A 62,926-nucleotide genomic window follows, 5' to 3' on the forward strand; every position below is an offset into this window, starting at 1 on the left:
GCGCTGTTGGGCCCGCTCGAGTCCGCGCTGTTGGGCCCGCTCGAGTCTGCCCTGTTGGGTCCACTCGAGTCCGCCCTGTTGGGCCCACTCGAGTCCGCGCTGCCGGGCCCACGTGAGTCCGCGCTGCCGGGCCCACTCGAGTCTGCTCTGTTGGGCCCACTCGAGTCCGCCCTGTTGGGCCCACTCGAGTCCACGCTGCCGGGCCCACGCGAGTCCACGCTGCCGGGCCCACTCGAGTCCGCGCTGTTGGACCCACTCGAGTCCGCGCTGTCGGGCCCATGCGAGTCCACGCTGCCAGGCCCACTCGAGTCTGCACTGCCGGGCCCACATGAGTCTGCGCTGCCAGGCCCACTCAAGTCCGCGCTGCCGGGCCCACGCGAGTCCGCACTGCCAGGCCCACTCGTCCGAACTCTTCACCAAAAGGGTAAGTAAAATAAAATAAGTGAGTAAAAAAGAGTGAAGAGAGTGAAATAAAGAAAAGAAATGGAAAAAAAGCAGAAGGAGTAGATGGCTCCAGGCTCAAACCCAACTCCACCTCCATCTTACTGTAACAAGACTTTTACATATTTTGTACATGCTTCATGTATTCCCATGAAGTTAGAAGGTTCTAGGGCTGATTTAGTTAAGGTTTTAAAAATCACAAACAATATTTGTTAGAGTAAGTACAAAGAAACTATTTCCTTTACCAAAGGGATTGAGAAAAAGGTAGTACAATTTTGAAAGTGAAATCAGGTTATTTAGAATGAACATCAGAAAGTAGCTTTTCACAGTGAGCAGTAGAATGTTGGAACTCAGAAGGATATCAATGATACAGATAAAAGTACAGAGACTGAAATTGAGGTAGAGGTCAGCTACTGTTGAAGAGGATGGTATCACAGACTTGAAGTTACTTTTGTTCCTTTCTTCTCACCTGTCTGAATGTTGCTGGATATTTTGTAATCAGCTGTTTAAAGATGTTATTGTACACCTCTAGAACAGGTGGGATTTGAACCTAGGCCTCTTGGCTCAGAGTTAAGGATACTACCACTGCACCATAAGGGTCCCTGCCCAAATGGCTTATCATACTGCTTGGTTGATTGGAGTAATTGCGTGGCTGACTGTGTAATATTTTTGTTGCTTATGGCTGAGGTAGAATTATTGGAGTCTGATTTTTAAATAAAGATAAATTTGATTTCAGGTTAAATATTTTGATTTAAAGTGATCAGTGAGCAGTTTTAGTTTCAAAACATTTGCAGGCACCAATGCTTTTCACGTTTGAGGTCTTAAGCTATTATTACGCATCTTTTGCAACCATGCATTTACAGCTCCCACACTCTACTATCTGAACTGACTGGTCATTCTTGTGTACGGGTCTAGAGACTAGCATCTCCTGAATGCAGGGTGCACTGTGTAGGCCCCAGTTTCTTGGGTTAAAGCAACAGTTCAGCATGGAGTAGGGCTATTTACTTTGGGGATCAGATCACAAAATATGGAGCATTCAATATATTTAGCATCATTTTTATTTTCATAGAATCCCTACAGTGTGGAAGCAGACCATTTAGCCCATATGAACCCTCCAAAGCGTATCCCACCCCCCTTACCTTACCCATGTATTTCCCATGGCTAACCCACCTAGCCTGCACACTATGGGCAATTTAGCATGGACAATTCACCCTGACCTGCATAGGTTTGGACTGCAGGACGAAACCAGAGCACCCAGAGAGAACCCCACGGAGACACAGGGAGAATGTACAAACTCCACACATACAATCACTCAAGGGTGGAATCAAACCCAGGTCCTTGGCACTGTGAGGCAGTAGTGCTAACCACTGAGCCACCGTGCTGCCCTAAGCCACTATTGTGCCTATCTAATGCTTTTCTATAGAAATATCTGTTCCAGTACTTTGCAACAAAGTGAAGTGCATATGACAGATTATTATTTGACAATGGCAAGCAATGGGGAGATAATTGAGATTATTGAAATAGCAATAAGATTGCAGGGGGAGGACAGCAATTACCTGAAATTACTGGGATTTCAGTAGACCTTGAAGTAGCTTTCAGGATCAAAACCCCACCATCATTCCCTTTTTAGTTTCAAGAATGAATAGCATCGACACCCTATTGACAATCCTTATTATCTGCTCAGCTTCTCAATAGGATTTCAAGGTTCTATGAGTTAGCCAATTTTATGAAAAATTAAATAACTCCAAACTTCTCAGAATAACTCAAAATTTATACTGATTGTGGTTTTTTGGATCAAAATGGGGGTTGTTAGTATTAGACATTGTGATTTTTCTTTCATTTTGTTAACATCCAGTTTTGTTTCCGAAAATGGATGTGAAACCAGCTGCAGATATATTCCAATTGGTAAGGATTACTCAGTGGTTGAAGGGGATGGAGCAAGAAGGTATGTGTCTCACAACAGCTCAAGCATAACATAGTCAGCTACTTGCTCGTTATGGGGAGCAGTGAACTCAAGGGCTATGTCCGAAATGTGCCACTTGCTTTCAGTGCCCTGGAGGGACAATCTGCTCTTTATAATGTGGTACAGCAATGAGGGTCAACAGTTTCTTGAACTTAGAGTCTCATTCCAGGTACTTACAGGGTGGTTAACCATATAATCCTTTGACTGTGAAAGAATGACAGACTGCAGGCTAAAGATAATGTGAAATCGTTTTATTCTGTTTTGCTCTGAAATTGTTGAACGTGTTTAACATATTTGTGCACACATTTCCCTCTTGCATGGTTTAAAATTTTCTGGTGTTAATTCTAGGTGTGCCATGTACACTAAGAGCTCCGCTGTTTGAAGGGTAGATGGCTCATTATTTGAGCATGTCCAAGTTGTACGTGACTTCATCGTCTTCTCTGGGTTCTTTCATGGCAGCCGGTTGCAGACCAAGATGATTTGCAGAAATTCTGCCACTTAATACATCAGTGCCAGGAGAAGTCTTTGCTGGAACCAGCACAGAAATTGCTGGAGAAACTCAGCAGGTCTGGCAGCATCTGGTGCAAGAAAGCAGAGCTGCTGGAATCACTGTGACCTCGATGTTTTTAAGATGTGGTCCCATCTCTTTTGTCATTTAAGCACAGTCTACACAATGGCACAGACCTCATGTTTAAATTCCCTTGTGACCTCATCCCTTCTTCATCTCTGTAATCTCCTCCAACTCTACTACCTTTCAAGAACTCTTCGATCCTCCAGGTCTGGTTCCCGTGCACCCCTCACTTAATATGTCTCACAAGTGGTGACTAGCTTTCAACTGTCATGGTTTAGTGCTTTACATCTTATTGCCTCTCCACCTCTCTCTCCCTGCTTTATGACTGTCTTAAAAATCATCTCTTTTACCATCCTTTCAGTCACCCTCCTAAAATTTCCTCTTTGGCTTCACATCCATTTTCGTAATTTCCTTGCTAAGAAACTATACATACGTACAAAGTTGTTGTATCTAAACAAAGGTGAAAAGTGAGAAGTAATTAACCAACAAGTCAAACATTATGTGCAGGGACTAGACCTGATGCATAGGATAAAGAAAACTCCACTCAATTCTCTCCATCTGCCTCAGGAACAAGTGCCCCCAGTATGGCAGGATCTTCAATTCAATGGGGCTGTGGAAGTTGCCACATGGCGTTGGGTCCACCAACCACGGGACAAGATAAGAAGTTGCCATGAGATATACCGAGTGCTGAGTTCTTTTGGACACCATCCCTTACAACTCATGCCCCCTCAAGCACCCACCCACACACTCCCCAAGTTAACTTGTGCCCACTTGTTGCAGCCCATACTCCGCACCCTCTCGCTTGACAAGTTATACCTTGTATGCCAACCCACTGCCAAGTCATGCCATCCCAGCCCCTACCATCCTTTGCCATTACACCTTCCATGCTAACTCACTAAGTACCCATCATAGTCAGGCCTCAGGAGTCCTGATGAGGTGAAACAAAATAGTCTTCTAAATATTTATTACAGACTTGATTATACAAAAAAATTATGTTTCCTGAAAAAGGAGACATGCTATTGTAGAGATAGTAAGCTGTTGTAGCTTTTTGATGTTCATTTATCAGGAGCAAATCAGTAAAATTTCAGTTCTGTAAACCCAAGCCACTATATGTTACGTACGCAGAGAACACTCATTCGTGAAATCCCATCGAATACATTTAAAGCTTCTCAAGTATTAATCCCTTATAAAAACAAACATTTGTACTTTTAACCTGAACCAAAGACAGTTAATCCCTGAATAATGTATTTGAGCTATCAACTTACCTGTGATTTTACAATACCCCTTTCCCCCACTTTACAATGGTAGATTGTGAAAAGTGATCAAGCATTAACAATGGTATAATAATTGCATTTAGGGTTATGTTAACAAACAGCTGTTCTTAAGGCCAGCCCAGGTTTTTTTTCACAACTCACAGACACAGCTAAGCTTGTTTTGCAATTTTTAAAGGGCACGTTATTTAAACAACTTGACAACTTGATAGACTTTGTAGACCTTATCTGACTTTTGTAGCTTTTCTGCCAATGTTAAAAACTCATGATTGTCACATTATGTGGTAAAGCCCTTGATCCAGTCAAGAAAGGAGACTATTTAAGACCATAAGACCATAAGACCATAAGACCATAAGACATAGGAACAGAAATTAGGCCATTCGGCCCATCGAGGTTGAACCGCCATTCAATCATGGCTGATAAGTTCCTCAACCCCATTCTCCTGCTTTCTCCCCGTAACCCTTGATCCCCTTGACAATCAAGAACCTATCTATCTCAATCTTAAATGTACTCAATGATCTGGCCTCCACAGCCTTCTGTGGCAGTGAATTCCATAGATTCACCACTCTCTGGATGAAGAAGTTTCTCATTATCTCCGCTCTAAAAGGTCTTCCCTTTCCTCTAAGGCTGTGCTCTTGGGTCTTAGTCTCTCCTACCAAGGGAAGCGTCTTCCCAAAATCCACTCTGTCCAGGCCATTCAGTATTCTGTAAGTTTCAATTAGATCCCACCTCATCCTTCTAAACTCCAATGAGTATAGTCCCAGAGTCCTATTCTCGTGAACCTCCTCTGAACCCGCTCCAGGGCCAGTACATCCTTCCTGAGATATGGGGCCCGAAACTGCACACAATACTCCAAATGCAGCCTGACCAGAGCCTTACAAAGCCTGTAGTACATCCCTGCTTTTATATTCAAGTTCTCTCAAAATAAATGCCAACATTGCATTTGCCTTCCTCGTTACTGACTCAACCTGCAAGTTTACCTTGAGAGAATCCTGGACTAGAACTCCCAAGTCTCTATGCACTTCAGAATTCTGAGTTTTCTCCCCATTTAGAAAATAGTCCATGCTTTTATTCTTCTTACCAAAGTGCATGATCTCACACTTTCCCACGTTGTACTCCATTTAACTAAGCACTGAGTTGAAATGGTCCTGCTCTGTTTGGTTTTCCTACATGTGGGAGTGATGTTCAAACCTCATTCCCACAACTCAATGAAATCTAGGTCTAACTCAGGAAAAGATACATAGTTAACTGGTAAGCAGGGGATTTACTGTACTTAAATTATAGGAAGCTTTAGAATTGTGCTGCATTTTTAATTTACTCTTAACAACATAAGTTTATTTTAATATGCAAAATAAGTTCTTACAGGTTAAATGCTGAGACCACATCATTTTTTAACAATGAGGTCTTTTCAATGTTTGCATTCTTAGAGAGAGATATAAAACTGATGGTGGTTCGACCTGAGGTTCACAATATCCCAAGCAAGGGGAAAGATTGAGAAGGAGGGACCTTTATGGTAACCTCATCTGGTACAGGAATTGAACCCATGCTGTGGGTGTTATTCTGTGTTCTAAACTAGCAGTCTAGCCCCAACTGAGCTAATCAACCCCTGTGTTCTGCTTCAGACAAAATGAGAAATACCTAACAGCAAATACAATTGAACAACAAAGATACTGTTCCAAATCATAAAATACTCATCACCACATTCTCAATGAGAGTTAAGCATCAAACATTGGCCTTACCAGTGATATCCACATGCCATGAAAGAATTAATTTTTGGTATGCTAGGAGTATGCACCATAAGCACAAGGCCTGAGGCTGCCCAACATATCTGCTTATTACCAGCAGACAGCTTTGGGTATGCAGAAGCAGCTTGCAGAATCCACAATTAGCTAGTTTGGGAAAGCCAATCAGCTGGACTATCTTTCCGGAGCTGTTGAGTTGACCCAGGAAAGGGAGGAGTTGGGGGGGATGGGAGAGACATTCCAAGGGGGCAGAGATGATCAGGTGGGGTCCAGAAAAAAGTCCTGGGGACCATCGTGAGACTGCTGGAGGAAGCCTGCTCCTCCTGGCTGCACAGTCGGGTAAACATTTAAACAAAGCTATCCTGTTTAATTGGCAGCCTTGAGCAATCCCTTTAAAGGCTGTTAGTATGGTCACAGTTAGACAGATGGGATAAGTCTGAATGCACAGGCCAAACTTCTGTTATACTAGTGCCTTTACCAATATTAGAGACAGCACACTAGGAAGAGAATGCTGTTAGGGTGGCATGATCCCAATAACATGCCAGCAAATGAGAGAAATATCAACTTGGTCATTTGGTAGATCCCTCGGAATTTCCAGTCAATTAGTTGCTGTCAAGTATCCCATCCCTTTAAAGGACCAGAGCCTGCTTGCAAGATCTGCAAACCAATTGAGGTTTGGCAGCACCTCAGTCTCAACATCTTCACAGTGAGCAGTGGCCACAGCTGGGGCTGCATCCAACCACAAGGGTGCAGTGATGGGTCCTGCAGTAGGAAGACAATGGGCACTCCAACCCTCATCTTCCCTTGGCATTTTACTTGCCAAACCCAGCCACTGCCCAATCTTAGAAGTTTGGTAAAATCTATTCTGTCTGCACAGAACGATCCTCACACCATAACAGACTGTTTAAAGGACTGTGATTAACTCTCTTGCGAAATAGGCCCACAATTAAACAAAAGTCATTTGAGTGAGGACTGGAGGCCGTCGGTTTCTGTGGAATTATATACCAATATGAGTCATTGCCTTCAGAACAATGCAGACAACCTGAGAAAAAAAGATGTGGAATGTTATTAGGAAGATAATTCAATTAGAATAGAATGGTTTTCTGCTCTTATGAAGCAATGTCTTTATGCTATTCCAGTAATCCTGCACTTGAAATGCTTTCTTATTGAAATAACAACTTTGGTCGTTCTTTTTTCAAAAATTTATTTTTGGGATGATGGCATTGCTGGCTGGGCCAGCATTTACTACCTGTAGAGGGGTTAAGAGTCAGCCAAATTGCTGTAGGTCTGGAGTCACATGTAGGTCAGATCAGATAAGGATGGCAGTATTCTCCCTTGAAGGATATTAATGAGGACCACTGGGTTGGCACTCAACAATGGTTTCATGGTTATTATTAGACCCTTAATTCCAGATTCTTTGTTGAATTCAGATTCCACTATCTACCATGTGGGATTTGAACCCAGGTCCCCGGAACATAAGCAGAGTTTCTAGATTAACAGTCTAGCAATAGTACCACTAGGCTATTGCTTCCCTTTTTGATATTATGAGGTCTGTACATAGTAGCAACAAGGTATCTCTGCATGAAATAGGATTGCTGTTAACCACAGGAGGGAGGCATTACTTATCACCAATCTTAGTAGTCAGTCCAGACATTTTTATGAGAAGATTGTTTAGTTGACCGGGGCTTTCTGTAACATTAAGATGATTGAATGACAGGCAATAATTCACATCAACTGTCTTCATGTTCTGTGGTGGCTTTTGCTGACTTTTTGTTAAGAATACACTATTGCTACATTCTGTAACAACAGAGGCCATCATCCTTTGTTGCCTTCATTAATGAAGAACATATTCTTATATTACCTTACCAACAGATAACCAAACTTGATTTAACTGTACCTTTCAACAAATGCAGTTTCTAACAAAACATTTTTGAAAAGTACCATTGCAGTTTTGTTTTAAATCTCCCAGACATTCACCACGCAAGGCTTCATACACCTGAAAATGTAGTAGGGAACTGCTGTAGATGACTAAATTATACAATCTTCAAAACAATATTAGTGGATAAGCACTAATGAATCAGCTCAATACCACAACACAAGAAAATCTCTTTGTTGAAGGAAACTAAGTAGTGTCTAGTTCACCGAAGATCATGAATGAAAGAAATGAGTGCGTGAATTTTCTGCAGTGTGGATGTGACCCATCTGGATTCAGAATTTGATCATAGTCTGTACTGGATTAATTGATTTCAGCCAGAATGCTGGCAATGTCCTCTGTAATTGACTTATTTTCGAATTATTTCCAAATAATATTAGGAAAATTGCACCATAAAATTATGATGAACTGTTTTGCTTGCTTCAACAAAAAGAAAAAGTGTGTGCTGGTACAATTATTGTAAATATTGAAATACTTGCGTCTGGTTTTGTATTTGGAGCAGTAAATTTTGTATCACTGGTGGAGAGCTACCCTTGCAAGAGTGTAGCTGGTCTCTGACTTTTACCTCCTTGGTTATAACTTTCCTATTGACATGCAGCCTTTACTCTTACAAATACCAACTAAGATAGAAATGTAAAATTTAATATATACCATAATTATTAACATATATATTCATTTTTAATTACTTAATGTATACTATTTGTTGCAATTCAATTGCTATTCATCACCTGGTTAATTTGCACTGCTCACAATACGGTACTTAATCTTCACTATAAATATCCTCACTCTTCATAGCACTTACTGTATATTCTAGCCCCAATTAGAAAAGAAAACAGTTAAATTTGATCAGAGATAGTAGGAACTGCAGATGCTGGAGAATCCGAGACAACAAGGTGCAGAGCTTGATGAACACAGCAGGCCAAGCAGCATCATAGGAGCAGAAAGGCTGACGTTTCGGGCCTAGACCCTTGTTGCCTCAGTTAAATTTGATGATGGATGGTCATTGGGATGTAAACTGTGAAACAAACTTGTTCCATTTCTATTCCCCAGAGTCAGCATCAATCCCACTAGGCTAGTTATAGTGTTACCATTTGCACAGAAATGTTGTTGTAACAATTTGCATTGAACCCACACCCAGAAGATTAATTTTAATACATCAGTGCAATTTCTTTATTATTTTCCCACGCAAGGAACTTTTACTAACCTTTTATGAGGGAGATGGAGTATTTAGTGCAAAGTTTTAGATAAGTTTGGATTCTATGTCAACAAACACTAGAAAGCAGACTGAAACGTCCAAGCTCATTTCACATAGAAGCTTTATAGTTATTAAAGTAGTCCCCAAAACACACACCATGCTGGCCTGTCTGTTTGAGCCATTGTGAGGGTTGAACCATTTTTCAGGCTGGCGCTAAGTGGGGAACCTGCTGCATTTCACCTCTCTTGGGTAGGTGGGAAATTGGCCTAACTCCACATGGATCAGGCCAAAAGGTTGACCCTGGTTTGAGGTAGGCCTCAGACTAGGGCTTATGGGTGCATATAGCGGCAGGAGGATCAGGAGTGCCTGGTGAATTGTATTGAGCAAGTGTCAATCTTTTCATAGGAAAAATGCAGATGGAATTAGCAAGAACAAAGTCCAGCTAATATCCATGATATTCATGATAGTCAGTATTTGGAAAACACATTCGCACATGCAACACATGTGGTGCTGTAGTTTGAAAGTGTCAGATATGCAAAGAGCAATAGTAGCTAACAGGAGATACTGATAAAGTTATATGCGCTTTGTTTTGTTCTTCGCTATTTATTCAACCTAGGACTTCTGACAACATCATCAACAATGAGAACTAACGTTAAATAAAAATAGGAAATGCTGGAATTACTCAGCAGTTGGACAACATCTATGGGGAGAGAAACAGAGTCCATGTTTCAGGTCAATGATCTTTCTCCATGTAGTCATCTGTAACATAAACTCTGTTTCTCTCTCTCTCTCCCCAGGCGCTGTTTGACATGTCGGTTCTTTCTAACCTCTTCCCATTTCAGATTTTCAACATTTGCAGTATTTTGCTTTTATAGTAGAGAACAAGCCTTATGTAGGTACTGAAAGTCAGCTCAAACGCGGAGACTTGTTTTCTTAAATGGGAGAAACATCATCAAAAACTGGAAATGCTTGAAATGAAAGGAAGCCCATCAATACTTGAAAGAGAAGAGTTATTTCTGATGAAAGCTTAAGACTTTCAAGATGGCGGTGCCAGCACAGTAAGTTGTGTCTGGGTTTGTCGGAGCCCATCCATTCCAGGCCAGCAGCATCCTTTTCTCTACGCACTTTTCATCTTCTTCTATTTCTGTTTCATTTCTTTCTTCATCTTCGAGGCTGCAGGTTGGGGCGGTGGCTGCAGAATCTGGACTCCTGGCAGCTGTGGCAGTGCCCGGACTTTTGGTGGTGAGTGAGCCTGGAGCAGAGACACATGGCAGCAGTAGGCCTGGAGCCTGGACTCATGGCAGTGTTGGATGGCAGCAAAGCTGGGGTCGCTTGGGGCATTGGAGTTGTCACTACTATTCCTGGTGAGGTGATTCCCTGAGGACCGGAACACCTTGCAGAAGCCCTGGAGCTGTGCTTGACCCCAATTTGAACACAAGATGGGCTCTTATTTAAGTAATTTCCTTTTTGTAGCTCAAAACGGCACCAGATCATAGAGTCCCTCCATTGTGGAAACTGGCCACTCAGCCCAGTAAGCCCACACCAACCCTCCGAAGAGCATCCCAGCCAGAACCATCCCGTTATGCTTTCCCTGTAAACCCTGCATTTCCCCATCACTAACACACCTAAGCTACACATTCCTGAACACTATGGGACAATGTAGCATAGCCAATTCACCTAGCCTGCACATTTTTGGACTCTGGAAGGACACCAGAAATCCACAGACATGTGGAGAACATGCAAACTCCACGCAAACAGTCACCTGGGGCTGGACTCGAACTCGGGTCCCTGGCACTATGAGGCGGCAGTGCTAACCCCTGAGCCACCAGATGTCGAAACAAAACACTTTTCAGTGTATCTTCAAGATACATATAACAACAAAATCATTCATTCATTCATACTTAACGACATATCAAACAATTACTTAAAATCCAAGTAAGACTTGACAAAGTTTTACTTGACATTTTTTTTTTAAATCTGTCCTAATATTTTCTTCTGTGGCTCAAAGCCAAATTATGGTTTAAAACACTCCTGAGAAGCAGCTTTGGAAAATTTGCTATATCAAAGGCACTATATAAATACAAATATTTGTTGAACAATAGAATAGGCTTGAAGGACTATATAGCCTATTTATGATCCTATTTCTTATGGTTATAGTTATAATGTCAGGGTCACTTGTGTAGTTTTGCACTCCACAGCATGGAATGAATGTTTTTTTTTCTTCTTTATTCATTCACAGGATGAGAGCATCACTGGCCAGGCAGCATTTATTGCCCAGAGGGCTGTTAAGAGTCAACCACATTGCTGTAGGTCTGGAGTCACATCTGGACCAGACCAGGTAAGGATGGCAGTTTCCGTCCCTAAAGGACATTAATGAATCAGTGGGGTTTTTCCAACAATTGACAATGGGTTCAAGGTCATTATTAGACTCTTAATTCCAGATATTTATTGAATTCAAATTCCACCATCTGCTGTGGTGGGATTTGAACCCAGGTCCCCAGAATGCAATCAGGGTCCCCAGTTTAACAGTAGAGCAATAATACCACTAGGCTATTGCCTACATTGTTAAAGCCATTGAAAGCATACAGAGTAAATTTACCAGGAATAGGAGCTTGTAGTTTGCAAATGGACACAGACAGGTTGGACAGGATTTGCTCAGCTGGGGCAGGAAACAGAAGTTGGCACAGATTCCAGGTGCTGCAACTGCCACAGAGTAGAAAACAGTCATTCGCCTACAAGTTTCACCAGAGCAGCAAATAGTGGGCACCAGGTTAGGTCCCATTAAGAGTGGCATGCAGAATCTTGAAACTTGGGAGGCAGTCAGAAAACTTTATTCTTGAAAGGATCAGCAAGCTGTCCTTGAGAATAAGTAAGAGGGTACTTGATTATGGAGGGGTCCTTCCTCCAATGTTTTAATATCTGCTTAAAAACATTGATTCAACAGTTAGGTTATTACTCTGTGGTAGGGAATCCTGTACAAAGGCACTCTGCAATTGTTTCTCCACCCATGTTGGCAGGAGCCCTGGGCCTCTGTTTGATGACTGCAAGGTGCCTCTTTTCAGGGGCTTAAACTGGGCCTCTGTAGGAACCTGGAGGCAGTCTGGAAAATTCCAGCTGGCTTCTTTTATTTGCCTTCAATTTGTAAAAAGCTTGATGATCTACCTGGTCTCTGTGGCCAGCATTGCTTGCCTCCAGTTCAGCTTCGTCCAAAATGGTCTGTAAGCAGGATGGAGTTCGGGAACAGGCCCTCTGGTTAGTTTTCAGCCCTGCTCACTGCCCATCCCAGCCCTGGCAGTGGTGAATGGCTCGCCAACTAATACAATGGCAGATTGAGTTCAACATGGAGAAGTGTAAAGTGCCTCATTAAGTGTAAACAAAACACAATTTGTTACACTTTTTTCATGGTGAGAGACTAGAAGCTAAAGGATATATGTCTCCATGTACACAAGCCAAGGATAAAATGGGCATAAAAGGATGGAAGGTTATCCTTCATCACAAGAAGAGAAAGTATTTGTACAGAGACTTAGTCAGACCTCATTCTGGAATAGTGTATCCAGTTTTAAAAACTACATTTCAGGAAGGATATATGAGCCTTTGTTGAGGCCAGTGTGATACCATAACTTTATCTTCATAATCACACAGGTGCTAAACTCAAAGGCAAACCCTGAGTTCAGAATAACATTTGCATATCTCTGTATCCCAAGCCATTCTTTTCATTTGCTAATAATTTACTTCAAGCTTTGGGCCATCCATCATTAATAGTCTCAGCCTTCCTTCTCTTTCTTCGGGTCTTTCTGCCACAACATCTCTTACAAAACCCTTCCTTTTAAAACGTGTTGTAGCCAGACTTAGCTGTTTCCTAATTCTATTCTGTAGAGGTTTGTTCACTCCCCACAGAACTTTATCATTTTTTACATCAAAGCACACTTTTGCACACTTGTCAGGCTGTTAATCAATTGTCTAATCGCTAGTAATAATGCTCTGCTGTAAAGAAAGCAGAATGCTCAGACAGTAGTTCCAATCTCCATTTTTCTGCCAACGACCCTGTTAATAGTCTGCGTGACCTGTTCAGAGTCAGCTATTTCAGGATCAGCAGCCAAATGAAGGCGTTAACCATCTGGTTATGGACAATAAAGCACATTAAAGTTGGTTCGTAAAGGCATGAAGAATGCAAGAATTGAAGGTAGCCACTAATGTAATGCAGGAACCAAACAGGAAACTCTGCAGTATGGATATTATGTACAAATTTCTCAATCCCATTCTTTGGAAGTGTTGAATGTTTTTTCTTATGGGTATTTGCCAAACGTACAATGAGGACAGTGGCAGTTTTCATGTAACATGGCAATGGCAGTGCAGTATACATTGGAAAGACTTGATGACTCCCCAGGGCACAATAGGAGGAGCATTGACGAAAAGCTGGATTTTACTGGGGGCTGGGTAGTGGCATATTGCAGAGTAGGGGGTTATATAGTGGTAAATGTCTTCTGCCCCCAAAAAGAAAAGTCTGTTCCAAATAAGCCGACATTTGAAAAGCATGTACTGCTTTAATAGCAAATTGAGGGCAGTTTGAAAAGGCTGAGTGTCGATCTTCTATCCCTTAGTGGACAACAAGTCACCCTCAAGAGCTGCTGACCTCCAGTAACCCCAGCAATATCACTAACTCAGTAGCAGGAGCTGCCAGGACTGAAAGCATTTCCATGAAGAGGCATGATGGAGTGAGTTCGGCCTTGGATTTTAGGTGGGAGGGGTAGGGAGGTGCAAGGTGAGAAGGTGGTGACGGATTTAAAGACCATTTGGGGAGGAGAGAAAGACAGGGAGTGACATCATGGCACTGCCCCCCGATGTGTACTGGGCAACACCCGATCGATACGCTTCTCATCTTCCTTCTTCTGACCAACTGCAATTTTAATTGCAATGCTGGTGGAGTCAGGATCTTAATTGGGCAGTTAAGTGCCTCAACAGGTCTAAGAATGCAATATCCTGGGGGCCTGGCCAGAGCTGGGTGGGAAGGGGCTGATCTGATCATCTGACATACTTCACATGGACCCCACTAAAGTAATGCCAAATACAAGAACATAAAGTCCAGCCAAAAGAACATATGTCAGGGAGATAGAAACGTGATGTTTATTATTATATTCTACTCTATCACAAATACATAGTTTTCGCGAGTGATTTTAGATCCTGCCTTATTTCTGATGAAAAGTAATTGCTGTCACAACTTGCAAAAAAAATCAACAACAGCTGTGTTTGACACAGAATGCTGGACAAGTCATAGGATCCCTAGATTGTAGAAACAGGCCCAATTAGTCCATACCGACCCTCTGAAGAGCATCCCATCCAGACCCAACCCATCCCTGCATTCCCCATGGCTAACCCACCTAGCCTGCACATCCTGGTCTATGGGCAATTTAGCACGGCCAATCCACCTTCCCCGCACATCTTTGGACTGTAGGAGGAAACCCATGCAGACATGGGAGAATGTGCAAATTCCACACAGCCAATCATCCAAGGCTGGAATCAAACCCAAGTCCTTGGCATTGTGAGGTATCAGTGCTACTGTACCACCCTTCTGTAATTCATGAACCATGGCCAACAAATTAGTTAAGAGACAGGAGGTTTATGCTAAGAGAACAGGTTTACCCAATTATGAAGTATTGGAGTCCACAGACCAGTAGAGTCATCTAATGTGATAAAGACCATAAGACATAGGAGCAGAAATTAGGCCATTCGGCCCATCAAGGCTGCTCCACCATTAAATCATGGCTGATAAGTTCCTCAACCCCATTCTCCTGCTTTCTCCCCGTAACCCTTGATCCCCTTGATAATCAAGAACCTATCTATCTCAGTCTTAAATGTAATCAATTACCTGGCCTCCACAGCCTTCTGTGGCAGCGAATTCCATAGATTCACCACTCTCTGGCTGAAGAAGTTTCTCTTTATCTCTGTTCTAAAAGGTCTTCCCTTTACTCTAAGGCTGTGCCCTCAGTTCCTAGTCTCTCCTACCAATGGAAGCGTCTTCCCAAAATCCACTCTGTCCAGGCCATTCAGTATTCTGTAAGTTTCAATTAGATCCCCCTTCGTTCTTCTAAACTCCAATGAGTATAGTCCCAGAGTCCTCAAACGTTCCTCATATGTTAAGCTTTTCATTCCTGGGACCATTCTTGTGAACCTCCTCTGAACCCGCTCCAGGGCCAGTATATCCTTCCTGAGATATGAGGCCCAAAACTGCACTTAAAAAAGGTTCTCATATAATATAAGAAGCAGTGAAAAACAAGAATATAAAAATGCTTGCAAGAGATTTCACAGCTAACTTCATTTTTTTTGTTAATTGATTTAGAAAAATAGAATGGTAAAAGGGAATGCGGGCCTATTATTGAATGATGCAGGTAAAATGACAATGGAAATAAGGAATTAGAAGACTTGTTACATTAGTAGTTTGTATTTATTTTTACAGTAGGAGAGGTAAGAAATACCAACAGCACAAGATTCTAGAAATAAATAAAGTGCAGGAACTTGGTGGGTTAAATCTAACTTTTAAATAGTCATAAAGAAAATAATGGAACTTAAGATAAACAGATCTCCAGGACCTGATGTGCTTCCTGTTTCCATGGGAAACAAAAATTAACAATTAGTTAAACTAAAACAACACTTGTTACAAACTTTCAAGGCCCTATGAATGGCCAACTTTGGAAACCCAGTGAAATTATTAAGTTTCTTCGGAGTGAGTTATAATCAAATCAATGGGAGGTTTCAAAAAACCAACCTAGTTAGTAATTAATGTCTTAAAATAACCTAAATATATATGTAACACCACTATTTGAATAAACACACAAAAAGAATTAAAAGAAGGGGGAGATTGAATATATTCTATAATTGATATAAAAATACACGACTGCGTGGAAGTAAAAACTTCTTGTATATAAAATAAAACTATTTGACATGCAAAGATATTTTCAACAAATTTCACTTCATTATAATGTAGAATTAGCAGCACTTTTTTAAAGATTCAAGTACGATAATATTAATTCTATTCACTGAGAGTTAACTTTCTACTAGATATATTTGCACTCACAAAACCTCTGGCTCTGCTTTAATTTTGACCAAGACCTGCATGTTGTTCATATTGTTTTACTTTATTTACAAGCTTTGGGGTTGTTTTGAGCTTTGCGTGATAGTGTAAAGTGGATGTTAATGACTCAACATTCATTTTTAAATCTCTTCCAAATTTAATTTTGATTGAACTTAAAGGAATTAGCAACTGGACAGAAATATAAAATGGGTAGTCAAGTTATTACAACTACATTGACTCAGTTGTCCAAAGTCAAAATCAGCCCCTATTTTCTTTTCAGCACAACCAACAAATCAAATGCAGGATACAGTCACCTGGGAAATGTTATTATTGATTGAATGGGAATGGTGTCTGAATGCCTTGGGACCTGTCAAAATTACGGGAATGTGGTTGTTGAGGGTGTGTGGTGTTGATATCATGGCACATATAGACCCAAGAAGCTTTCCTGAGGTGTTTTAAATTACCCCTTGTGTGGTTCATTCTTTCTACATGTTGTTTTTATTCCATTCCTAAGTACCCCCCGACTGAGGTGAGGAAACGATGTGTGGCTTCTGAATCACTAACAAGTTGGCTATGGTTCGGAAGCATCTGAAATCAACACACTGATTTGTGTGCAATGATACCATGTATTTTGTTATCCAGTTGTTGAGGGATTGGGACGTGGGGGGAAGGGTGCCTTTCTTAAACAGTGCCTGTCGTTAATTGCAGAAGACAATGTGTTGGGCCAGAGACATCATTCCTCCCATTAGTTGAATCTTCCTTTGCTTCTCCACACCACTGGAGACCATTTTCTCATGAGACTCAAATCTGACTGATGGTAGAACATGGAATGTCCACAATGTGTTGAAGATTCCTACAATGCCTCATCCTCAATGACATGCAATAGATGCAATGTGTCTGAAGCAAGTGCACCTGATTTTGCTTCATTTCCATTGTAACCTAATGGCCAATATGTTGTCTAAAGAAGACAGTAGATTGGACATTATTAGCATCTAAGCACATTTCTCCATTTAGAAACTGTACTTTCATTGATTGAACTATGAAGTAGCAGGCTGAAATATATAATGAGGATAATACATACCATCCCTCCAAGAGTTCCCATTCCTACAAATTGTGCCACATGCTAATCATGGTTTGATTAAAGTTTCTTCCAGTCAGTCCTGCTTCATACATTGCCCTAGTATTCAGAACAAAGTGGCCTTCAATCATAAGAAGAACATAAATTAACAATTGCAATGCATTCATCATCTTACTGGTGTGAAAATTGCATGCCCTTCACTAAGTTTGATACCAAAATGGGTAACCTTGAACTCCACATTAGTGCTCATGTGGTTTATGGCATTATATTCATCAGATGACTGTCAATATTTATTAAATACCATTTTTAACAAAATACACTGAAGAGGATTCTTAGTGTGTGTCCTATAAAACATATTAAGATATGTTAAAATACATATCATGTCAACCAAACTCTGGTATGTTCTTCAGATCCAGTATAACCTTCTTTTGCCTCTCCCACTGCTGGGCATCTTCAGCCTTAGACTAAAACATTCAGCACTTTATCTTCAGAAAACTATCTATTGGAATCTTGATGTCCAAGTCCAAATTGTCAATTTCTATTTTGTTGGGTTCTGTGCATGTCACAGCTCTATGGATCACATACTCACTGTCTATACAAGGACACTGTCTGTGCCCCTGGTTCAATCTGGTTATGTTGGTCCCTCTTTTGTCACACAGTTGCATTTGGATAAAATGGAAACATTAAGCAAAACCAAAATGGCCAACTGCGTCAAATTCAGCACAAATTGGTGTAAATTGGTGACCTCAGTGTTGGAAGCTGCTGGACAGATGATAAAGATATAATGGGAATACCACTAATGAAGTCAAGGATGAGTCTAAGACATATCGATGGCCAAAGATTTGCTCTGAATCCAAACTTCATGAACACAAGTTGAGAAAACCACATGATGTTCATTTCAGCCTCAGATTTTCTACTCTCCATTTCTAACTGGTTACTTTTTTTTTACCATCTTCTCAACAAATACCATGTTCCATGAACTGACATGGATCATCTTTATGTTCATTTATTTAATTCTTAACTCAGTTCAAACTCTGAAATCTGGCGAGACCTTCTTAATTCCAAAACTGCTGATTCACTTTGGATGTTTCTTCTCAAATGCATTATTGGAAAATTCTTAGGAATTCTGAAAGTGGTTGATTCATGAATAATAATCACTCTTTACATTTAGTGTCTTGTTTGCTCAGTACTGTGGTGTCCCTATTTATCCATTAAACATTCATATGTAATTATACTTAGTCACGATTTGGTGTGAAATGCAGTAAAAGCAAAATACTGCGGATGCTAGAAATCTGAAATAAAAACAGTAAATGTTGGAGAAACTCAGCAGGTCTGGCAGCATCTGCAGAGAGAGAAACAGAGTTAATGTTTCAGTTCTATGACCTTTCATCAGAGCTGATCTGATGAAGGATCGCAGATTTGAAAGGTTAGCTCAGCTTCTCAATGGAAATTATTCTAACCAGGCAGTCAGAATGGATGTGGGGTTGGGGTTAGGTCTGTCAGGAAGAAGAAAAAGTGGCCCACCCTTTCTGTGGAACCAGAATCATTCTACCTGGTGACAAAAAGTGCTTTAAATTCCTCCTAATAGAAATAGGCAGGGTATTCACAGCACGTGCCCTTCTACAGAATTGTGTAGGACCCTAACTTGCAGATTTAAAAATATCTCTTATCCAAAACAAGGGGATATGTACTCACTCATAACAATGGCTGAAAATTGCTTCAAAAAAAGATTTGGGCTTCTAAGAAGGTCTCAGCTTCTTTCCCTCCTGAAATATCTTCATGAGAAATAAATGAGCAGCAGTTCCAAACTGGTGCTTTTGTGTCTACTCCAGCCCTAGGAAGGCTACTGTTCATTTCTCAGGCTCAGTATTGATTTTCCTCTAAACCCCCAGTTGTTGGAAAGAACCACATAAACCAATGGTAAGCAACAGAAAATCAGATGGGAAGAGGAAAGTTCTCTCTAAAAACCGCCCATAATAATCCAGATGTTTCCTCAGAAATGTTTTAAGTGGATGTCCTGTAGACATTATATGGACTGAGAGATAATGGTTCACTCTGGGTATAATGGAAATTTGTTGTATAAAACACTAGGATGCCTTGGAACTCTTTGTTCATTTTCAGAATAAAAATCTGACTGCCCTGACTGTGCTAAAGCTTTTCTTTATTTATTACCTACTTTCACTGGTTTCTGCCAATCTGTTATTCATAATGGCTAAAGCTCCCACTCCACCTGAGAAGCCATTCTGCCTTGTGTTGACACACACTGTCCGAGGATGACCATTGGCAGTTTCTGACAGCTGCTTCTGCAGGATGGCAAGTGACACCTTGTTGGAGGCAGTGAGGTCCCTTATGGAGATCATTTCTCCAGAGAGCCTCCGTCCCTCCCCGTCACTGTCACATGGCCCCTCGCCATCTGCAAAGACCTGGTTCCTACGGATTCGAGATTGTCCCGGGGTGATGGCATTCCGCCGTCCAGTGCGCATCTTTCCTCTCCGACACCTCGGGCAGCATCTACACTCCAGTTTCTTCAGTACCCAGTTGAGGAACTGTTTGATCACAATGGAGATGACATTGAAGAGTGAATAGATGCAACACACCCCCAAGAGTATGAATACAAAATTACCAAATCTGTACAATCCCTGATTTGTATAGGCTGCGTTCTGACTGCTGACCAGATCCCCGAAGCCAATAGTACTGAAGGTGACAAAGCAGAAGTACAAGGAGTCAGCATAATTCCATCCTTCCACTGGTGTGTACATTGCGGATGCACAACAGGAGATTATAATGGCTGCGATGCCAAGGATCAACATAATGTAGTACACAGATGGCTTCCACCCTGTCAAGATAGCCATGTCTGTTACAGCTGATTGCCGGCGAATCATGGGAGGGAGCAGGCCTTTACTCCGTAGCTGCCTCTGGTGGTACGCCTTCATGATGAAAGCCAGCAGGGTAATAGTGCGCTCCAGGAAGAGGTTAAAAAACAAAATGGTTCCTGCACATCCAAGAAGGCCATAAAATATCAGAAACACTTTTCCTGCCATTGTTGCTGGAGTCGTCATGCCAAAGCCTAAAGCAAAACAAAGGAAAAGAACGGGTTTTATGGTTTCGTCAATCACACTTTTTATAATCCTTTAACTGTATAGTGAGGAGCCTTCAATTACCAGATTCCCTATTGCCCAATTATATAAACTGTCTAGAATGTCCCGTATGGCTAATTGATTAATTAATGAACAGCTTCAATGTAGAATTAACATAACTTAAAACAGTTCAACAGGAATAATTAGACTTTCAGTTCTATAAATTATTAATTTATGCAAACACGGCAGTTTCCCAAATGGAGAACAAATTGTATTCCATCAAAAACTTTTTTTCAGCTTTAACTGCCAACAGGTTTACTAAACATGAATGAAGTATATATAAAACCAAATCAACTATATTTTTCACAAAAATAGTTAAACTCATTTGATTTTTCATTGACGAAAATAATTAGCAACTTGTACTTTCTTTGCTAAGCTAAATTTGAATTAAATTTTATCCATTGCTGTTCTCTTTACCTTCTCATGAACAGCAGTTTTGACTAACTAATGGTCATGAAAATGTAGGAGTAAAAGTACGCCATTTGAAAACTCCAGTTTGCTCTGCCACCTGATGAGCTCATGGCTGATCTGATAATCCTCAACTCCACTTTCCTGATTTATACCCATAATACTTTCTGCCCTGAATTATTAGAAATCTTTCTATCTCAGCCTTCATTATACTGAACAACAGAGCCTCAACAGCCCTGAGTGGTAACAAATTCCACAGATCCACCACCGTGTGAGAGAAACAAATTCTTCCTCATATGTTTTAAATTGGTCACCACTTACTCTGAGGTTATGCCATTCAGTCCTAGATTGTCTCACTGGAGGAAACAACCTCTCCATCTAATGATCTTATGTCTAACAAACTCTCCATCCTCGATCCTTGTCAAGTCCCTTAAGAACTTTATACATTTCAGTAAGGTTGCCTCTCATTTTTTTAAAGTTCAAAGAGTACAGGCTCAACCTGCTCAATCTCTCCTCATAAAAGAACACCACCCCCCCCCCCCATACCCAGGATCAACCTCGTGAATCTTCTCTGAGCTGCCTTCAATGCCAGTTTATCTTTCCTTAGATGAGGGCACCAAAACTGACCATTATATTTCAGCTATGGTCCAACTAGTGCCTCATACAGTTTTAGCAAAACCACTCTTATTCTGTATTTCATTCATTTTGAAATAAAGGCCAGTATTCAATTTATCTTCCCTCTTACCTGCTGAACCTAGATGCTAGCATTTTGTAATACATGCACTAGAGACCACAAATGGCAGGATTCTCAGCAGTGTGGAGGAACAGAGGGATCTAAGTGTCCACGTCCATAGATCCCTCAAAGTTGCTACACAAGTTGATAGGGTTGTAAAGAAGGCGTATGGTGTGTTGGTTTTCATTGGCAGGAGAATTGAGTTTAAGAGCCCTGAGGTTATGCTGCAGCTCTATAAAACTCTGGTTAGACCACATTTGGAATATTGTGTTCAGTTCTGGTCACCTCATTATAGGAAAGATGTGGAAACTTTAGAGAGGGTGCAGAGGAGATTTACCAAGTTGCTGCCTGGATTGGAGGGCAGGTCTTATGAGGAAAGGTTGACGGAGCTAGGGCTTTTTTCATTGGAGCGAAGAAGAATGAGAGGTGACTTGATAGAGTTGTACAAGATGATGAGAGGCATAGATAGAATGGATTGTCAGAGACATTTTCCCAGGGTGGAAATGACTATTATGAGGGGGCATAATTTTAAGATGATTGGAGGAAGGTATAGGGGAGATGTCAGAGGTAGGTTCTTCACACAGAGAGTGGTGGACGTGTGGAATGTGCTGCCTGCAGTGGTAGTGGAGTCAGATACTTTAGAGACTTTTAAGTGACTCTTGGATAGGCGCATGGAGGATAGTAAAATGTAGGGTATGCAGGGTAGATTGGTCTTAGTAGGATAATAGGTCGGCACAACATCATGGGCCAAAGGGCCTGTACTATGTTGTACTGTTCTATGTTCTATGTTCAAATCTCTCTGTGATGCAGATTTCTGCAGTCTTTCCCCATTTAAACATAAGTTTATATATTCTTCCTGACAATGTGTATAAATTCAAATCTTCCCACAATATATTCCATGCATCAAGTTTTTGCTCATTCATTTAACTAGTTTGTATCCCTCTGTAGATTCCTTATGCCTCTTCACCACATGCCTTCCCACCTATTTTTGTATCACCTACAAATTTAACAACAATATATTCACTTCCACCACCCAAGTCATTAATATATTGTAAATAATTGTGACCCCAGTACTGAACCCTGTGGCACTCTATTAGTTACAGAGAGTCGTCCTTAATCCTTTATCCCACTCTCTGTCTTCTATTAGTTAGCCAATCCTCTATGCATTCTAAATAATATCTCCAACACCATAGGGTTTTATCAAATTTAGCAGCCTTATGAATGGCACCTTATCCAATGCCGTTTGAAATCTAAATGTATTACATCTACTGATTCTCCTTTATCTACTCTACCTGTTAGCTGTAGAACTGTAATAAATTTGTCAGGCATGATTTCCTCTTCAGAAATCTTTTGAAATTTCTCACAGAATTACTTTGAAGATCAGTGTTAACTTATGGTATATATCCTAGCATACATGACTCTGAACCAGAAGGTAATGCTTTAAAGTCCCACTTTGTGAGTTCAGATCAAAATTCAAGACTGATACCTTAGTGTAGTGATGCACAGTTGGAGGTACCATTTTTCTGATGAAATGTTAAACTGTTGTGCTGTCTCTTCCTTCTCAGATGGACATTTAAAAATCCCTAGGCACAATTTCAAAGGAGAGTAGGAGAGTTTACCTGAAATTCTGTCCAATATTATTCCTCAGTCAATGACACAGAAAAAAACGACCTGGTCTTTATCATGTTGCTATTTGTAGGAGTTAAGTGCACAATTTGTTTGCTATGTTTCCTACACTGTAGGAGTGACTACATTTCAAAAGTATTTCCATGGCTTTTGTTTTATTACAGTTATCCTCTGCCTTTTTGAAAGCCTCTTGGAGACATTAATTAGAAGAAAATCAGACTGATTTATCCCTTTAAAAACAACAGCTAGAGACATATGGAGGCTAAATAGCTATTAATTGAATTCCAAAAAGCTGAAGACCAGACACATATTTGAATAAATGATACTGTGTGATAATATTTGATTTGAATAGCTCACCTCCTCCATAAATCAAACAGCTCATCATAGACTAAATGTCCCAGCCATATGTTGAATGAAACTGGAATATGAGTTCTGTGAGTGGTGGACTTAAATTTATTTTTGTGCTTTGACAGAACAAAGGCCAATATGAATTGAATCTTCGACATAAATGCTTAATTTTTCATAAAGCTTATATTGAAACTAAACCACGTATGATATGAACTAGTCTGTTTTTATTCCACACAAATCCTGTCAACTCTAATTATCTCCCACGCACACACACACCCCCACACTGTCTTACTTTCTAATCCTTTCTCCTTATGTATGCATGCATTCTGATCCCAAAGTTATCAATGCTTTGATTATTCTGTGTTTACACTCCTCTCCATGTAAAAAATCCTCCTAAATTTTGACTTCATTTGTTTACTTTTGACATTTGTTTAATATTAAATTCATATAGTTGATTTTTAAAATTAAATGCTGATATTGCAGAAATATAATGTAACACCATTGTCAAATATCAAAAAGAGTTCCAAAAATCAGGTAAGTTGGCTAATATCTGTCATTGGGAAAATGTTAGTGTCTACTATATGAGTATTTGGAAATGCATAACATAATCAAACAGAGTCAGCTTGGCTTCATGAGGGGGAAATCATACCTGACCAATTTGTTAGAATTCTCTGAAGAAGTACAGGATAGATTTAGATTTCCAAAAGACTTTCCATTAGGTACTGTGCATAAGACTACTTAAATAAATAACAACTCATGGCTTTGGGGACAGTATGGATAGAAGACTGGCTAATTTATAGAAAACAGGAAGTTGGAATAAAGGGCATTTTCAGGATTGTAACCTGCACCTAATGCAGTGATATAGGGATCAGTACTGGGGCCACAATTATTTACAATATATATTAATGATTTGGATGATGGAAGTAAACATACTATCTCCAAATTTGCAGATGACACAAGAATAGGTGGGAAGTTAAATGGAGAGGATGACAAGCATCCGTAGAGGGATAGAAAGGTTAATTGAGGGATTCAAATCTTGGCAGATGGAACATAATGTGGGACAATATGAGATTATGAACTTTGGCTGGAAGAATACAGGAGATGAATATTATTTAAGTCAGGAAAATCTGCAGAAAGCTGCTGCACAGAGGCATCTAGGAACCTCAAGTATAAATCACAAAAAACGCAGCTTTCAAGTTTAGCAGGTGATAGGGAAGGCAAATGGAATATTGGCCTTAATTTAAAAGGGAGTGTAGTATAAAAATAATGAAGTCTTGCTAAAACTACAAAAAGCACTATTTAGACTACACCTACATTACTGAAACAACGTTTGTCCCTTTATCTTAGGAATAAAAGTGTGCTACAAACAATACTCCAACACCAGACATGTCAGAGAATAGAGTACTTATAACTTAGAATTTCACAATTAAGAATTCTTGCTGTTGACCTCAATCTTATTGGAATGGTGGAAGGAGGTAAGCTGATTAAAGTCAAGCAACACATGGTCAGGAACAGCTAATCTTACAATAACAAGTCAAGAAATATTAAATTAAGGAAAAGGCATCATGGAACAACTGCTCAAAGGATAATCAGTAGCAGGTTTCATAGGGTTCACTAGACGAAGGAGCAGCGGTCTGAAAGCTTGTGATTTTATATAACCTGTTGGACTATAACTTGGTGTCGTGTGACTTCTGACTTTGTCCACCCCAGTCCAACACCAGCTTCTCCATATGATAGTAACGAGAGACAGTATATGGTAGATCAGGGTCGGATGGTGATAGACAAATGACATTGACAACACAGGAGAAGGCTATCATAACCAAAGGACAACTGCCTGGCCTGGGTACTCACTGATGTACATACCAGAACAGTGCAGTGAATGGATGATTCACGAGAGCAGAGAAAGTTACTGATATGTTTAATTTTTGGATAAATGTCCAAAATAATGGGCAAGAAGAAAGATCTATGGACTAATATAATACGGTGAAAGAGTGGAAAGCAAGAAACTGTAGTATAAGATCTCATTTTGTATCTAGGAGTGACTCTTGTGCTGGAAATGGATCCCATAGAACTTCTGATCATCGAATGGAAAGATCCTGTAGTCCAGAAAGATATCAGAAGCAAAGTAGAGGCTGCAGCTTGAATAAATTATGTAATACAACAAGGGCTACAGGACAATTTAGAACATGGTCTTTCATCATTTTTCATGGGCGCGTAATTTTTTTCTTGGCAGTGGATCAATTAGTTCAGTAGGCCAACAGCATGGGCTCAATACCCACACTCGCCAATGTCAGGGTCCCAACCCGAAATGTCAGCTTTCCTGCTCCTGTGATGCTGCCTGGCCTGCTGTGTTCCTCCAGCTCCATACTGTGTTATCACCACGATGCTCCCTCCTTCTCAACATTGCCCCTTGCCTGAGATGTGGTCATCCTCAGGATAAGCTCACCATCAGTTAGCTCTCCAATGGTAGAGTGGGGTGATGGTGACTTTAATTTTTCTCTTACTGAGGGTGGGAAAGGGACACTGAACACATTTCAGAAAGAGAAGGTTTTCCACAAATGTAAACATAAATTTCATGGAAAAAATATCTAAAGCAAATTTTCATGATTTAAATGAATAATTTATAAAAATTGTTATTAAAAAATGAGAAGTAACAGAACAAAGGGAAAGTGAATATATTGTCATATTATCATTGGACGTGTAAGCCAGCAAGCTAGGCTAATCCTCTGGGAACGTGAGTTCGAAACCCACCAGAGCAGATGGTGACATTTGAGTTTCGTCGACTTGGAATTTTTAAAATAGTCAGTTTAATGACTAACTAATAAAATCTTTTTGCCTTTTTTGGGTAAGAAGTAAAGAGTTGAAAAGTTTAGGCCCCAAGATCTGATCAAAAGCAAAGTGGCTAGGATCAGGCCATTGCAGAGGATTTGGTTTAGTTAAGCACAATCTTAGTTCATGTCTGGTCAGGCACATTGTGAGCTGACATTGGTGGAAATCACACAAAAGTGAGGTTTGGAAGCAGGTTGCCTTTCAGCCTGCAGGTTCCTCATCTGCCAGTCTGTTTGTGGATAGGCTTTTAAGGAGGGAGAGCAGGAGGAGAAGGCTGTGTGCATGTCTAGCTCAGGCTCACTGACCCACTCAGTCACTCTCTCAGCCAGCCAGCTATTCACTCACTCACTCACTCATTTACTCACACAGCTACTCACCCAATCAGCCACTCATTCATTAACCCAATCACTCACACACTCACTAACCCAGCCACTCATTCATTAACCCAATCACTCACACACTCACTAACCCAGCCACTCATTCGTTAACCCAATCACTCACATGCTCACTATCCCAGCCACTCATTCGTTAACCCAATCACTCACACGCTCACTAACCCAGCCACTCATTCGTTAACCCAATCACTCACACGCTCACTAACCCAGCCACTCATTCGTTAACCCAATCACTCACACGCTCACTAACCCAGCCACTCATTCATTAACCCAATCACTCACACGCTCACTAACCCAGCCACTCATTCCCTCAGCCAGCTGTCCCTGGCTGTGCTGTTGCTAAAATTGCTGATTCTTATGAGTTCCTGCCAGTCATGGCTGGAGATGAGGGTTTACTTTCCCAGCCTGCAGTTCCCTCCTTCCTTGAATAAAAAAAACTTCCTCCCTGTGCTACTCTTGGAAGGCAGCTCAATCCCAGTGGAGGCTTTGATCTGCTGATGACCTGGGAAATTGAACCTTAAAACGAACATTGAATATTTTAATTGACGTTCTGGCAGCAGAAATTATATCCATAGCCAGTCACTGCAGGTAATATTCTCCCATGTGGGCTGGCAAAATGTTCCCTGTCACTCATAGCTGGAAAGATGGATGAACTAATAATGCTGAAGCCTCTGCTAATTGTTTTTCTAAGGCACAAATCTGACTTTCATATCTGCTCCTTACCATAGTAGCCCAAATATCATTCTATCCTCGAGGCAGCCTGATTCTCATCCCACTCTCATTCATCAGCCTGGTGCTCATTATCAAACCCTCTCACCAAATCCCACTAACTGCCTTGGTGGAATTTGAACCACTGTACTCAGTATTTTAGTCTGAGCCTCAGAAATTCTTGCCGAATGACATTACCACTACGCCAGCCTAAAGAGGCAAATATTACAGAAAGGAAGGATTGAGGATACATTGAGGATATATTATTAGCTTCAATCTGTCTTGCAAAATGTAGGATGTAGTCAACTGAAAGCATTTGCAGCAAAGATCTGCTGGTACCATAAAGGAAAAATCTTTATGATGCATGTTAATGGTTTCCTATGAATAGAGTGTAAAGGGGAGTTCTGTGGAAATTGATCAAATTGATATAAATAAGATTAAAGGGGAAATTTAAGTAAAGGTCTGTAATAACCTGAAATTAACAATCTTAGCTGGAAAGATCATATCCCAATCAATCACATTAGCTACTTGCAGAAAGGTGATGTTACATTGAAAAAGAAACAGAGATGTTCAGAAGTTTGATTGGTCATTTGATTGGCTGGACACTTAGACAAAATCAGATGCTGGTTTTAATAAATTGGAATTAACTATTGTGATAAAACAAACCTTAAAATATTCAATATTGAGAAATGTGTACTCAAGTTTCCAGACTTGAAAGGCCCAAAGAACACAAAATGGTCACTTTTACATATGTTACACATGTCTATCTTTTGGATGGGTATTGAAGCACCACTAGTTGTATAATATTCATAGTGAGTGAAAATGGAAAATGTTGTCCTTTGGCCTGGGCAGCTGAGAAAATGAAATGGGTGTTTCAAAGTATGTTAGCTGGAGAAACACCGGCTCATGTATAAGTAGTAGGTATGGGGGTGTTACTTGTCAAATATTTTAGAGGAAATTCTGTACAGGGGAGCAATTTGATTTAGATCATTATTTTTTGAGTGATGATGTATACGTGACAAAAATGTGACTGAGAAAATGTTCAAGAGTGACCTTGCTATCATAAGTGTGATGCTAGAAAGGAAAGTAATCTCTAAATTAATGTTGGTTTATGTCAGTCATTAACTGCCAGATTGCTTTGCAAAAAGGAAAATGAGACTATTAGAAGTCCTAGAAGAGGAATGTCTTGCATTATATTGTGGGATTGAGAATCTGGAAAATCTTTTCTTTGTATCTTTTCTTTGATTTGTTTTGAAGTATTGTTTGGATGTCATAAAGCTTTGAGTTATACAGAGGGGCATCTGTTACAATGTTCCGCTAAGTTACTGTTAAATTTGTTGGAACCAAATTGGTGAAGTAGGAAACCAGACAACAATCTTTGATACTAGATTTATTTATAGAATACAACATTATAAATATCAACCACCTCCCTTGCCAACAGCTGAAAAAGTGGCACGGTCATTGGCTCTACCTTGGTGAAAGCTATGGAAGCTTGGAAGAAGCCTGTGAGCTTTATATCTCAGTGCAAGGAGAAAGAAATGGAGTCAAAAAGCCAAGTCATCTTTGCATCATACTATAAACAAGTCTAAACCTAAGAACACCTGTAGTTTGGTGAAACCAACAGTTGCCAAAGGGTTATGCCAATAAGAAAGTACTGAATGGCAAGATCTCGAGAGAGAGAATTTTAAGGAATATTGGTAAAAGTGAAGGATCATAATTCCTTGAAAAATTTAACGAGATTTGATGAGAGGGTGTAGCTGAGAAATCTGTGGGATCTATCTTCTATTTTCTATTTGACATGCACTGTAGGATATTCAATCACAGTCCATTAGCATATTTACCATGTTAATACTGGGCGTTAGAAGTAAGTTGTACGTGTATTGTAAATGTCATTACTGTTCTAACTTATATAATAAAGCATATTCCAAACTATGGAAACTTGTGGCTTCATTCTCTTTGTAATCGCTGGAATCTTACCTTTGTGTAGTTTGAAAATAAAGGTTATTAGTGCCTAACCAGATCGTAACATCATTTTGTGGGCTCATCCAGGAGATAATAATAAGAAAATGTTAGCAGTCTGGTCTGGGTTCATAACAATTGTTAAATAGAGTTAAACATCAATAACTGTATATAAAATGAGCAACACTTCCTACTCCTCACCTTTGAACTGCTTCAGCAAATGATCTTCTAATGTTTTCTTGCACTGCAGGAGGCTACGGTTTATTTTGCCTCCTATCTCCTGGTTTGCTAATTTATCTTCTCAGTTATTGCTTGTATTGGAGTTATAGAGCCAGGAGTTGGGAATTTGTCTGCCTCTTTGTCTGCCTGGTGTTGCACATTCTCTGCTAACTACCACTGACAAATCAACTCCTCTTCACAGGATTGCAGGCTGCCTTTTATCATAGCAACCACAACGTCTTGTTTCCCACTCTCTCAATCAGTGAGCTACCCACAGAGAGTGTTTTTAGTTCAGGCTCCTCACTGAGATGAGAAAAATGTCTCGGGCCCTCTTCATAAATATACAGGTACATGCTGTACCTCTGGTGTGATTAATGCTGGAACTGAAAGTGTGAATCTAAAGGTGTCAATCCAATTTCAGAGTTAGAAGAAAATGACACTACTTGAATATCACATTTCTTTGATGCGTGTCATTTGAATTCCACAACTGGATTAATGACCTACAATTCACAAAAATGAAACCATCATCCCCTCAGCACTTACATTCGGAATCCGTCCTGTGAACAGCAAAAATCAAAAAGTTATCACAAGTTAAACTGCAATGGTTATAATCATAAATTTTTGGAATATGCCAGAGCAAAACGTTAGAGTCATAGAATCCCTATAGCATGGAAGCAGGCTATTCAGCCCATCGAGACCACACTGACCCTCAGCCGAGGCTGGAATCAAACCGGGTCCTTGCGCTATGAGCTCTGTGCTGGCCCTACTAACTAGTAATTATGTTAGGTCCATACTTTATCTGTTTGGAAGCAAACTGTACAGTGGAAGTTAGGGAAAAGCAGCAGGATGCATTTAAGTTCATCCTAATACTGTAGAGTTCAGAAGAATGAGAGGAGATCTAATTTAGGTATATAAGATGTTAAAGTGGATTAATAAAGTAGACATAGAGTGAATGATTCCTCTTGTGGGGCAATCTAGAATAAGAGGTCATTGTTTTAGACTGGGGATGACAGACTGAAAACAGAGGTAAGGAAGAATTACTTCTCTCAAAGGGTCATGAATCTGTGGAATTCACTACTCCAGAGTGCAGACAGCTCGGACACCGAGTAAATTTGAGGAGGAGACAGATAGATTTTAATTAGTAACACGATGAAGACAGCAGACAGGAAAGTAGAGTTGAAGCCAAGATGAGATTAACCATGATTGTACTGAATGGCAGAGCAAGCTCAAAGGGATGAATCACTACACCTGCTCCTTGTTCTTATGTTTTTATGTTAGGATTGTCTGAAACTGTAAGCTGGAGTCAGAGTTTTGGGTTGATACCTATACAGTGAATGTACTCTTAGCAAAGGGACCTTGGGAACTGCTGGCACAATGATGTGAGCCATTTGATTCTGATGAAAAATCAACACTTCAAAAAAGGTTCAGGTAATTAGTTTGAATTAACATTTATATACGTATATATATATATAGTGTCTTCTCCTTTAGTTTTCACTTATCACATGTTGTGAAATTTTCAATCTCCTGCCAGTCGTACCCCATAGAAATGATAGACACTCACTTACTATCCTATCACTATGATTACTGTCAAAATGGTGATGTTCTAGGACAGGGCAACCCATGAGTCAGGAAGTAGCCCCATTTTCTAGGATCCTATACTTACAGAGAGATCTAGTTACCATGTTTGGCATGAATTGGGTGAAATAAGTCCAGTTTACACGCTAACACCATCTGTGAGTGGACTATTCTATAAGGACCCCTCAGTAAATCTATACATAGAGTATTGTGTACCATTTTGGTCTCCCTACCTAAGATTTAAAGTTGCCATACAGGGAATGAAGTGAATGCTCACTAGACTAGAATGGCAGGACAGTCCTGTGAAGAAAGATTGGTTTGACTGGGCCTGTATTCACTTCAGTTTACGAGAGAGGGTATCTGATTGAAGCATATGAAATTCAAACAGGGCAAGACAGATTAGATCCAGTGTTTTCCCTGTCTGGGGTGTCCAGAACCAGAGGTCACAGTCACATGATACAGGGTAGGCGATTTAGGACTTAAGTAAGGAACCATTTCTTCACTCAGAGAGTGGTCTACCTGTGGAGTTTGTGACCACAGAATGCTACAATGGCCAGGTCTCTGAGTATCTTCAAGAAAGAAATTGATAAATCTTTAAATATCAAACCGGGGTCATATTTTTAAGGTGAAAGGAGAGAGATTTAAAAAAAGACATAAGGGGCAAGTTTTTTATACTGAAGATGGTTCACGCTTGGAATGAATTTCCAGAGGAAGTGGTGGATTTGGGCAAAAAGGCACTTAGGTAAGTATATGCATAGAAAAGGTTTGGACGGATATGGGCCAGGAGCAGGCAGTTGGGACTAGTTTAGTTTGGGATTATGTTTGGCATGGACTGGTTAGACCGAAGTGTCTGTTTCCATGCTGTTTCCATGCTGTGACTCTATAATGTCAAGGGATATGGAGGGAGAATGGGAGTTTGGCATCAAGTTAGAGGATCAGCCATGATCAGATTGAAAGGTTCAAAAGGCCAAATGGCCTACTTCTACTCCTAGTTTCTATGTTAATGTCATAGGGTTGCAAGATAAAGATTGGATCACCTCTGGTTCACCTCTGGAAAACCTCTCCCCTACTTGACCCCACTGCTGGAGACTCGGGCCTATCATCTTACTGTACTTTGATAGCTAGATACCGTTCTGTTTGCTCAGTGTGGCATGGGTTCTGAGTAAGCAGGCAGTCTGAAGTCTCTTGCCTTCATTTATAGCTGATTACAAAGTGTTCCTGCGCATACTTGAGCAAACATGTTATCTGAACCAGCACAGGATGAACAGAAGATTCTGGAAGTGGAATGAGGTGGTGAGGAACCAGCCGAAATGGTCCTCCTCACTGTGAACAGCTGACTGCTCCAATTCTCCTCACCTTTCTTCAGCTATGCAGGGTGCAGCTTGGAATCGCAACTCCCTGGTGCAATGGGCATCTCTGTCCTGATATGGGCATCATACCTTATGACAAATATCAAACAGCCCTGTCCCTATGATTTAGTATTAGGCCATTGACAGGACAAGAGGGTGGGCAGAAATTGGCACTCCCCAGTTCACACGTCTGCCTCCTCAGAAGTGTCTGTGAAATTTCAGCAATTTTATTTGGCTTAAGAATCAGAAAAACTGAAAGGGTTTTGATTCCAACAGCAGGGCAGTTGGTACCGGTGCATCAACTTTCCTGGCAACCTGATAAAATGACCAGATGGTGTACAACCTCATCACTCTGCTCAACCTTCAGCTGTCCTTCCAAGCCCCCTATCTGGTCATCTGCCATTTGTAGATTTGCATCTCTCCATGCCTGCTTCTGATCACCTCCAACCTAAGTTTTATTAGTCCTCTTCTCAATAGTCATCACCTTTGTATCCTTCACAAATTTCACTCAATCCAGAAATCTTTAGGCACATATCAATTCCATTTATCCAACGCACTTGCCGACGCAAAAAATATCTTTGTTTTCTTGTTCACTAGTGAATCAATGTCAGGATCGTAATCCTTATTTTCAAATCTCTCCACATTTTCAGGCTGCTTTATCTGGGTGATCTTCAGATAATGTCTCAGTCTGCACCCCACCTCCACATTGGATTATGACACCCCCATAGTAGAGTTTTTAGCCGCTGCCCTTTGGAAATGTCATCCCTACAAGTATTTTAGTCTTTTCCCCTTCTCCTTACATCTTATCAGAAGCAATATTCTTGTTTACACTTTGAGTTTGCAGTTGCAGATCCCAGCTCGTGCCCTTCTGTTATGTACCCTGAGGTGGTCTTCCACCTTTAGGCAATACCAAACATGTGAATTATAATCCTCAGTCACCATCAGGTGCTGTTTCCTAAGGATAGTCTCCTGCTGCCTTGAACTCCCCATTCCACTTGCTGACCAGACAGTACTTTCTGCCAAGGTTGTTTGGGATTTGGAGCCTGGAAACCAAAAGGAGGTTCAAGAGTTCAAACCTGTCCAGACCATGATGTGTGAATGTTTTGCTCCTCTAAATCCAGGGCATAGCATGATCTCGCCATGCATTCAAATCAGCACTATTGATACTTCAAAGCTTTTTGAAGCAGTTAAGCAGTCACTTTTCTGTTTTGGAAGCTTTAAGATATACACCCAGGACAGTGTTGTCCAAAACGCTTACCCCTCATTAGTCGCTAGAAGCCCCAGGTACCACAGAGTAGTGAATTGGTTTAAAGTTGCAGCAGTGGGTACAAATAAGGGTGTTATTCACTAAATTGCTATTTGTTGTCTGTCTGAACGAGGAAGAATGAACAATGCTTCTGTCAGGCAGGAGGCTACGTTTGGCAGAATGCTGTTCAATTGTCAAATTTCTAGTGACCTGGAAGCTGGGGCGGGGGGCACTTGTTCAATGAAATGAGAAAAATAGTTTGCTGTTTGTTACCTTCTCTGTTTCTTTCTCTCTGGCTGCTTCCAGGCGTCAATGTGTTTATGTCTATGGGATCATTCTCTGGAGCACTGTGAAGGCATGGCCAGCCTCCAGAAGGACAATACCTTGGAAATTTTTACAGGACGTTTAGTGGTCCAGAACTAAGTGATGAACTTGGTTTTGTTTGGGTCCTATTTGGCATTGTTCACAAGGCAGCAAAGGGTTAGGGTCAGGGTTAGGGCCTGCCAACAAAACGCGCGATTAAGTACAGCAGCATCCAAACATGTTCAGGCTTCATAGAAACATAGAATGTTTGAGCCTGCCCTGCCATCCATTACAATGACGGTTGATCATCTGGCTCAATAACCTGTTCTTGATTATTTCCCCATATCCTTTGATTCCTTTAGGCCCAAGAGCTATATCCAACTCTTTCTTGAAATCATGCAATGTTTTGGCCTTGACTGCTTTCTGTGGTAGTGAATTCCACTGGCTCACACTCTGTGGTGAAGAAATCTCACCTCATCTCAGTCCTAAGTGGTTTTCTCCTTATCCTTAGACTATGATCTGTGGTTGTGGACTCCCCTGCCATCTACCATGTTTAGTGCTGTTAGAATGTTATAGGTTTCTATGAGATTCCCCATCATTCTTTTGAACTCCAGCTAATAATAAACGTCACTTCATTGTGATAGCCAGCCCAGGAATCAGTCTGGTAAATCTTTGCTGCACTCCCTCTATCATAAGAACACCCCTCCTCAAATAAGGAGACCAAAACTGCACAAAATACTCCGGGTGCGGTCTCCCCAAGGCCCTGTACAATTGCAGCAAGACATCCTGCTTCTGTATTCAAATTCTCTCGCTAAGAAGGCCAATGTACCATTTGTCTTCTTGACCACCTAATGGACCTGCATGCTCACCAAAAGTGATTGATGCACAAGGATAGCCAGCTCTCAATGCACATTCCTTCGCGCAATTAATTACCATTTAGATAATAATCTGCCGTCCTGTTTTTGCTACCAAAGTGGAAAACTTCACAATTATCTACATTATACTGCATTTGCCATGCCTTTTCCCACTTACTCATGTCCAAATCACTCTGAAACATCTCTGCATCCTGCTCACAGCTCATTCTCCCAACGAACTTTGTATCATCTGCAAATTTGGAGATATTACCTTTAGTTCCCTCATCTAAATCATTAATATATATTATGAATAGCTAGTACTGATCCCTATGATACCTCTCTAGTCATTGCCTCCCGTTCAGAAAAAGACCCGTTTATTCCTACTCTTTGTTTGCTGTCTTCTAACCAGTTTTCTACCTATTTCAATACATCACCTCCAACCCCACACAGTTTCAGTTTAAACACAAATTCCGATGTGGGACTTTATCAAAAGCCTTTTGGAAGTCCAAATAACCACGTCCACTGGCTCCTATTCTACTCTACTCGACTCTAAGAATTACACTTGGACTGAAGAATTCCAATAGATTTGTCAAGCATAATTTCTGTTTCATAAATCCATGCTGACTCTGTCCAATCCTGTCACTGTCCTCCAAGTACTCAACAATTAAATCTTCTATAATGGACTCAAACATTTTCTTTACTATCGATGTCAGGCTGACTGGATTATAATTTCAGGTTTTCTATCTTCCTCCCTTCTTAAATAGAAAGTTTGCTTTAGCTACCCTCCATTCTGTTGGAAATGTTCCAAAATCTATGAAACCTTGGAAGATGACTATCAATGTATCCAGTACTTCTAGGGCGACATCCTTAAGTATTCTGGGGGGATATTGTTACCAGGCCCTTGGGATTTATCAGTCTTCAATCCCATCATTTTCCACAACACCATTTCCGTACAAATACTGATTTCCTTCAGTTCCTCCCTTTCAGTAAACCATATGTTTCCCAAAATTTCTGGCAAGTTATTTGAGTCAACTTTGTGAACACAGAACCAAAGTATGTATTCAGTTGGTCAGCCATTTCTTTATTTCCCATTATATATTCCCCTGTTTCCCTGATAAGTCCTAGTTTGGCCATGTTTCCCATTTTCCTTTTGAGCCAGACAGGAACCAACAACTGTTACAGTTCACCCATGTCCTCTTTGACTGTTTGCCACTGCCGTTCCACTATCATCTCTTTAAGTAATATTTCCCAATCTTAACAGATTTAGTCATAGAGTCATAGAATTGTACAGCATGGAAACAGACCCCTCGGTCCAACTCGTCCGTGCCAACCAGATATCCTAAATTAATCTAGTCCCATTTGCCAGCATTTGGACCATATTCCTCTAAGTCCTTCCTATTCATATACCCATCTAGATGCCTTTTAAATGTTGTAATTGTACCAGCCTCCACCACTTCCTCTGGCAGCTCATTCCATACATGCACCACCCTCTGCGTGAAAAAGTTACCCCTTAGGTCCCTTTTAAATCTTTCCCCACTCACCTTAAACCTATGCCCTCTAGTTTTCGACTCCACTACCCTGGAGAAAAGACCTTGGCTTTTCATCCTATCTATGCCACTCATGATTTTATAAACCTCTATAATGTTAACCCTCAGCCTTTGACGCTCCAGGGAAAATAGCTCCAGGCTATTCAGCCTCTCCCTATAGCTCAAACCCTCCAACCCTGGCAACATCCTTGTAAATCTTTTCTGAGCCCTCTCAAGTTTCACAACATCCTTCCTATAGCAGGGAGACCAGAACTGCACGCAGTATTCCAAAAGCGGCCTAACCAATGTCCTGTGTTGCCGCCACATGACCTCCCAACTCTTTTACTCAATGTGCTGACCACTAAAGGCAAGCATACCAAATGCCTTCTTCACTGTCCTGTCTACTTGTAGCTCTAGTTTCAAGGAACTATGAACCTGCACTCCAAGGTCTCTTTGTTCAGCAACATCCCCAGGACCTTACAATTAAGTGTACAAGTCCTGCCTTTCCTGATTCATCTTTCCAAAATGCAGTATCTCACATTCATCGAAATTAAACTCCACCTGCCACTTCTCTGCCCTCTGGCCCATCTGATCAAGATCTGGTTGTACTCTGAGGTAACCTTCTTGGCTGTCCACTATACTTCCAATTTTGGTGTCATCTGCAAACTTACTAACCACACCTCCCATGTTCACACTCAAATCATTTATATAAATGACAAAAAGCAGTGGGCCCAGCACCGAACCTTGTGGCACACCACTGGTCATAGGCATCCAGTCTGAAAAGCAACCTTCCACCACCACCCTCTATCTCCTACCTTCAAACCAGTTCTGTATCCAAATGGCTAGTTCTTCCTGTATTCCGTGTGATCTAACCTTGCTAACCAGTCTACAATGAGGAACCTTATCAAATGCCTTTCTGAAATCCATATAGATAATGTCCACCTCTCTGCCTTCATCAATCCTCCTCATTATTTCTTCAAAAAACTCAATTAAGTTAGTGAGACATGATTTCCCATGCACAAAGCCATGTTGACTATCCATGTTGCCTTTCCAAATACATGTAAATCCTGTTCCTCAGGATTTCCTCCAATAACTTGCCCATCACTGATGTCAGACTCACCGGTCTATAGTTTCCTGGCTTTTCCTTACCACCTTTCTTATATAGTGGCATCATGTTAGCCAACCTCCAGTCTTCTGGCACCTCACCTATGGTTGTCAATGATACACATATCTCAGCAAGGGGCCCAGCAATATCTTCCCTTGCTTCCCACAGAGTTCTAGGATACACCTGATCAGGTTCCAGGGATTTATCCACCTTTATGCATTTTAAGATGTCCAGCACCATCTCCTCTGTAATATGGGCACTTTCAATACGTCACTATTTACTTTGCCAAGTTCTCCAGCTTCCATATCCTTCTCCACAGTAAACACTGATGCAAAATACTCATTTAGTATCTCCTCCATCTCCTGTGGTTTCACACATAGGCAGCCTTGCTGATCTTTAAGGGGCCGTATTCTCTCCCTAGTTACCCTTTTGTCTTTAATGTATTTGTAGAATCCCTTTGGGTTCTCCTTAACCCTATTTGCCAAAACTATCTTATGTTCCCTTTTTGCCCTCCTGATTTCTCTTGTAAGTATACTTCTACTGCCTTTATACTCTTCTAGGGATTCACTCGATCCGTGCTGTCTACACCTGACATAAGCTTCCTTCTTTATTTATTTATCAATTTATCTGGTCATCCAGCATTCCTACCAGCCTTGCCCTTCACACTAACAGGATCATATTGTCTCTGGACTCTCGTTACCTCAGCTTTGAAAGCTTCCCATTTTCCAGCTGTGCCTTTACCTGTGAATAGCCTCTCTGCCCACCCCCATCAACATTTGAAAGTTCTTGCCTAATACCATCAAAATTTCCTTCCTCCAATTTAGAATTTTAACTTTTAAATCCGGTCTAGCCTTTTCCATCACTATTTTAAAACTAATAGAATTAGTTTCAGTCACCAAGAGCAGGTCAAGTTTTTTTCTCCTTCTTTAGTAGGTACATCCACATACTGAATCAGAAAATTTTCTTATACACATTTAACAAATTCCTCTCCATCCAAGCCCTTAATGCTATGATGGTCCCAGTCTGCGTCTGGAAAGTTAAAATCCCCTACCATTACCACTCTATTATTCTGACAGATAACTGAGATCTTGTTACAATTCGCCTTCCTCCAATTTAGAACTTTAACTTTTAGATAGCTTTTCTCATTTTCCTGATGACTATTGGGGGTGTCTGTAGAACAATCCCAATAAGGTGGTCGTCCTTTTCTTATTTCACAGTTCTTGGTGAATTGGGTGATTGAAAGACATAGGGCGTTATTGGTATAAGAGATTACAAGAAAGTGGATGTGAGTCAAAGGTTAATTAAACGTACACCATGTTCAGAAATAAGAAATGACACAACATAAGTAAGGCAACAGTTAAAGCAAAGAAGCCATTATGTAGAGTTTGCCAATTCTTTTCCATCCCAAGTTTCTAAATAGGATTCTAAATAGGATAAAGGGGATCATGGATTATGGGGAGAAAGCAGGAGAATGGGGTTGAGAAACTTATCAGCCACGATTGAATGGTGGAGCAGACTTGATGAGCTGAATGGTCTAATTTCTGCTCCTATGTCTTATGGTCTTTTAATAATTCTGCCAAAATAGACAGTTTACTCTGGAAGAAATGTGTTTCTGTTAAACAACTGGGGCACACTTTCAAAAATAGAGCATTTCAGCTGACAGATTGTCACCAGTCTTTGAGAGTGCATACACTTGGCTTCCTTTGCAAAACCTTGCATGGGGTGAGGGGATTGAATATCCAGTACCCTACCACCTGTCCTGGCTCGCTCAGCCTTTTAAGGGGCCATTTCTCAGTGAAGGAGACAAAGGGAGTGATTGATTGAGTGATTGAGGTAAAAGTGGGCACAGTTCTCAATGCTGGTGCAGGTGGGGTAAAGGTGGCAAGGTGCCCTGATTACATGAGTAGGCAGGGCAGAGGGCATGCAGGGTTAGTGGTACAGAGGGGGAAAATGTTGGGGTGGATAAGAGCTCACTCACTGAGTCTCACACACCGACAGCTCTGCAAATGGCTGAGGGAGAAAGTGCCCAGGCCACTGGCACTCAGGGACTGACAGAGACCAGGCACTTGCTGACTCCCTAAACCCCCCGCCTGTGGGAGATGACCCTGTGGTCCCGGCCTGAGGGATTTTGTGCAAATGCAAAGGGAGAACCAGAAGCTGGATGATATACTGGAGACTGGGGTAATGGTGCCACTGCATTGAGTCACTGCCCATCATTGCTCAGACTCTGCAGCAATGCAGCCAGTCGATCGATTCCCAGCCCATCATCGCCTAGACTCTGCAGCAGTGCAAACAGTCTTTCAACTATCTGCCTGCCTCCATGGCACATCTGGCCCATCTGGACACAGCATCCCCAGTATCACCTGACCAAAGCTCCCCAAGCCAATTGGCTGCAGTATGGGGCTGGCTCCCTCCAGGCCATCTGTAGAGAGAGGAGGTCAGTGTTGCAGGAGGAGAAAACTCTATCAGCACGAGTGGGTGACAGCTGGCAAACTATGGAAATAGTTTGTGCAGCACACACTGTGATGTTAATAGTTTCTGTTTAGCATTGAATAGGATTTGCATTCCTTTTACAATCAATGCCATGTTCAAAGTTGGTTCTCAAACAATGTTAGTTCAATACTAATAACATCTCATAAACCTTTGCACTTCATTATTCATTCAGTTGTCCCTGTCTCTGTTATGACTGTAGATGCTTCATTCTGCCCTGTGGCATCATTGTCTCTTATTCATCATTGCCTACTGTTTGACTGGCTGTGTGCACAGGGCTGTATATCTCAGGGAGTTTCCCAGCAGTGATGGGAACATGGAGGGGCAAACAAATGGTCAATGCTGCAGGATGGCCAAGGGGTGGGTATCCTATATTCTGTGTGGCCGACATATCATATGGTGGAGGACAATGTTGCTTTGCTGTGAAGGCCCAGTGAACAGTTTACAGATGCTGTCCCTTCCCTTGCCAGTCAGATCACTTATTGTGAGTCCCTCACATTGTGTACTGTCCCTGTTCTTCATGATTGGTACAACAGCAAGTGACCCTCTGTGAGCAGCTTTCAGCCCTAGTGCTAACGTGCTGTTGAAACAGCCAACATCAGGCTCTCCTCTCAAGGTGCTATTCCGTTAACCTCACAGGCTTTGCACATCCCCAAGCCATTATCCAAGCCATGTACTTAAGATCCCAACTGCCTACCTGTGCCCCCACGTCCTCAGCCCCCTTTCCCCCTTACTTCCTGCAAACGGAGATGATGAGATGACTGTGACCCACCACTTCAAGTGAGCTGACTTCCCAGCGCCAGCCCTCACCTGCCCAGACCCCATGACCCCAGCTGGGAAAGTCCTCCCTTTCCCCACCCTCGGACTGGTTCCTATGAAAGCAAAGGACTTACCATGACCCACTCCCTGGAGCATGGAGACATCACCTCCCTGTGTAATGTCACCCCAAATGGACACCTGGCTGCGGTTGAAGCTCGGGACTGGTCTGGGGCTCTGCCCTTGACTAACCGTGTTGGATTTCCCTGAATGACAGGTGCCCCATGGACTTCACTGCAGATAACTTCTTTAAAATGTTCAGATACAGACATGTCTGTGGACTTCTGTACAGAAATAGCCACCTGCCTGGCTACGTTACTGCACCACAATTGCCAATTCACAGCACAGCAGGGCAAGGCTAGGCATATGTACTGTGGATATACATGTGGGAAGAAGGTGAATGTGTGCCAAGAGAGAAAGGAAGCAGCTTGGTCCAGACTGTGTAATGGGTTTCTGCCCCTGTGTGGTATTGTACCTTATGCAGCTATACACTGCTGGTTGCTGGTGTGCCTTCCTAGACCAATCTGCTCTAGGAGGGCACAGTGCCATAGCATTGGAGAATGCTAGAATAGTGGCCATGCCTCCCTGAGAGTGGAGTGCCAGTATCCGTGGTGGAAGGGCATGTGTTGCTAGTTTTGGGAGATTGGGCTGTGCTCTGCAGTTTGACCAGGGGCAAGATAGGTCTCCTGGCATAAGTGATGAGTTGAAGCCACCAAGAACCCACTCTGGTTTCCATGTTATGTTTTCCTGTTTGTGGATTTGTATGGTGAGTTCGGTAATATCACAATCTGCGGTGAGTTGAGCTGTTAACAAGCTGTTTAACAAGTATTGTGATAGTCAAACGGGAACTTGCTGCTGACTAGTGAGAATCTCGCTAAACTGCTTGAGAAAAGTGAACAAGATACAGTGGGATAATCTTAGCATTGAGACCAGCCTCGCTGAACACCTCACCTATTCTACCACTCATCTCGCCATCACCCATTCTGCTCAGAGTCTGGTAAGACTCTACCCTGAAATAAAACAGAGAACTGTAGATGCTGGAAATTTAAAATAGAAGTTGCTGGAGAAACTTGGCAGGTTTGGCAGCATCTATGGAGAGAGAAACAGAGTTAACATTTCAAGTCCAGTGACCTTTCTTCAATGTTTGTATTTTGTTAAGATTGCTATCCTACATGTTTTCATTTCAGGAATGTATCTTTTTGTACCCCAGTGTTAATTTCTCAAATGTACTCAGGCTCAAAAATCAAGACAGCAGTTGATCAAGTATGGTACTAGTAAGTCCCAGAAGAATCAAAAGGTTAAAGGGACAAAATCCGTTCTTTCAGTCTGGGGTGGCTGTTCAGCAGCACTTAGATGAAACAACAGGCCATGGAAATGCTCTGAAGCCCAAGCATTCGTCCTGATTCAGCAAGTGCATGCTATACAGCTGGCTATGAGCCAACTAACAGGGACATTGGAAAAATCAGCCGTTCAGTTGTACTGAAAGTGAAGTAGTAACTTGACCTCACTCAATCTGCAGCTAGATCAATATTCAATGTACTTGCACATCGTGATGACAAAAAGAAATATCAGGAGTTTTCTTTGGTCTTTGTGGAAGACAGTTGTGGAAATATAATTGTATTTTGATCTTCTAAATCTGGTTGTTAAATTATTTGTTTAGTTATTCGAGTGAAACAGAAACACAATCCATTCCCGACCCAGTTCACCAGGCACACCTTCCCTTCCTGTCCATTAACTTACCCACACCCAGATTGTCACTGTTCATCTTCTACCATTCAAATGGACGCTGCTACAGTTCTGCCTGCTCCTTCTCCAGTTCAGATGTAATCTGCTCTTTTTGCCATTTCAGTTAATCACTCATACTCAACATCTTGTTAGCATCTTCCTTCCCTTCCCATCAGCTTGTGTTGGTGTACATCCTCCTGGTTCAGTTCATACTGACAACCTTCTCCCTCAATTAATATTACAGCCCACCTCTGTCTAGCGTGAAACTAGATTAGTGCAAAGGTATAGACTGCGGTCAGTGATGAGGAAAAGTCGGGATCAGTGATGAGGGGAGAAGTTGGGATCAGTGATAAGGGGAGAAGCTGGGATCAGTGTTAAAGGGAGAAGTTGGGATCAGTGATGAGGAGAGAGTTGGGATCAGTGATGAGGAGAGAGTTGGGATCAGTGATGAGGGGAGAATTGGGATCAGTGATAAGGGGAGAGTTGGGATCAGTGATGAGGAAAAGTTGGGATCAGTGATGAGGGATATTTGGGATCAGTAGTAAGGGGAAAATTTGGGGTAGTGATAAGGGGAGAAGTTGGAACAGTGATGAGGGCGAGTTGGGATCAGCAGTGTGTGCTATTGCAGGGAGCAGGACTGAGGCCACTAGAGGGAGCAGCTTTGATGGGTGATGCTGATATTCATTCATTGACTCCAAAACACAGTCTCAGCGAAGCATGGCTATTTGACATATGATTTGTTAAAGTAGGGACTCTATCTGGACAGGGATGGATGACTCAGTATAGACTCTGCATGGGAAATGAATTCCCGGGGTGTTGGATCTGTGATGGGTGTGAATTAATTTCTTGGCATTGGCTGCTTTGTCTCTTGTTTAAGTTTTCTTTGTTTGCAGGGTGACATCAGCATTTTGGGAAGAAGCCAAGAGTAATATTAACAAATTGACTCAGGGAGCACAAAGCTGTTTGGCAGTGACAAATTCTGCATACACCTTCTCTCCCAAGTGCACTCTTCAGCACATGCATATATCAATTAAAAGGCATTATTGGTAATTTTCCTACCCAGCTATCTCACTGCTTACTAGAAACAACAAGATGCAATGGTATTTTTTAGATGTTTGGATTCTAAAAATAAGGGTTCAAAAACGAAACAATAATAGTGTAAAATTCCAGTAAAAAATTGCTAATTTGCTTTGGCCATTAGAAAGCATTGGTGATTTACCAAGTGAAAAGTTAATCATTGGTTAATTTGACAGCTATAGGTCTAACTTCCAGACAGAACTATGAGTTCAATGTAAAAATTTGTAAGAATATAAGAAAGATAAAGTATCAACTGTTTAAAAGAAGTGATATCAAAAAAATGTAAAATTAAAAATAATAAAAGTGGGAGGCTGAATGAGGCACCAATGAAATAAAGAACAAGTGAAAGTGCTGAAACCTTTCTTTAAAGTTGGTTTTCAGTCATTGCTTTGCACATAAGGTTATGGTAAGATTTCTCAGAATTGATTTGGATAGTATAGCATTTTTAAAAGCTAGCCATTCTTGAATGTTCTCCCTCTGCTGACCAAAAGACAAGCCGTCTAGCTATTCTTCTTTGTCCTACACATGTCAACCTAAATTTATATTGTAGCTTTAACATGAAAAATGATCCAAACTGCTTCACAAATAGAAACTGAGAGGACGATAAATGCCGAAGGAATGGGATTGTCTGAAGGTCTAGTTGGAATGATATAAGGGGATGATGGGGAAGTATCGAGCTGGAGTAGAAAAATTAGTTCTGAGGTTCTTGTTCATTTGCCTGAAATAGCATTTGAGATGTCCACGTACCCATCCAGTGGGAGCTGGGCTGGAAACCATGTTGGGCAAGGCTGTGTGTGTCTATAATAACCACCGGCAACATATAAAGATTATGATGCCCATTACTGTACGACTTAAAATCAGTGCTAGTGCTGTCATTTTTAAATGTCACCCTCCAGCCTGCACCCTCTCTTACACTCGCAGAGCTGAATATCCCATTGAACCATCCCTTCCTTCCCACCACAAAAATGCTAGTAAAAGAGATCATGAACTACTTATGAGTTAAATGTTTGATTATTTCTCTGACTGCTGCTTTCATTTTTACCCATTTCCAAAGATTTCCTCACCTTGTTTAAAGTTTGAATCATCAATAGTAATGTGACCAGTACTGAAGTAATATTTGGCAGGTTTAAAGGCTGGTATTGAAGTGAGTTTGTTCCAAGATGACTGACCTAGTCAGTTTTCCACTTCAAATTGAATGTGACAGGAAGAATGAAGACAGGCCACACAGAGGAGGAGGAGAGGGAGAAGGGTGGTCCATGTTGGTGCTGTCTTTGCTTCAAGATCATGATTGAAATTTTCCAACAGGAGTAGGGCAAAAATCCCATTGTGGCTATCAAGATAACTTAGCTGTGGATTTATTTGTGCCTGGTTGTTTCCAGATACCTATTGGAGGTATATTGCAACATCTGTAATACACTGCTATATAAGGGATGTCACTGACACTCTCTGTAGAGTCAGCTTTGTCTCATTCACTCTTGCCAGCGACAAGCAGATGGAGTGTACTACAAGCTTTCCTATGGAGTGGGACAACTTTGACTATATGCACATTACTTTGCATGTTCCTCATAAGAATCTACCACTTTCCTGACCTCGAGGGATTCTCTTGAACTGACGGCAGTAAACACATCTTGCAGTTAATACCTGATATCCAGCCAGCAGTTTTAACTCCTTCATTCTGCAGCTGTCCTCTGTCAGAACAATTCAAAGGCTGGTTTCTGGATGACAACAGTTCATCACTCATAATGTGGCTCAGGACTCCAGTTCAGGGCGCACACACATGTGCACAATAGGCATACAATGAGAGCCACAATGTTACAAGCAATTCTGGAGCGTACCCTCTGCTACATGGGCCCATCGAGAGTAGCTCTGCACTACTTAGTTAAGTAAGTGTCACAACTCGCGACAACATTATCGACATGAGGGAGCAGCTCTTGCCATCACCTCAGGTGAATGCCTAAGGAGCAGCTGCATGAGGAAGAGGAGCATATACAAGAAGTGGAGGACCAAGAGAAGGGGAAGATACAATGAAGACAGTCCCTTTCTGGCTGGGCTCCAGTTGATCAGTTGACACATGTATAACACCAGTAACCTTGACCACATGTCCTTTGAGACTTCTTGACAATAGATCTTTCCTGGAACAGAGACTTGAGTCCAAAATGCATTATGTAAAGAGGATGATTGAAATCCCCATTATCTGTATCTAAAGATAACAGGGGAGTTTGAAAATGGATGATGAAAATTCTTTGTTCAAAATGGATAATTCCTATCCCACAGTCAGTATTTATACATCTAAACCATCCACCTGTAATAAGTTATAATTATGAGTTTGTGACTTTTTCAAACTGAACTTAGTAACTTTGAGAAAAATCTAGTAATATCACGAAAGTCTGTCTCCTCTCTCTCTTTCTAAGTCTTTGTCCACAGTTCAGTAAAAGTGATCAGGCCTGAGAGAAAACTGACTGTGAATTGAGGTCATTTAAAACATGGAAATCTACTTCATAAAGCTACATCCAGGAGGGCCACTCAATCAGTTCATCATAACCATCCACCACTACCTCAACATTAACACCTGGAAATATAATTTCTTCAACCTAAGGACTTTAAGTTTCTTTTTCAGTTACACATCCCTCACTGTGAGCCTTGTTCTGTATTTTTGCCTTCCGTTTGCAGTTCTACTTGAGCAGGATTAGAACAAAATAGAGTATCCCTTATTTTCACTCGTACTACAATACCGAAGTATAGGAGTACAATGAAACGTTTTTACAATGGCTGGCTTTTTGTGGCGCCATCTTAAGTACAAGTACCTAGGTACAAATCTTATAGAGTAAAACAAAATAGTGGTCTTACACAAAGAGGATTAAAGGAAAGCGTAAGCATTACTTACAGAGGTAGTTACCAGTTAGTGGAAAGGTTTTAAATTACAGTCCGATAACAGCAGCTCAGCATATGGTGCCAGGCCCAAGTCCAGTAATTGTCCCGCATTTCTCCAGCCTCCAGTCCGCTCCCCACCGACACTCAGCAGCAACCAGGTAAGTCGCCCTGTACTGGCCATATCTCGGCCCCGCTCCCCCCACCCCATTGCTCCAGGGCCTTGGCCCCTCTGTCGCTGTCTCAGGTTGCCTACTCCCACACTCACCATCAGCTGGCTCGGGCTGCCTGATCCCGCTCACCTCAGGCTGCCTGCTCTCGCTCATGCCACCAGCTCATGCTCGCTGCCTGCGTGCTGCTCTGGGGCTCGCAGCCCACATGCTGCTGTGGGGTTCTTCCCCATGCTGCTCTGCAGCTTGCAGCCCATGCACTGCTCTGGGGCTCGCTGCCCATACGCTGCTCTGGGGCTCGCAGCCCACATGCTGCTGCAGGGCTCGCTGTTTGCAGTGTTCCAGGGCGCAAGGGTTTGCTACTCTGGACTTGCTGCCCGCTCTGGTGCTGAGGGGAAAGAAGAAGAAAAAAAAAGAGGAAAGAAAGGAAAAGGAGGAAGAAGAACAGGTGGCGCAGAGGAGCTCCGACCGGAGCGTCCCACTCTGTCACCATCTTGCACATGGAGGTCCATGAGGATGATTGCAGTGGTCTCAGGATGCACAGAAGTGGGAAACAGGCTCTTTGCCAAACCTTGGGAAGACTGCGCTTTCCACAAGACACACTACTGAGTTGTGGCAGTTGTCAAACACTGGTTAGCACTGTTCAAAAAGGAGACCTTTGTCTTATCGAGATCTGAAGGCCCAGCAAAATGATTAAATATCACTCAAAGTCTTTTCTTTAAATTCTCTCAAGGGATGTGGCCACCACTTGTTGGGCTAGCATTTACTTCCTGTGCCTGGTTGCCCTTGCGAAGGAGATGGTGAGCTGCCTTCCTGAACTGCTGCGGTCCATGTGCTATCACTAGAACCACAATACCTTAGGGATTTGGTTCCAGGATTTTGACCGAGCGACAATGAAGGATCAGGAATGTATTTCCAAGTCAGGATGGTGAATGGCTTGGAGAGAAACTTGCAGGTGGTGGCTGTATCTGCTACCTTTGTCCTTCTAGATGGAAATGGTCATGGATTTGGAAGGTGCTGTCTAAGGACCTTTGGCAAATTTCTATAATGCATCTTGTAAATATTACACACTCCATTAAAAATTCAGTCAACTCAGTTAATTGCTCCTGTTGAAATTGCCTTCACATTTCCTTAAGACCATAACATATACTGAAGAAGGCTATTCAGCCTATCAAGTCTGCACTGCTGAAATCATGCTGATCTGATCCTTAATTTCACATTTCTGCCTTTACCCCATAAGCCTTGACTCTGTCACTGATTAAAATCTGTCTGTTTGAGCCTTGAATATACTTAAACAGCCAGCTTCAACAGCCCATTGTGATAAAGAATTCCACAGATACACAACCCTCTGATAGAACACACCCCTCCTCACCTCTGCCTTAAATGTGTGACCCTTTATTCTGAGATTACACCCTCTGGTTTTAGACTGTCCCACAAGGGGAAACAACCTTTCCGCACCTACCCTGTCAAGTCTCCCAAGAATCAACATGTTTCAATAAAGTCACTTCTCATTCTGCTACTCTCCAACATGTACAGGCTCATTCTACACTACCTCTCCTAAAAAGACAATGCCTCCATAATTGGAATCAGCCTAGTGAGCCTTCTCTGGAATGTCTCCAATGCCAATATATTATTTCCTTAGTTAAGAGTTCCACAGTATTCCAGATGTGGTCTGACTGGTGCCTTGTACAGTTTTAGCAAATTCTCTCTCTTTTTATATCCATTCCCTTTGAAATAATGACCAATTTTACTTTTGTCTTCTCCATTACCTGCTCAATTTGAGTGCTACCTTTTTGTGATTCGTGGATGAGGATTCCCAAATTCCTCTGCTCTGTATCTGTCTGCAGTCTTTCTCCATTTAACTAATATTCAGCTCCTCTATTCTTCCTGCCAAAATGCATAACCTCACATTTCCCTACATCATATTACATCTGCCAAATTCTTGACCCATCAATTAACCTGTCTATATCATCCTCACTAATTGCCTTCCTCCCGATTTTTGTATATTCACAAACTTGGCTATTGTCTGTTCACTTTTCTCATCCAGGTCATGAATATATATTGTTCATAATTGTGGCCCCTACCCTGATCCCTGTGGCACTGCACTAGTTACAGGTTAAAAATACCTCCAATATATAGAATCATAGAGTCCCTACAGTCTGAAAACAGGCCATTCAGCCCAACAAGTCCACACTGCCCCTCTGAAAAGCATCCCACTCTGACTCATTCCCCCAACACTTGCATTTCCCTATGTCTAACCCAAACATCCCTGGACACTATGGGCAATTTAGCATGGCCAACCCACCTAGCCAGCACAGCTTTGGACTGTGGGAGGAAACTGAAGTACCCAGAGGAAACCCAAGCAGACATGGGGAGAATGTGCAAACTTCACACAGACAGTGATCTGAGGGTGAAATTGAACCCACGTCCCTGGTGCTGTGAGGCAGCAGTGCTAACCACTGAGCCACCATGCTGCCCTAACGGAATGGAGATAATTCTGCTGTTCTTTCACATGACATTCCTCCACTTTGCCCCTAATAATTCTACACTTTGCCCCAGATCATTCTACATCACATGAGAGATTCAAACCATTGTCCTTGACTTTCAATGGCATTACCATCATTGAATCCCACCATCAAGATCCTAGGTGCTACCATTGACCAGAAACTGAACTGGATTAGCTATATGAAGTGTCTACAATAGCAGGTCAAAGGATAGGAATCTTGCAGTGAGTAACTCACCTCTTGTCTCCCAAAGCTATCCACCATCTACAAGGGGCAAGTCAGAAGTGTGATGGAATACTGCCCAGTTGAGAGCAGCTCAAGAAGTCTGACATTATCCAGAAAAAAAGCAGTCCACTTGATTGGCATCACATCCACAAATGTTCATTCCTTCCATCAGCAAGGGATGAGAGCAAGCGAAGAGGTCTGCATTGTAGCCTGGTTGGAGCTAGAATCCTGACCCTGCATTCAAAGTGTCCTGGCAGTAGCTTTGCACAGCTGGTGTGCTCCAAAGTGCAATATTAAAGTACAGAACCATATTACAAGTTGGTTGGAGATTTGTCATGATGTTGTGATGAGCCTGGTACTGGTCTGGTGCCAATTCCATGGACAGGAATTTGCTGCCCACTGGATCAGGGATGTTGGTGCCTGCTATCTGAAATGGAGGGTCGTACAAGCCAGCAGTGAGCTGGAGTCATCAGGTACTTTCATGTCACAATCCAGCTTCTATCCTGAGGGTTTGAGAATTAGAAATATTATGTAGAAGAGGTACGATGAGCCAAAGCGAGAGGTTAATGAATGTTAAGGCAGATAAATAAGCCTCTTGCTGCTCACCAGTGAGAATTTCGCTTTGCTGTCCAACACTTTGTTGGAAGGTAGGACTTTTTGCCCCAGGTGTCAAGAAGCTTCTCACTGTGATATCATGCAACTTTACCAACTGTCTCACAAACCAAAGTCTGTATTGTTCAAGGATGGGAAGATTCTACCCATTGATATAGTCATCTGATCAGCTGAAATATTAGCTGCAGAATTGGTGATGCACAATGAACTGTGTAGGGCATGATTAAAATTTGGAATCTGAAAGTATGCTGCTTAGATACATCCCAGTTTGCAATATCATTGGCTCCATTTGGTGCACTCTTTCCAGATTATTACAATGAATATACATTACGATTACATACATGCAAATAATTACACATCACCTCACAGAATCGAGCAACATGAAACAATCATTGGGAAACTTTAGTCTGACTGCGTCATTATTATTGTATTTTTGAACAAATCAAAAAGTCCTTTGAGGTCAGTCTGTCTCAAGTATTTTTTACATAAGGCACCAACAGTTGGCATATAGACTCTCTGAAGATAAACAACATTATCTCCTGATACAGACAAAGGATCATCAGCAACAGAAAATCCTGAAATGACTGACTATATCATTGTTATGTTTCAGACCAAAGCTCCTAGTTTGAGCTTAATCATTTCTGAGTTTTCTGAGAAGCATAAAAACCACCAGCCCAGAGTGTGGCTGTTTAACTAACCATTCCCCATCACCCCCAGTACATGTGTTGGTTCCACATTAGAGATACCTTCAATATTCCCAATATCCAGCTCATTCCCCATTAGAGCAGATTGTTTTGGCTTGAATTTTTCTCCATATCGTGTTTGGTTCCACTTCAGGAGTCACTTGTGTTATTGCACTCTCTGACCTTGTAACTGTTTGTATGAATTAAATCTATCACTCCTGTTTCTTGAACTTTATGCTGACTTAATGCTTGCTGCTCCTGCAATAAAAATACAAAATTTAAATAAAAACCTAATTCTTTGAAGGAGCAATGGTCAATTTATAACAAATACAAATTTTAACGACGGGTTTAAATTCACATAAGTCTGTCCTAGCTACCAGTGATTATGCAGCTCAGTCTGAAAGTGCAACCAATCACACGATGGTAATTTTTTTTTGGCTATTATTAAATCAAATTACACAAAAATATGGAACCGAAGGACAACGATTGAAACTAAGTTTAGAATAAGCTTAAAATTGTTTTTTTTTGTATTCAAAGGGTGATAAATACTTGGAGCACCCTGCCAAGCAAAGTAAGCTTTAATAGAACACGTGGTCTTCTCTCCTCTCTGAATTTCTTAATATTTTCTTATGAAATGAAAAAAAACATTAAGCTCATTAACCACACTCCTTCCAACAGCTAGGTAGACTTCGCATTAAGCACTCAGGCCAGTTGATCTAATTTACTGGGAGGTAAGTAACAGAAAGGAATCATGTAAGTATTTATAGGAACACGAACAGAACAGCAAACCTCACTAGTCCAATCCATTATGATAGATCAATTTCCCTTCTACATGTTACCATATTTCTGGACTATTGGTTCTAAGAATGCCATTCTCTATTTCAAACACAGCATATTCAAGTGATTACAGTGGTCATCTTAGCCTCTAGAATCCCATTGAATTTGCAAACTTACAAATAAGTTAATTAAAGCTTGATGTGTTTGTGCTCCTACTCCTTTTAAGTGTCACAGATGTAAGTTCTCTGAATTAGGGAGCTGTCTAATGCATCTGTTAATATTTGTGAATTAACAAAAATCACAGAAAAACTTTCAGGATAAAAATGATGCTTTTCCCTCAAATTTTCTTGGTGAATACTCCAATGTCAGTGCAAAACTTTAATTGGTAAATTTGTTTGTGATTACTTCCTTTCACAACCTGCTACAGCATGAACAATAACATCCTGCCCTAATGTAATTCCGTGAATCTACTGCAATCAAATGCTCTAAGACACTTCATAGAATCATAGAATCCCTACAGTGTGGGAGCAGGCCATTTGGCCCATCAAGTCCACACCAACCCTCTGAAAAGCATCCCACCCCCTACCCCATTCCTGCATTTCCTACCCTAGACACTATGGGCACGTTAGACAATAACTGACGTCAGACTAAATAAAGAGACAGTAGAACAAATGATTTAGGTCTGAAAGCTCACCAAGGATTTCTGGACTGGGCTGACATAGGTCAGCATGTCAAGTGGTGATAGGTGAATGGGTCCTGTTGTAAGCTATGATATGGCAGCAGATTTTTAGATGAGTTTGAATTTCTGGAAAGGTAGATGCTGAGAGGCCATCCGAGAGTGGATTGAAATGACTTCAATGAGAAGCACTGAAAAGGGTTTTGGCAGCTGATAAATAGAAGCACTGGCAGAATAAGGGTGATTACGAGAGGCAGAAATACAATAAACTCCCTATTATCTGGCATATATGGGGAGTTGTGCCAAAGACATGAATCTGCCATTGTGTCAGAAGTATGAACATAGAAACCCAATACAGTACACTCTAGTATTCTTCAAATAAAGAATCTTAAATCTAAATTTCAAAAAGGCAGTGCAATTTACACACTGGGTTCGAGAAATTCTGATAGTTTCCATCGACAGAATTAGCACTTGCATCTTGAGTAGCAGCTGATGACAAGACTGAGAAAATGGGGATTTTGGCCAAGTAGCCCTCTTCAATTAATTTCTTATATTTGCCTGCTTGCATGCTTTCCTTCTCTCATTGGAATGTAGGGAGTGAAATTGCATTAAGTTTGTGCAGTAAAGCAATTTCATTGCTGAACAAGTTTCAGGACATCTTCATGTTCTTCAACAGCAGTCTGCTAGGAAACTCATTCAATTTGTGACTCCTCATCATCACTTTCTTGGACTTTAGGTTTGTCCCGATTCAAGTCAGGTGACCTCATGAAGGAACAGCGCTTTGAAAGCTTGTGATTTCAAATAAACCTGTTGGACTATTATCTGATGTCATGTGACTTCTGACCTTGCTCACTCCAGTCCAACACCAGCATCGCCGCATCACAGATATTTACTTTGACAACACGAGAGAAATGGTGGAGTCAAGTGAGATGTCAGTGCAATCGGACTGGCAATCATTAGAATAAATTTGTAACTCAATGTTGCAGTTTCAGGTTATGTCATCAATAAAAGTGGATGAAGGATAGAATCTTGGGCAACTCCGAGATTACATTGAGAGATAGTAATAACTGCCGATGCTGGAGTCTGAGATTACATTGCAAGGCAGGAAGAGAAGCAAGTCCAAAGTGTAGGATTGAGCAGAAATCCCCATATTCTGAAAAACTAGACCAAAATTCTGGACTTTTCAAGTAACTTTGAAAGTTAAAAAAAAGGCAGCTGGGCCATGTTCTGGGAAAGACAGCTGCTTGGAACCATTGTTCAGCTCGAAAATTCAATTCACACATCCACTCTAAAAGAACAATCAACCAGGCCTAATCCCCACTCTGCTCCTATGATGCTGCTTGGCCTGCTGTGTTCATCCAGCCTTGTACCTTGTTGTCTCGGATTCTCCAGCATCTGCAGTTCCTACTATCTCTAATCCCCACCCAACTCAGACTGAATGGAGCCTTTGCAGATACTAGACATTCAACTTCGCTCAATATTCATGCACAGAGATACCAGGCATTCCATTTAATCAAAATACATTCACACCTACTCTTAACTATCAGGAAGTCAATTGCCTCAAAGGGAACACCAGTAACACCATTGTCACAACGATGCCACCCGGAAACTGGAGGAGCAGCAATTTATATTCTGCCTTGGGAGTCTACAACCCAATGGTCTCAATGGTCTCAGTGGACTTTACCACCTTCAAAATCTCCCCACTCCCGGCCTCATCCCAAGACCAACCCTCCCTCTCATCTCTGCCTCCTTGACCTGTCCATCTTCTCTCCCACCTATCCGCTCCTCCCACCTCACTGACCAATCCCCACCATTACCTTCCTGCTATCACCACCACACCTACCTTTCCCAGCCCAGCACCCCCCCCATTTATTTCAGAGCCCCCTTCCCCTCCCCCCATTTCTGAAGAAGGGTACTGACCCGAAACGTCAGCTTTCCTGCTCCTCTGATGCTACCTGGCCTGCAGTGTTCCTCCAGCTCCGTGTTATCTCAGACTCCAGCATCAGCAGTTCTTACTATCTCACAATGGCGAGTGCAACTTTGGTGCGAAGATAAGACACCCGCAATTAGTATAATTGCAGGTCCTGATCACACCTGGGGGCGATCCTTCCCGAGAAATATCTGCCCAGCTATCTCCAAAAGAGGGATCCTACTGACACAGGCCTGTCCTGTACCAGGATAACCAACAGCAACTGAGCTCGATCAGCAGATCTGACAACCAACAACCACCAAAATCACCAGCCTGACTGACAGCCCAAGGCCTCAGAGGTGAAAACCAGATCGCAAAAAGTAAGGAAAACCAAGTACTCATCCGATCCTGCCACATCAGCAGACTCAACCCAGACTGTAGGCCTACACCATCTGAAGTCTTTATTGAGGCACTGAATACGGCAAGTGGGAAAAGCCAGCTGTACTTCCAAATTGTGTTTATCCCCACTGGTGAGCTTAAAGCTCCTGAGACCCCGGAGTTTCCAACCTAGCTAGCAGGGAGGAGAAGGTGAATGTTGACAATGCAGAGACCTCAAGGATAGGAAGCCTGACTAAACGTTTCTGCAATCAAAATCCTGTTGTTTAATTCTAATAGTGTTTAACCTGTATTTGATTTAATAGTGTATTTAATTACTGTCCCCTATATAATTGATGATGTCAATTTCACTGTTTTTTTGTATTTGCCTTTACTTCTTGTATTATGCTTACCTTTTGTATTCGATAAACACAGAGATTCTTTTGCCCCCAAAACATTTGCCTACTGCCTTCATTATTTCATGTTCCCTAAATAAGTCCAGTGTCAGACCAGGAATCGGGGTTGATTCGAACCACCTTAAAATCAGCAGATTACTGATCACAAACCAGAACCCTTACAAAAGGGGTTTCCTGGAATGACTGGATGGGTATATACCACAGAGACATGTCATTGAAACATACAGGAATTTTTAAGGGGTTTGACAGGTCAAATGTTGATTGGATGTTTCCTCTCATGGGAGAGTCTACAACCAGACAGCATACTCTCAGAATAAAGGGGTAGCAATTTAAGACTGAAATAAGGAGGAATTTCTTCTCTGAGAGGGTTGTGAGTCTTTGAAACTCTTTGCCGCAGAGAGGTGTGGAGTATATATTTAAGACTGTGATAGATCAGTTGGGTTACGGTAAAAAAATACAGGAGCTTGGATGTAAGGAATGTCGGATCAGCCATGATCCCATTGAATGGTGGAGCAGGCTCAAGGGGCCGAATGGCCTGTTCCATTTTCTTATGGTCTTTTGCCTCAAGAGAACAAGAACAAATGCATTCCAGGGTGTATTTAATTATCTGTCCAAATATTTTCTCTCTTGGCTCAGCGTCAATTTTTTTGATCACCCCTCTGTGAGAGGCCTTGACATATTTTTCTATGTAGAAGTTATCATATAAATAAAGCAATTATTTCTTGTGTCACCATCTATTTTTATCCCTACATTCTTGAAACTAGTTCTTAATTAGATAACCATCTAATTCTTTTCTAAAGTAGTGTATTAACACCATGTAATTTGATGAAGATCTAGACTACAAGTCAACTGTTACCCAGAACATCCGACTTAATCTTGTGACCCTTCCTCAGACCCTTCCTGAGGAAGGGTCACCAGACCCGAAACGTTAACTCTGTTTTTTCCTTTACAGATACTGCCAGACCTGCTGAGCTTTTCCAGCAACTTTGTTTTTGTTCCTGATTTACAGCATCTGCAGTTCTTCCGTTTTCATCTGGCTAATCTCCTTCTACAGCCTTCTGTTTCTGGTACATTTCTCTCCCAGGCATTAAGTCACTTTGGACTTCTTTTCTCCTGCCCTGACTTTTCTGGAGACTGCTAAATTACATTGCTGCTTGTACAGGTCTTTTCTCTCTGAATTACCTGGGGGAAAATAACCTGTCAACTTACTGTCCTTCTGGAAGTTCATCCTTTCTAAAATAATTTGTCTCTATCTCCCTGTGTCATAAGTCACCTTGTTGCTAGGCAAGAGCCTTTATTTTCTCTTCTACCTTTGTTTTCTAAATCACTGAACTATTAACTTCAAGGTATTTTGTTTTCAAAAGGCCTTACTTAAATGAATGTAAACAACCCCCAGACAACCCACTGCCGCTTTCAGAACTCAAAATCAAAAACAGAACTAAAGCTATACTTACTCCATTCTTAACACACACAATATAGAAAAGCAAATCAAAAATAAAGCTACACATTGTAAGTACATTTTAGAACTTGAGTTTCTAAATAATAAGAAAAATATCTCATGAGCCTTCATGTTTTAAATGAAACAACAATATTTTTGCTAATTTAGCAAATAAATGTTCAAAAAATGGAAAGCCCAACTTGCAAAAACCAGAGTAGTAATGTGAGCTTTGATGTACTAGACAAAAATCTGGATCAATGTCGTAATTCTTTAAGAGCACATATTCTAAAGATGGTTTCATTTACCAAATCACTTTCAAAGACAAGCACAAAAATGAATTATGTTTGGCACTGTAAATCTGTTATTTTGGTCTATCCAATTTTAATCTCTCATCATAACCTTCAATTTCTTCTCCACAGCTGTGTTTAATTTTTCTTGTGTCCATATATATTGATTCAAATCTTATCAGACAAATCAGAGTGAGTCACAATGAATGCCATTATTAATCCACAAATTACCTAAGAAGATCAGGCAATTTACACCGCTCTGCAAATTACCTCACACAAACAACAGCTCATCTTGATTTTAAATGAGTCTAACAACTTTCTAGATTTGCACATTACTTGTCCATTAATTATCCATTGCTCATTGTAGAAAGTTAGAGGTGATACTTAATGGCATACAATAATAATACAATGCCCATAACCTCTCCAGGAGTCAAAAAAAAACCCTGTCCAGGCCTGAAAGGGAGACAGTTAAATGGTTTAGCCCCGTTCCTGTATGGAGCAAATTATAAAGAAGGAGTGAAGGGACGCCCCTTTGGAACTGAGAGGGGAAGGATTTTTTCAGCCAAAGGGTAGTGCAGAAGGCTATGGAGTCTGCGTCATTGAGAGTATCTAAGACAGAGATAACAAGGTGTAGAGCTGGATGAACACAGCAGGCCAAGCAGCATCAGAGGAGCAGGAAAGCTGACATCTCAGGTCTGGACCCTTCTTCAGAAATGGATGTGTTATTGATTAGTAAGGGAATCAAAGGTTGCAGGGAGAAGGCAGGAGAATAGGGTCGAGAAACATATCAGCCATGATCAAACCAGCCATTGTTTCAGCCCTCGGTTCGCTTTCATTGGCAGTGTATTCCGCGCAAGGTCCCCAGAGCTACTATCACCCAAAATGTACAATCCTCCAGAACTTGGTTAGCCAGGATCATTAAATCTTCCCTAGATTCCCCAGAGACTCATTTGACTTTTAATAAACCTTGTTGAATGATCTGTTTCAATCCAGTGAAACTGAAGCATAGCCATATAGTTGTTCAGTTCACAATCCCTGCTTTAACTCTTCAAAAAAAGAAGTTACTGGAAAAGCTCATCAAGTCTGGCAGCATCTGTGAAGAATCTTCTTCACAGATGCTGCCAGACCTGCTGAGCTTTTCCAGCAACTTCTGTTTTTGCTCCTCATAACTGTGTCTTTTCTGTTCTCCCCTCTGCTTCAGCTCTTCTCTTGTCTGCAATTGTCCTTTTCTTTTGAATACATAGCTTCTATCTTAGCTTTCTTCCTGTTAATACTGCTTCCAGGTCAAGGGTCTGCAGGTCACATTCATGAATATTTCTTATTCTTTTAGAACATTTCAATTTTGCATATTGCTACAAAATCTTAAGTGATTTTTAAATATCATTAAAAGCAGTTACAGGTTCTACAGACATTTTGAGGAAATTGAATATTTTTCTTACTGATGTGTATTTGGGTCATAGATCATCACATATGTAGATGGTGGATAAATATTAGGACATGAGAAGCTGTGTTATCCAACTCAGAATTCAAGGACTCTGGCCTGCTCTTGTTATGACCAGATTTATATGACTGAACCAGTTTCCTGGTCTGTGGTAACCAGAATATTGATGTTTAGGGATTTAATGATGGTAATGGAGTTGAAAATCATGTTGAGATGGTAAAATTCTCTTTTAATTTTGATGGTCATCACCTGGCACTTGTGTTACACATCTACTTGCCACTTATCAGCTCAAGATTCAATGTTATCCAGGTTTTGCTGCACATAGAGAGTAACAATTTCATTTTCTGAAGAATCACAAACGGTGCTACATTATGTTTCCTCTAATTTATCTTTTGGTATACAAAGCTTCAGGGTCCATGCACAGCAGTGATTTTCAAAACCAGAAGCTAATGCATCAGCACGCTGATCAGGCTGATTGATGTGTGCAAACCTCAGAGCTTCTACATTGCCATGTGACCATGTAGTTTAGAGGGAACTTTAGTGCTGAACATTGTGAAATCAACAGGTAACAACCGCCCCCCCCTTATGATAATTTATAATGCAAGCGAGATCTTTGCTGAAGACAGTTGCACCAAGGACACTATCCCGATGAACTCTTGCAGTGATGTCATGAAATAGAGATGGTTGGCCTCCAATATAAGAACCATTTTCCTTTGTGCTAGATATGAATCCAGCCAGTAAAGAACTTTCCCCTGATTTCCATTTTCAACAATTTTCCTCATAATGCTCCATCCAAAGCTGCCTTGATGTCAAGGACAATCTGTGCACCTTACCACATAGACCAGGAAAGTCATAGGTTTGGCCTGTGTTGATTTAACTGATCTACACTGAAGCAACATTGAATGCAATATAGTTGCCCTATATGTCAAGGACCAAGGATGGAATACTTAGTCTGGATTACCTTGCATCTGTTGCTGATGCTGGAATGAATACAGGTCTGAATGTTGATTAAGGGCATCATTAGGTGCAGCCAACCAATTTCTCCATGATCACGTTAGCTTTGACAGTGTGAAAAATGTAATCCTTGGCTTGATTTAAAGCCCTGTATTGCTGGAGTTCCAGGGTCATAGCAAACACCTGGATATCCACTGACCTGGGCATGATGTGTAACATGTGAAGTTGGACTGTAGTAATAATATTTAACTGTTGGAACTAGCTAGCTGTTGAAATCAACCCCATTTAAAAGATAGTCAAGTTAAAATCCCCATAAAGCAGACTTGACCCCAATATAGAAACCCCAGTGAATCCTGTTTGCATTTCTCTGCTGTGATGAAAATATTTATTTTCCTAGTGTCCAGTACAATCAGGGAGAAAGATATGTGAGGTTTGAAATCTGATGTTTGATGCCATCCTATTGGTTTTGCTTCCTTTGTCAATATGAAGCTGGGTTTCACTGGGTCCTGTTTCCCATCTTGGCTCTAACACTTGACATCTGTTTCGTTAATGCTGCTGGTCCTGAGGTAATCCAGGGCTTGTGTTGAAATACTTTACAGTTGTAGTGTACACAAGATATGTAGAAAGTGAGTTTTATCAAGTAGCCTATGTTACCCATGCAATGTACTGTTTCATTTGCCTAATGTGTCAATGATGATTTTTGCTTGTACCACTGGAGTTATTAGAATGAACCAATGAATATGAGATGAAACATTGTCCTTCAATTTCCAATGAGGTGGGTTTCAGTTTCTGTCAGTGGGTCAGGAATTAGGAATCAATTTCAAATCTTTCTCCCAGATCAGCTGTTTTCTTAAGAGGATTATCTTTCATAATTTTTCAATTGATATGGTCATGGAAGAGAAAGAGCAGAAAGGGGGTCTCCTTCCAGTGGTTGTTGCACAGATAACCTGCCGTTAGCTGCTTTCCAACAGCAGGATCTAGAGATACCAAGGGACTATCCCTCTTAATAATCAAATCACTATTTTCAGATTTATAGAGCTTTTGCAACAAATATTTGTATGTACAAAGATTAATGGTTATTTTCTTATCTGTATGAACATCTGTTTTATTGATATACATTGAGCCAGAAATTAAAAAAGACTCCATGGCAACTACAATCAGCAACTAAAAGTATGAGTTGCTAATAAAACAAGCAATTCATCGACACTTCATTCCTATTCCCATGCACTAGTCATTAGTATTCTAATGTGTTTCACTCTACAGGAAAGATCATTCAAAATGAAAGATGAGTACTGGGACTGTAGCTTAAATTTGTGAAAATAAAAGTTGATAATCCCTGCAAAACACCTGACCCAAAAGAAGGAAGTGCCACAGACAAAATGTATTCATTTCATTGCCTGTTATCAATATGTTTTGTGTAGAGGGTATTCTTCATTATCTCTGAGTGATTATTCTAATTGAATAATTCCAGCAGCAAGCTTTTAGTGAGCTTCAACATTAAATAAGTTAATTGTTATCACAGACTTACTTCAAATGTTTAAAACATGGCATCTACCACTGAACTTACATGTGTTTTCACACATTCTAATATTAAAAACAGATGAACGTAAAAGCACGACAAATACAATTTATGATTATCTCAATCTCTTTTGTGGTGGTATTGTAGTTTCTTAGATGATTTGATAATTTAGTTGAAGTGCAGTTTGTAAAGTAGAGGGATCTTAGTAAGCTGCAAGGCTTTTTGTAGTTGAATTTTCAGGTGGTTGGATCTCAAAGAGAATTTGAATTAGAACAGGTGGAGGGACTCATTAGGATCTCTCATTTTAAGATATTATTGTTATTACCTTGGCTGCTTACAATTGGACTGATAGCTTTTGAATGGAACTCTGACTGCAGAACATTGTGTTCTGGTGTTAAAATCAAACAGAGAGCGTGGTTGCCTCATCATTTGACCTTTTTTATGTCCAAAGTTCTTTTCCAAAAGCGATGTGTAGTTAGGTCTATTATACATCCCGGGTTGTCAACTTCACACCTTGAGAGTTTCAGACATTCAGTGTCTTTGTAAGTGAAATTACTATTCAATCAATAATGCCCTTAGAATTAGTTTCAGGAAAGAGCATTGAGTCCTGGCATTTGCTTTGCTGCCTCTTGCAGCAGGAATTTGATTTCAATCCAAAAGAGAAATCAAATAGTACTTGGGCTGACTTGGGCTTTTTGAAGCCTTTTGTGGTCAATTTTAAAATATAAACGTTAGCTTTACCATTCAGAATATGCTAGGACTTGATAGAAAGCACAGACAGAAATATGTAGCTTCTTAATCACTCATATAACGGTGCTAAAATAGTTGCACAAAACTTGTGTGCTGCAGCAATACACTAAGTTACATGTTCATCCAGACATTTGGAAACCTGCCTATTTCATTCTCTTGAGTTTTCACAATGCTCACATAAACCCACCAACTTGTGTGTCACTGGCCATTCTTTAATCCTACCCAAAGCTGTTAGTCATGCATACCCCAAAATGTGAACATGCATACACACTACTCAAGAAGAACTATCTGTTAGTTTAGAAGTATAAATAAAGTCATAGAGTCATAGAGAATTACAACATGCAAGCAGGCCCTTCGGCCCAAACTAGTCCATGCCGATGATAGAGCCCACTCAACTAGTTCCATTTGCCCACATTTGGTCCATATCCCCTAAACCCTTCCCACGAAAGTACCTATCCAAATGTTTTTTAAATGTTGCTATTGTGCCTGCCTCAATGACTTTCTCTGGCAGCACATTCCATACACACACCACTCTCTGCTTGAAGAAGTTACCCCTCAGGTTCTTCTTCAATCTATCCCTCTCACCTTGAACCTATGCCCCCTCCAGTTTTCAATTCACCATCCCTGGAAAAAAGACTATACGCATTCATTCTATCTATGCCCCTCATGATTTTATATACCTCAATAAGGTCACCCCTCATTCTTCAATTTTCCAAGGAATAAAGTCCTATCTTGGCCAACTTCTCCCTATAACTCAGGCCTACTAGTCCTGGCAACATCCTTGTAAATCTTCTTTGCACACTTTCCAGTTTAACTATGTCTTTCTTATAACAGGGTGACCAAAACTGTACACAATACTCCAAGTGCAACCTCACCAATGACTTATACAACTGCAACATAACGTCCCAACGTCTATGAAGGCCAGCATACTAAATGCCTTCTTCAACTCCCTGTGCACCTATGACATCGTTTTCAACGAAATCTGTACTTGTACTCCTAGGTCCCTCTGTTCCACAACACTCCTCAGGACCTGAGATAACAAGGTGTAGAGCTGGATGAACACAGCAGGCCAAGCAGCATCATAGGAGCAGGAAGGCTGACATTTCGGGCCTAGACCCTTCATCAGAAATGGGGGAGGGGAAGGGGGTTCTGAAATAAATAGGGAGAGAAGGGGAGGTGGATAGAAGATGGATAGAGGAGAAGATAGGTGGAGAGGAAACAGACAGGTCGAAAAGGCGGGGATGGATCCAGTAAAGTTGAGTGTAGGTGGGGAGGTGGGGAGGTAGGGAGGAGATAGGTCAGTCCAGGGAGGATGGACAGGTCAATGGGGCGGGATGAGGTTAGTAGGTAGTAAATGGGGGTGCGGCTTGAGGTAGGAGGAGGGGATAGGTGGGAGGAAGAACAGATTAGGGAGGCGGGGACGAGCTGGATTGGTTTTGGGATGCGGTAGGGGGAGGGGAGATTTTGAAGCTTGTGAAATACACATTGATACCATTGGGCTGCAGGGTTCCCAAGCGGAATATGAGTTGCTGTTCCTGCAACCTTTGGGTAGCATCGTTGTGGCACTGCAGGAGGCCCAGGATGGACATGTCGTCTGAGGAATGGGAGGGGGAGTTGAAATGGTTCGCGAC

General features: G+C 41.3%; 1 protein-coding gene across 1 annotated transcript; it reads right to left on the reverse strand.

Annotated features, from left to right (window-relative positions):
• Positions 1-19,431: 19,431 nt before the first annotated feature.
• kcnk12 (potassium channel, subfamily K, member 12) lies at positions 19,432-42,654 on the reverse strand. The gene is made up of 2 exons (XM_048601338.1): positions 42,630-42,654; positions 19,432-20,330 (listed from the first exon to the last, which is right to left on the reverse strand). The coding sequence occupies exons 1-2, from the start codon at positions 42,652-42,654 to the stop codon at positions 19,432-19,434; spliced, it is 924 nt and encodes a 307-aa protein (XP_048457295.1).
• Between the last annotated feature and the right edge of the window lie 20,272 nt (positions 42,655-62,926).

Source organism: Rhincodon typus, chromosome 9 (assembly GCF_021869965.1).
Source record: "Rhincodon typus isolate 14 chromosome 9, sRhiTyp1.1, whole genome shotgun sequence".
NCBI classification, from domain to species: Eukaryota; Metazoa; Chordata; class Chondrichthyes; order Orectolobiformes; family Rhincodontidae; genus Rhincodon; species Rhincodon typus.

Bases quoted from the DNA above. Each gene is read 5' to 3' on its own strand.
- kcnk12 (XM_048601338.1), bottom strand. From the start codon at position 42,654: ATGAACAGTGACAATCTGGGTGTGG. The intron at 20,331-42,629 runs GTAAGTTAATGG...GTTTTGCTTTAG, and splicing joins CAGTGACAATCTGGGTGTGG to GCTTTGGCATGACGACTCCA.